The sequence below is a fragment of the Miscanthus floridulus genome, chromosome 18 (genome assembly GCF_019320115.1).
Source record: "Miscanthus floridulus cultivar M001 chromosome 18, ASM1932011v1, whole genome shotgun sequence".
Classification (NCBI taxonomy): Eukaryota; Viridiplantae; Streptophyta; class Magnoliopsida; order Poales; family Poaceae; genus Miscanthus; species Miscanthus floridulus.
In genome coordinates this window covers 127,674,564-127,735,511 of record NC_089597.1, presented here as the reverse complement: position 1 = coordinate 127,735,511, position 60,948 = coordinate 127,674,564, and the positions used below count along the sequence as shown (strand labels likewise).

The 60,948-nt window shown below is 45.5% G+C and overlaps 5 protein-coding genes, 1 long non-coding RNA gene and 2 pseudogenes across 10 annotated transcripts; 5 read left to right on the top strand and 3 right to left on the bottom strand.

Moving 5' to 3' along the window:
- The first annotated feature begins 2,810 nt into the window (after positions 1–2,810).
- Positions 2,811–3,378, top strand: LOC136520023 (uncharacterized). Its single transcript, XM_066513427.1, has one exon. It carries the CDS (start codon positions 2,827–2,829, stop codon positions 3,169–3,171), a length of 345 nt encoding a protein of 114 aa, XP_066369524.1. The 5' UTR covers positions 2,811–2,826; the 3' UTR covers positions 3,172–3,378.
- Positions 3,379–8,636: 5,258 nt separating this feature from the next.
- On the top strand, positions 8,637–9,502 carry LOC136523012 (uncharacterized). Its single transcript, XR_010776056.1, has 2 exons — positions 8,637–8,878; positions 9,170–9,502. It is a non-coding gene; the product is annotated as an uncharacterized lncRNA (long non-coding RNA).
- A 6,863-nt stretch (positions 9,503–16,365) lies between these two features.
- On the bottom strand, positions 16,366–19,464 carry LOC136520710 (F-box protein SKIP31-like). Of its 4 annotated transcripts, none has more exons than XM_066514350.1 (8): positions 19,185–19,464; positions 18,772–19,088; positions 18,596–18,668; positions 18,168–18,278; positions 17,869–18,043; positions 17,674–17,798; positions 17,329–17,395; positions 16,366–16,722 (listed from the first exon to the last, which is right to left on the bottom strand). In XM_066514350.1, the coding sequence occupies exons 1-8, from the start codon at positions 19,383–19,385 to the stop codon at positions 16,652–16,654; spliced, it is 1,140 nt and encodes a 379-aa protein (XP_066370447.1). In that variant the 5' UTR covers positions 19,386–19,464; the 3' UTR covers positions 16,366–16,651. The 4 variants fall into 4 exon arrangements, with proteins under 4 accessions (XP_066370447.1, XP_066370450.1, XP_066370446.1 ...); XM_066514353.1 differs by having other exon boundaries at positions 17,329–17,389; XM_066514349.1 differs by having other exon boundaries at positions 18,772–19,091; positions 19,185–19,461.
- Positions 19,465–26,429: 6,965 nt separating this feature from the next.
- On the top strand, positions 26,430–27,359 carry LOC136524640 (uncharacterized; annotated as a pseudogene).
- Positions 27,360–29,052: 1,693 nt separating this feature from the next.
- LOC136521481 (arogenate dehydrogenase 2, chloroplastic-like) lies at positions 29,053–30,504 on the bottom strand. The gene has a single exon (XM_066515228.1). It carries the CDS (start codon positions 30,355–30,357, stop codon positions 29,245–29,247), a length of 1,113 nt encoding a protein of 370 aa, XP_066371325.1. The 5' UTR covers positions 30,358–30,504; the 3' UTR covers positions 29,053–29,244.
- A 22-nt stretch (positions 30,505–30,526) lies between these two features.
- Positions 30,527–32,395, bottom strand: LOC136521480 (pentatricopeptide repeat-containing protein At2g36730-like; annotated as a pseudogene).
- Positions 32,396–32,487: 92 nt separating this feature from the next.
- Positions 32,488–36,927, top strand: LOC136521479 (uncharacterized zinc finger CCHC domain-containing protein At4g19190-like). Of its 2 annotated transcripts, none has more exons than XM_066515226.1 (6): positions 32,488–32,917; positions 34,157–34,308; positions 34,589–34,708; positions 34,967–35,168; positions 35,574–35,688; positions 35,769–36,927. In XM_066515226.1, the coding sequence occupies exons 1-6, from the start codon at positions 32,639–32,641 to the stop codon at positions 36,626–36,628; spliced, it is 1,728 nt and encodes a 575-aa protein (XP_066371323.1). In that variant the 5' UTR covers positions 32,488–32,638; the 3' UTR covers positions 36,629–36,927. The 2 variants fall into 2 exon arrangements, with proteins under 2 accessions (XP_066371323.1, XP_066371324.1); XM_066515227.1 differs by having other exon boundaries at positions 32,786–32,917; positions 34,088–34,308.
- A 7,823-nt stretch (positions 36,928–44,750) lies between these two features.
- On the top strand, positions 44,751–46,074 carry LOC136521114 (arogenate dehydrogenase 2, chloroplastic-like). The gene has a single exon (XM_066514825.1). It carries the CDS (start codon positions 44,849–44,851, stop codon positions 45,935–45,937), a length of 1,089 nt encoding a protein of 362 aa, XP_066370922.1. The 5' UTR covers positions 44,751–44,848; the 3' UTR covers positions 45,938–46,074.
- The last annotated feature ends 14,874 nt before the right edge of the window (positions 46,075–60,948 follow it).

Below are 60,948 nucleotides of genomic sequence, written 5' to 3'. Positions count from 1 at the left end.
CATTGGAGAAGAAGTTCTTGTCCTCAAGTTTCAATATGAATGATCTTGGTGAAGCGTCATTGGTTCTAGAAATTGAAATTCACCGAGATAGATGAAAAGAAGTATTAGGACTATCACAAAGGCATACTTAGAAAAGATTCTAAAAAAATAAAGTATGCATGCAAGTAAACCTACGCCTGGGGTAATAGATATGGAAACTTTCAGTGTTCCAGAAACCTATATGAGATCGATCAAATGAACATGGTTCCATATGCTTCAGCTGTTAGAAGCTTAATGAATGTACAAGTAAGAACTTACCCTGACATAGCTTACGTATCCGGGATATTTTTGCAGAAGTCCAGTCCAGATATAGATCACTAGAATAGAGTTAAGAATGTCTTGCAATTTTTGCAAAGTATCATAGGCCTCATGCTGAGTAAGAAAGAACAAGTACTCTCAAATAGTTGTGGGTACAAATGTGAAGTTTTGGCGAGATGTGTAGTGAAATCCATAGTAGTTGCTAACACTCACAGTTAGAGTATTATTGTGGAAAAGCTTCAATGAAACAGTTGTGGTGTCATCAATGATGCATACCACAGTATAGCTTGTCATGAGGCCTCAGGAACAGGCAAAAGTGGTTAAGAGAATATGTACCCGGATTTAACAATGGTAGTCAACAGCAATAATTATTTAAAGTAGTTAACTCCTAAGACAACAGGTCAAGTGTGCTGCCAAACACATTGACATTAAGTTATATGTTGTAAAGGTGAAAATCCAGAATCATTTTGAAAGCATTGAGCATATAAGTGCCAAGCAAGTACTTGCGGATCCGCTTACCAAAGGCTAACCACCCAGTGCGTTAAGAGAACACACGGTCGACATGGATTTATGGGAAAGCCTATGATTTCTGGATACTAAGGGCCTAGTTGAGAATATGTTTTCAAACAGAGAGGTGTATTGTAGTTGTTTAATCTAATGACAACTGACCGTGACGATGAGGCACGCTCTATGCACTGATCTGTGATGGAATGAGAAAAAGATAAAGTAAGTTAAGTTTAAGTCATAAGGTGAGATCAAGGGGGGGAATGTTAGGTTGATCTCCACCAAGTTGGCCCAATGACTAATTGGGCCCTTGATCCACGCCCTAATCGGGGGCGCCCAGCCGTTCTCCTGGCTGATGGGCCCCCGTCGCGCAGCACTATAAAGAGGAAGGTGGGGGCCGGGGCACAAGGTACGAGGTTCACTGCTGCCGCCAGCTCCCCACCGAGTCTAACCCTAGTCCGATCAAGAGGGGAGTGATGTGAGCGATGGGAAGCTCCATCGGTGTCGCTATTGGACCGCGCCCCACTACGATGCTACTTCTACTTCGACATCAGTGGCCACGTCGTGGCGGCGCCATGGCTACCACTGCATGCGGCGAGGTACATCACCAAATCATTATCTAAGTTATGTTTTATCCACTAGATCTATGCCTAGATGGCACTAGAAATCTATCACAAGGAAACCAAGCCTTAGGAAAATTGTTGTAACTGACAAAATGAGTTTGCTGCAATTGAATTGAATGCACTGGTTCAACAACCATCCTTGAGTCATGAATGATGCAATGCACTATGATGACCAGCTTATGCTACTCTTACCATTCTAAATTATAAGACATTTTGACTTTTATAGATATATACCATACCTTTTGCTATGTACTTAGATATATTATGTTTAGATACATAGTATAAGCGACATATGTAAAAAAATCAAAGCATCTTATAATTTGGAATACAGAGAACTCCTTAACATACAACATCATTGACTTTTCTCATATTTTGACCATTCATCTTTTTCTAATAACTATTTGTGTAAATAGACAAACATAAGCATGCCTACTAAATAAGTATATTTTTATGACAGATGTACTACATTCTAAGGAGTTGAATATATATTTTGTCCGTCAAAGTCTGACCAAAAGAGCAACAGTAACATATGTATTTATCTAAAATAGGGGACCACATTACGAGCTATAGATTGTAGGGGAGAAACTCAAGTTTAGTACTTGTTTAGTTTAGATTACCTCTTTCTTCTGCTGAGGTCAAAGTTAGTTTTTTCAAAGCTACACCATGTCAAATGTTTTCAAAGCTACGCAGGTCAAAGTTTCCTTTGCAGTATATTTTGAAAAGATGCTGAGGAAAAATATGCAGTAGCTGCCAAGCAACAAGTTTGTTGCAATTGAATGCTATATATCGCCAACAATTAATCTCTACTGGTTCAACAGCCATCCTCGCTCGATCCTCCATGAATTAATGATGAACGATGAATGATCAAACTCAAGTCAATTTTGATGATGGTACGCTATGCTTATGCAAGTAGCCAAACATCACATGATCATCGTCGTCAACTACATCTCTTGTTGCATATCTAACATCTTCCCCAGCTGTCAGTCACTACTGCAATCAATGTAAAGATGATCATCTCCAGTGCTCAACTGCTGACCTTGATCGAGAGTTGAGAGTGCTTAAATTTGATGGCGGCCTTGCATGGCGTCACTCAACGGCTGCCAGCCGTACGTTTCGTCCTGTCCTGAAACCTATTTGACCATGCAGCTGTGCTCGATCTGGTGGCGATAGATGATGGACGGAGCTGAGCCTTCGATCTCAGATCGTCTCTCCCCGGAGAAAGAATCCAAGATCGGAGAATGCTATGGCTGCCGCGCCCTCCTTATAAGGGGTTCGCTGCTGGAAGCCTAGCCGCGTCGTCAGTCAGTTCATCACTGCCTTCTCTAGCTGGGTGCGTCGTCGTCGTCGTCGTCTCCTGCACGCGGCTAGCTGCAGCTCGATCGCGTGCTCACTGCTAGCTCTCATGGCCTCGCTTGGCCAGCTCGTCCTCGTCGCCGGCCTGGCCTTCCTGGTGCTGGCTGCCCAGGATCACGGCCATGGAGGGCCAGCCGGCGGCGGGGGCCCGGCCATTGGAGCAGCAGCTGCTGCTGCTCCTCCAGCGCGGGAGGTTGTAGTCATCAGCCAGCTTCCGCAACCGTTGTCCGCGGCGGTGGCTGTGAGCAAGCGGGTCCTCATCCCTATCCCTCCGTCCGGGCCGTCCAACAAGTGGAACTCCGAGGTGAACCACGAGAAGCCGTCGGCGGCGGAGTCGGGCTCGGGCCGCCACCGCACCCGCGCCATCGTCGGCCGCCGCCTCGGGTCCCCGTGACGCGGCTGGTGGGTTCTTGGAGATCGTGCATGCCTTGCTGAGGGCAGCAGAGATCTCAAGGCTCACGTAGTGTGTGTGTCTGCTTCGTTCACTAGAAAGAAATTTGCGCAGATTTCATGGAGTACCTGTATTATTCTGATGATTAGTTTCTCGTCGATTTCTAGTGTGCATGAGTTGGCTGTAAGATCTGCCAATGTTTCTTTCCGGTGTAGAATGGAAGCGTTTCCCCTAATAATACATTCTGAAGCTAAGATTGGTGCTCTACCTCTACCTGATGAATGACAGCAACGACTAGCGCTATATATCATCTTGTTGTCTTATGATACGATCTGCTGCAGCAGAAGAAACCTAAGAACCATTGCTGTTTGAAGTAGTGTTTAAAACAAGGTTCTAAATCTCCGGCTAAGCTGCCGGCACTACTGGAAAACCGAGATTTGCCTAGTGTTTAATGGTTTGCCTAGTGCCAATCGTCGGACACTAGGCAAAGAGCTTGTTTGCCAAGTGTTAGACCCCGGAGCACTCGGCAAAACAAAGGCACTAGGCAAAATAACGATTTGCCGAGTGTCGACACTAGGCAAAGAAATCCACTCGGTAAATGACCATTTTGCCTAGTGTCAATACTAGGCATACCATCACACTCGGCAAAGGCTGCCGGAGGGCAACCGCCGTTACCATTTTGCCGAGTGTCTTCCGTTAACACTCGACAAAATTATAACTTTGCCTAGTGTCTCCGGACGACACTAGGCAAACCGGCCAGTTTGCCTAGTGTCTTACAGAGACACTAGGCAAAATATTTTTTTCTTTTTTTGATTTTAGCTTCCAATTTTTTTCTGTAGCTTTCCTACTATACCTTGACCAACATGTTGAAAGTTGGCACAATTTTATGAAATTTTGCTATATTTCTTTAGTTTATTTAATTTCTTTGAATTTTTTCGACAAATGCAAATTTGAACTGCAAGTGTGACGAATAATGGCAATTCATGAATGCAAAAATGATATTCATGTTAGTAAGTGTTAGTTGAGGCCGTATCCAGAAACAGACCAAAAATTTCACACATCTTCACGTCGAGACATGACCACGAACTTGTGAGCAACTAGTTTTTAAATTCTATTAAATGAAAACGGAGTCTGAAATTCATGAAACTTGTCGACAAGTCAAGATATCGCATGTGGGTGCCATGATAAAAATTTAAAAAGATTTCGAGCACATCGTCACGTATGATGCTTAGAAACCCTAACATCTCCACATGTGATCATGTGGAGATGTTAGGGTTTCTAAGCATCATACATGACGATGTGCTCAAAATCTTTTTTAATTTTTATCATGGCACCCGCATGCGATATCTTGACTTGTCGACAAGTTTCATGAATTTGAGACTCCGTTTTCATTTAATAGAATTTAAAAACTATTTGCTCGCAAGTTCGTGGTCATGTCTCGACGTGAAGATGTGTGAAATTTTTTATCTGTTTCTGGATACGGCCTCAACTAACACTTACTAACATGAATATCATTTTTGCATTCATGAATTGCCATTATTCGTCACACTTGCAGTTCAAATTTGCATTTGTCGAAAAAATTCAAAGAAATTAAATAAACTAAAGAAATATAGCAAAATTTCATAAAATTGTGCCAACTTTCAACATGTAGTCTCATTTTATGTAGGGAGGCTCGATAAAAAGTTTGAAGACCAAAATTGAAAAAAAATAAATAAGTTTGCCTAGTGTGCCAGCTAGACACTAGGCAAACTGGCCTCTTTGCCTAGTGTCTCATGGAAGACACTAGGCAAACTTATTTTTTATAGTGTTTGCCTAGTGTTGGGTTATCGACACTCGGCAAAGTTAATTTTCAGTTTATATTGTTTGAGTGTTTTTTTATTTTAAAAAAAATCATAGTTCAAAAACATTCATATTTGTCCAGTGTCAGATCTAGGACATTATGCAAATCAGTAGAAGACCGGTACTACCGGTAGGTTAGTTTTGAGCAAAAACACTGGGTACGAACTATCGGATGTCAGCCGGTACTATCGGTCATACCGGTACTACCGGTCAAACAGCGGTAGTACCGCTAGGTCATTTTTCCACTGTTTTGTGAAGACCGGAAGTACCGGTACTTACAACTGGTACTACCGGAGACACTTCGAAGAAACCCAGCAGTGAGGTGTGCCAGGTATTTACTCTATTTTTACAAATAAATTTTGCAGTTGAATTTTTTTTTGCCTAGTGTTAGATCCTGGACACTAGGCAAAGCAGGATATTCAACACATAACTTATCCTTTCACCCGAACCCGAACCCCAGGCCCAGAGCGCGCGAGCTCTTTCAGCGAAAAAACTTTTGTTTTGGTTTTGGAAGCTAACGCAAACATGAAACCGTACGCCTGGATAGCTGCTGCTATTCACACCAGGTGACTCAGTCACATGACCCGTTGGCCCAATCCATCCAACACAGGCGCGTAGCCCCACCAGGCATCACATGTCTTCCACCCGCAACCCCATCCCACGATCCCATTGCCAAATCCCGCACCAAGCACTGCAAGCGGCGAGCGCTAACCCTAGCGTTGCGAGGAGAAATCCGTCTATGGCGGCGTCGCCGAGAGCGGACGTCGCGGCGGCTGCGGCACGAGGGCTTCGCGACAGCGGCGTCGCCGAGAGCGGACGTCGCGGCGCTGCGGCACGAGGGCTTCGCGACGGCGGCAGCGGCTTCGCAATTGCCTCGCGCGGAGGCAGTGCAGGTAGGGGCGCGGGCCTTCCGCAGCGATGGTGCGAAGCACGGGGCCACCCCCTCACTCTCGCGCCCCAGCACCCTGGTGTCCGGATCTGCAACGGTGAGCACTCAAGCCCACGGCGGCATCTCAGGTCTGCCATTCACGTACACCCAGCGCCAGGTACTAGTCCCAATCCGAGTACCCCGTCCCATCTCCATCCCTAGATGGATTTGATTTGTCTCTTGTCACCCTAGATAGCTGCATTGTAGTTCACAAACACTAGTATTACTATGAGTTACAGGTGTTGTATCTGAATGTTAACTTCAATTCGTAGTAAGCAAATTCAATTGGTAGAGCAAACTTGAAGAAGCCACAAATATGCTTAACTCCAGTATGCGATGCTGGATTTTCGGATTTTTCTTTCCTTATTTGTTTAGCATTTCAGGACGTATATTATATGCTTAACTCCTGCAAATTTAGCTATTCTCATTCTATGCCATTGCCTGTCCAAAGCTCCATGGCATCTTGTTAATAAAAAAAGGAACCTGGAATTTGCATGTGTAGCACCTGATCAATTCTTTGGTCATTGTAGCTCTGGTTCAGCAGTAATACTTGTCTTTGTCAAGTCATTCCAGGTAGTGGATGCAGTATGCTTGATACAAACTACTTATGTTTCTTGACGCAAAAAGCAATAGGTTGATTTTATTTGGGGCTGCTCATAGTTAGTCTGACATTATTTTTGCCTCTACATCAGGTGAACCTGGTAGTAGTTGCGATGGTTCAGATTATACATAATTACACCTATATTATTTACAGGCTGCAGGTATTATTTACAGCCTACAAATTATTGGTCTACAACACAGAAATTTAAGATAGGAACTGTAATCTGGAGACTACAACAGAGAAAAATTAAGAATACACATTCCATGCAAACTTCTGTACAAAAGAAGGAACTCTGTGTTACTTGCTTGCTGCCAGTAGTTTGGATACGTGTATATACTAATTCGATAATGGTAACTGAAGATGTGTTGCTCTTCTGCAGGATTGGTAGCAAGATATCGTGATTCAGTCCGAGCAATTACTGTGTTATGATCTGGACCATAAGGAGGACCTCGTCGCCTACCTCGTTCCCGATGCAAGCCCAAGGAAAACTGGAGGTCAGAAGATTCCATATGCTCCTTTTTAAAAAAAAAATTGGTTCCTCTCCTATTAGTACCCGTAGTGGAATGTTTGATGTGGAAGCGTAATTCTTTTGGTTGTTTGATACATGTGATTCGTTTTTATAGCCAACAACGCCTATCTAGTTCTAAAATTGAAGTTACTTTCAAGTGCTCGTGTGAGTGGCTAACATTTGAGATGGATTAGCGCTTTGTAATGATGAGCTGTGAGCAGGCTCAGTGTGTATGTACTAGATGATTTCATTAGTATGTTCACTTGGTCACCATTTTATCTTCTTAGAGTGTTCAAGTTATTTGAGCATCGATATTATTTCTTTAACCTTGTAAACTTAATAACTTATAATGGTTGAACTTGTATTTTTTCTGGACTAGTTAATTTGAGCTAAGATAAAGCTTTTGCCATTATTTCTTATGTTACCAATCGTTTTTTGGTTAAAGTTGTAGGTGCTGATATATTTTCTACAATTTCAGTTAAAGTTAGTGAAGTTTTCCTTAGAGATGGAGCCAGAGTATTATCTTTTGGGTGGACCTGCTAGTTATTTAAAAGATGGACTTGTTTCAGCTTGTGGTCTACTGTTCTGTAGTCCAGGAACATACTCTATGATTTTCCATTGTCAACTGAACTGACTTGGTTGCTCATTCAGAACAAACACTTATTCTTAATGGTTGTATGTTGCTCATTTGACTGCAATTAATATTGTACTTATGAAAGGATTAATGCACTGTCTTGATTCACAGCTAGACACAAGGCTAACCCATTTGTCTAGTAATGTCACTAGGAAGTAGGAACCTGTGATCTGTACATAAAACTTTGCTTCATGTACTAGACAGGCATGATCACAATTTGCCAGTGCCGGTTGGTTGTTCTATACTGCAACATCATTGATCTATTAATTGATGATAGTTTATCGAACTAGAAGAACTATAATTGGCTTCTCTGTTTTTTACTTATGATATCTGACCAATTAGCATATTGGCTTCTCTTTTTTTCATGTAAGCACATATTGGCTTCTCTTTTTTTTTAATATAATGTGCCATTATATTAAAGTAAGATACCAATTTGCCTGTGCTTTCTGTTCACCGAGCAGTTAGTTTGGGTGGTTAGACCAAGGCTCTTTGTAAGCTTATTATGTCTTGTGCATATCTCCTATCTACGGCCATGGAAGAACAAGGCATCAGAGTTTTAGCTAGAATGGACATGCCTTGTGCAAATTAGCTAGAATGGACATGCCTGGTGTGTTAGCTGTTACTCTGCATTGTTTGAACGAGTTGTTTCGGACTCCTAAAACTAGTGCCCGGTGTGTTAGCTAGAATGGACTTGCATTCGTGGACATATCCATATAGCTGTTTTCAGTATATGCTTATTATGAAGACTAATTTGGCCATATATCTTCTAGTTTCTTTCTTGCTTTTTTCTCATATAGCTGTTTTCTCTGCATTTATGCAGGTCACAGCTCTGTATAGAACGAACTGATTTCTCAGTAAGACGGGAGCTATCAGCGAGGCAGATTTCTCTGTATAGATCTTGCCTGTTCCTATTCGCATTTGTTAATGTCAACGAACTCCAGGTAATTTCTGTTTTATTCGTTGCTTATTGATTTTTACATACCTTTGCCTTACTTTAACATTGGGGGTCAAATGTTGTAGGCCCAACTGCTAGAAGAAAGGAGGCTTCGCGAGGAGATGGAAGCGAGGGCGGTGGAAGAGCGGGAGGCCCAACGACAGAGGATAGAGGAGCTGGTGGGGTTCGTGTCCACTCTTGGCGCCGCTATGGGGCGGACCATGCCAGCTAGCCTAGTCTTGCCACTTCCTCAAGCAGCTACTCCTGTGAGTACCAATATATTACTTATTATGTTCCAACCTGACATAGGGCACACTAGAAAAAATATGCAATCTCAAACATACAATATGGTGTTGGTGGTGACGGCGGTTGTTGTTGTGGTGTGGTGGTGGCAGTTGTGGTGTTCGGGTGGTGGTGGTGTTGGTGGCGGTGTATTGATATGTATGTTCTTGACGGTCATCGTGCCGTTTGTTTTCTTGCAGGGTTTGGAAACCTCTCCGTGCAGGGGAGGTTCTGCCGAAATTTTTTATTGACGGTATCCTTTTCATTTTTTTCAGCATCAATCGGGCGTGGCATCGAATCAAATTGGAGGGTCGCCGACTTCACAGATTGGAGCGTCGCCGGCACCACAGCTTGAGCCGAATCAAGTGGAAGGGTCGCCGGCTTCACAGATTGGAGCGTCGCCGGCACCACAGCTTGAGCCGAATCAAGTGGAAGGGTCGCCTGGAGCATCAAACCACGGGCCTCTTCACCCTTGACAATCGTCGTGATCAGCTTGTTGTGAACTTTGTTAAGAAATTTGGTTGTGCACTTATGAACTTGTGAACTTGTGGCACATTTGGACTTTTGGTATGAACATGTGATATATGTGAACATGTGGTTCTTATTTATGATTCATGTGATATATTTGTGGTGTTTGAATATGATTTATATTTGTGTCGCAAATGGAATAATCAAAAAAAAAAATTCAGCTTCTGGTTACTTTGCCTAGTGTCAGGGGTCTGACACTAGGCAAAGGGGCCACACGTGGCACACCTGGGAACAGACTTTGCCTAGTGTCAGGAAACTGATACTAGGCAAAGTAGGTAGTTTGTCTAGTGTCGGAGGCCTGACACTAGGCAAAGCTTGGCATATTTGCCTAGTATAGGCGGTCTGACACTAGGCAAAGCTTGACATATTTGTTTAGTGTCGGACGCCTGGCACTAGGCAAACCTTGCATACTTTGCCGAGTGTCAGACCTCCGACACTAGGCAAAACGTCCGTTACGATTTCCACCGTCAGTGGAATACTTTTGCCGAGTGGTGTCCTTGACACTAGGCAAACACTTTGCCGAGTGTCCGAGGTTTGACACTCGGCAAAGTGCTCTTTGCCTAGTCCGCCTCTGCCGACCCTTGTTTGCCTAGTGTGACACTAGGCAAACTGTTTGCCTAGTGTTTCTGGGCCTTTGCCTAGTGCCTGTGGCACTAGGCAAATCGCGCGATTCCAGTAGTGCGGCCGCTATATCTGTTTGAAGTACGTCAAACTATTTGTGTCTATATATAATTTAGTGGCTATAGCCCACTATTAGCTGTTTTCGAGGCCATCTGCTAAGTGTCATAGCCCGAGAATGATAAAACGATATTGGTTTAAAACCAGAAACTGAGACAGGTGTTTCGTCCGTGCTCAGGCCATGCAATTTCCTGCTGGTGTTGAAGATGTACGGTACACTGCACGACTTTAGTTTTTCAGGCACAGTGACCGTCCTGGCTGTTCTGATTTTCAGGGAATCAGGATACAGAGTTCAGAACCAATCACAGTGCCACAACCCACAAACACCTGAGAACGTCAGGTAGCAATAGCATATATCGGACTCGGAGTAGGTACTACTAGTGCTAGCGTGACACCATGAGACTCTATTGGGACCAAATTAAATGAGATTTAGGAACTAGGAGTACAACCACTATTGCCCACTGACATGCACACCCACGCTACACATAACAGAAGAAACTAGAGCAAACATACAGAACTTCTGAAACGGACTGGGCTAGCTTCAGCCCTTAAACCTGATAGCCATGAATTAAGAATACCACATAAGCCATGGAACAATGAGATCGGTTGCAACATCTAGAAAGGAATGGCTTAGGTCTATACTTCAATAGAAATAGTGAGTCAATGCAATGGCTTGCATATACCAACTAAGAAGAATATATGGAGACTCACGCATAGCCCTAATAAAAGAAACATACAGTAAATTGCATATGCTAAACTTAGGGGACAAGGGAAGGTATAGGAAACATTTTTCACTTTTACTTAGGTTTTATTTATGATAGTATTATCATTCTCAAATAAAAGTGACAGGGGACAAGGGAAGATATAGGAAACATTTTTCACTTTTACTTAGGTTTTATTTATGATAGTATTATCATTCTCAAATAAAAGTGACATGTTATTTGTAACGTAACATCTTGTGCACACTACATAACGACCTAACTTTTATAGGATCTGACCATGGCGTCATCATTCCTAAACAAGTCGTCGGGTTATTTGTAACGGAACATCTTGTGCGCACAACATAACCTAACTTTTAGGATCTTAAGATAACGTCACTACTATTAAATAAGTTGCCGGGTTGTTTGCAACGTAATATTCCGCATGCATTATATAACCTAACCTATAGGATCTTGTGATAGCGTCATCTCTGGGTGTCGTGACTTGCAAGATAACGCTAAAACTATAAATATGTCAATCCCGGCAAAAACAGACAATTTCGCTTCTAGAGTTTTACAACAGAGTGCGTCATTCTCCATAAATGATCAAGCCCCGACAAAACAGACAATTTCTCTTCTAGGGTTTTACGACAGAGTACGTCATTCTCCATCGTTTATAAATGATGTGAAGCCACGATCAAAATAGACAATTTCACATCTAGGTTTTACGGCAAAGTACATCATTCTCTATAAATGATCAAGCCCCGACAAGAAACGGACAATTTTGCTTCTAGGGTTTTATGACAGTCATTCTATATAAGTGATCGAGCCCCGACAAAAGTAAACTCCATCAATAATATCGTGCGGCGTTACATATTTAAGTCACTTGAATGAGTACCACAAAGGCAATACATATAAAATCTTAAACCTAAAGTAGCAGTACACATAGGCATGAAAGGGCTAGGGCTCCTAGTCTCTCAACGCAGACTTCCAAATTCCACTCCACCTCCAATGGTACTCTACAAACTTGCTCTGCACACTATCTTCCTAACCCACAATGCGCTCTCCAATTGTTGCCTACCACTTTTGTCAGATGAAGTTGTTGCTTCTTCTACTAGAGACTCTGACACATACGAGGCTATAGTTTATCGTGACATGGAGGGATGCTACGGATGAAGATTTTGGGGCAACATTCTATGATCGTGCGTTGGGAAAACCCTTAGCATGGAAAGCTTTCTTTGATGGACGATGGTCTAGAGTAAGTGATATGCTAGATAGATAGAGGAGGCAAGGTCTACATAATTCTTGATGCAAGTTACATTTGGAATGACCAGAATCATTGTGTCTTTGATGGGGCATCACATAATATTTCAACACAACTTGTTTGTTATTGATGAGATGGGCCTTTGGGGGCTGACTGGGGCCAAAGGAATTTCCTTCCTAGTTGCTCTGCCACAGGAAGTTGTTTAGTTGGGTTAATTCCCTGGTCCAGGTCAGGTTTCTCTATACAAAAGTTGAGCTATGTTTTTAAGGGAGTGGTGGTGTAAGTGCGCAAGTTGTACGGGTCTATCATTTTTCTTAATATAATGATATGTATCTCTCTAACGAATTTGGAAGTTTACTGTTATGAAACGTGGGCTTTGCTACAACTATTGTCTCCCGAAATAGAATTATGAAACATAGTAGAGACTCTGGAATGAATTTCCTAAATTTATAAAACATTTAATCATTTTCACAAACATAGAGCAGTCACCTGTCTACCCTGGTAGCCTCTCATTCTTTCGCTCGTCTCTCTTCGTTGCCGTCTCCACATAGAGCACATGTCACCATGCCGTGGGGGCACTTGCCCTAGCCGAATCCATTGGAACAACAAGCCCAAAACCCACCCTTCATCAGCACCCATCCCTTACATCACTGGTGGATCCAACCATTGGCAGGGGCCTATACGGCCTCTACGGCCGACTCTCCTTAAACTTGAGCTCACTCTCCTTGGTGAGTGTAATGATGGTCTTCACCAGATCCTATATTGATGTGCTCCCACATTTTGTTGGCACGTTCAGCTTCAACATCTCCTCATCGAATCCTGCTCGCCACCACAAGCAGGCCTACGTACCCTTCCTCCTTGTTGTTCTTTGGTACCATGTTTGTGTAGGTGAAACTGAGAAGGGCCATGAACCTTAGCACTTAGCAGCCAGTTTTCTAAAATGTTGGGTTCAAGGAATGGGGTTGTGGAAAGTGAACGTGGTACATCACTTTTAAAACCATGGTTCAAATGGGTATACCTATTTGCCTTGTTCTTCAGGAGATGGAACATGTACCTAGTATAATCGAAACGATGAACATGTTCTATTTTGATAATGCATTTTGAGGCAACCGGTATATGAACTTGTTCCATTTTGTATCATTATGTTTTCATCTACTGTCTATAAACTATTTACACAAACAAGCATGACATAGAATCTAAATGCATAATGAGAAAGAGGAACATGATGAGAAAGAGGAATATGCACTACTATGAGCATCTTGGACTCCCGATTTGATTCCTCCACTTTGTACCTTTGATCTAGGGTGCGTTCTCACTACATTTGGAACGATGATCCACGATATTCCCATTCCTCTCCTAGAAACAAAATTTCTAGAACATCGAATGAGGCCATGTTCCATGTTTCAGGGTAATAAGCCCTAAACACTCATGCCTCTCCACACTCCATGTGCACCACACCACAGATAATGATGTTACCGCCCTTCTTTGTCCCTCACCAAAGAGCTCCCCGCTGATTACTGGCTACCGCACTACCAAGACACACTCATACGTTGGGATCTGCTCGTCGCCAAGGCTGAAGAAAGTGACAAGCGAGAGGTTTGAGAGCAACTCTAATAGGAGCCCTCAAATCAGGGTCCTCTCAAATTCATTCTAATATACATTGGCATATGGGACCCACTCGTTATTTGTTGTTTCCTCTTTCCTCTCTATCTCTATTCTACCTAACAACCATGCTTATGTCTCCGTCTGCCGCCTCCACTCCCTGGTTCCTAACACTCAGACATCCCCTCACTGCCTACTGGGAGGGATGAGGCGTCGCACCACGTCTAGGATGGTCGCCCATGCCGAGAGAGAGAGAGAGAGTCGTCACGAATGCGGCCGGGATTTGAGTGCCTTCCTACTTTGGGGGTTGAGTAGGGGCCATGTTGGACCTGTGTTTAACCTCTATTGCTTTCGCGTAAAGCCTTTTTTTACGCGACAGGAAAAAGTGACTACGAATTCCCGTTTTTGTTTGTGAATCCATGTTCGCACGCCCATAAGTAGCGATCAAGGAAATCGATCAAACGATCCCAATACCGTGAAAGAGAAACTTCCCAGATCCAGGGAAGCTTATCATAAAGGGCTTCAACAAGGGGTTTTATTCGTTCTTTGAGCAAAAAGATAAAGATCGGATAGATTTGAACCGCAATTGCAAAGGTAATAACTACTATGCCAGCCCAAATCATGATCTTCATCAACTTGGATTTGGTTCTCTCACGAAAATCACGAGTTAAGCTCTCAAATTTTAGTTTAGGAGCCTGTTTGAGGGCCTGCCCAAGTTGCTCTAAAGGGGGGATCGATTACAGTAGAGACATGTGACATTTTGGTCCCATCACATATCAAAAAAGTGGATAAATTAGTTAATGAACTAGAAACTGAGAAAATGATATTATATTATAGCATACAACCACCGTTTGATAATGGCATATTGGCGGTGCAAAAATATAGAATAATATTTTGACGAAGCTTAGCTGTGATAATGGCAAAGTTCTAAATTTCTTATGGTTGTTTTGTGTGTTCGAGAAAATGTTGCTTCTTCAGGGAAAAAAACTGGCAATGTCCGGAAGGACTCATGTTACATTAACAATGCAAATGAGCTTAAACACACCGCTGCCAAGTGCCGGCCACAGGGCGAGGAGGAAAGATATTTTGGTGGTGCAATACTAAGATATTGTGCATAAATTCATTTTATCTCTAGAGTTTTGGTTTTTCTTAAAAAATAATAGTATTTAAAAAATAATTGCAGAACTTAGAGCTGGAAGGAAAAAAATACAGATATAGGATCTAATAAGTAGTTGTATGGCTGACACGACCCTACTCGACAACCCAATAGCTGATATGTATCTGTCACATCCATGTAGACTAATTTGTATGTAGACGTAATTTGTGCTGACATACTTGTTGACGCTTAGAAAGCCGATAGCCAGGCCTTTCGGCTGTCCACTCGCCAATAAGCCCGTTCCACGCCAAACAACATATAGATGTCTAGCCACAACAAGCAAGTAACAAGGCACGCTTCCACCGTTTTGATTTTCTAGATTTTTTTTCTTGGCGATTCCAAACAAAATATCTAGGGGTCTTTAAGATTGTTGCTAAAAATCAAGCGCAACCCATTTGCTTGGATCTAACGTCATTGATTTTGTAGTTTTTAAATTAAAATTCTTCCCATATTATTATATTTGAATTTTCGCTTAAACAGTTTAGCTGCTAAACAGTCTCTAAAACTCCAAATAACAATCATCTAAATTCATGGTTCAAGAAGTAGTATTTTTTTTTTATATATGTGCTTAGGTGAAATCTAAAGTTTTTTTACAAAGAACATGCTCAAAATTGATTTTTCATTTGAATTTAAATTTAAAATCATACAAAACAAGCTCAATGATTTTAAATTTAATTCCAAATTGAAACTTAATTTTGATTGTCTTTTTGTCAATAAACTGTCTCTAAAAAAACATCTACATTCATAGTTCAAAAAAAAAGTAGTATTTTGTCATGCAATTTCTAAAAAAATCATCTAATTAATTTCGGGGTTAGTCTGGTTGCTTGGTACAAAGATCTTTATCAGAGCGGTTTGACATACGGATTGAGAGCGGGTGTGTTCCCAGACGTTTACAAGGCTGCTAAGGTTTGCACTTGAGAAGGCTTTTGCAGAAGTCGTGGCTGAAAAAAAAACGTTCAGAGCACCAGGTGCTATGCTTCAGCTCAGAATGCCTCTGCCCATGCTTTAGGCGAAGAAGGCTGAAGGCACTCAAATGGCCTCGTTCGGCTTGCTGAATCTTGGCTGAAAAACATTGTTCTGACTGAAATGTCGTGAGAGAAAAACATTATTTCGGTTGGAAAAAAAAAACCGAACAAACCGGATATAGAGTAAGCCGAACGGAGCCATTGATAGGCCGTCTGATATTGTAAACAACCATATAGAACTATAGTCGTTTTGCGGATATTGAAAATTGTCGTTTTGCGGATATTGAAAATTGAGCCTCAGAAATTACTTTTGTGAGCTCTTCTTTTTGCTGTGACAGTTGCAATTTCTTCAGCTTTTCCGGTTTGCAGTTCTTGCTACCCTACTACGTTCAAATCGACTTGGGCAAAAAAGGTGTGAACTTTGAAGAGCTCATAGCCGACGACCATCATCAGTGCATAGACCCGAAAAATGAAACCTTTGGTGCTTGGTTGCTACATCTTAGCAATTTTTTTTTAAAAAAAAAGAACATATATAACTCGGAGTCAAGACGCATCAGTATCTCACATGCATCTACCGATATACCAACATCACATCATACAAACAAAAAGCTCATTATGTAAAATATTTTTATTACAGGCATACATCTCGATAATTTAGGAAACCATACGACAACATAACAGCTCCCTCAGCTGATCAAAACATATCAGCGATCTACCTCAAAAGTAAGTTCTATTCTTAGGTACATCCTGGAGGGTGAAACATGGTAAAACACAGAGCTATACATCCCACATTCCCGCTTGTTTCATCTTCCACAGGGAAGCTTTGATCATGTAGCAAGAGTGAAGGACATATCGACAGAAATACATCAACAGAGACCCAAGGCATCCTCAAGTTCCTTCTCATCAGTGCAGTTGTAACCCAACATAATAGCTCGTGCTGTTCATTGTATCAAAAGCATGATCACAGTCAGTAACCCAGTGTAATGAAACATTGCAAACAAAATTACTAATACAGACTTCTATTACATTGTATTACTAGAAGAAATTCAAAGAAAAACGCAATGAACAGTATGCAGAAGGTTACAAAGTGCAAGGCAGTTACTTGCATAAGAACGTTCTAAAAGAAGACAGGACCAAGACGCAGTGACCCACCTCACTTGCACTATGAGAAATTCAGAACTAAGGAATTTAAAATTCTAACTTATTGGCATCTTGATATTAATATAACTATACTAGTACTTTGGGGGTGTTCGTTTGATGGATGAACTCATCCTACAAGGACATGATTTTTGGTGGGACTATTCCATCCTTATATTAATCATGTGCATATGAGGAACGGGGTTGATGATGATCAGCCCATTCCATTCCTCAAAACAAACAAGAATGTGAGTCATGAGATTGGAGATGGGTCACCTCATTCCTCAAGCCAAACACCCCCCTTTATTCGTAATTTTTAATTACTCCTATGAGGTTAGGATTGAAAACAAAACAAATGAAGAAGAAATATGTCTTTCTCAATTTCAAAAAAGAGAGCTCGACTCACCGTAACGTCCAGATCCCATGAATGGCTCTGCTTCATCCACTACACCAGCCTGTTGCAGATCCTGAAACTTCCAAATAAGCAAATGTTAGTAACAAGGGCAAACCGGACACAGAAACCCGGTAGCATTTGCTAATAGACTAGTGAAATGACAATGGAGTGCCTAGTGCAGGTTATGGATGATACTTCCCCAGCAGAGACTCAACTTGAAACCATGTACATGCATGACAATGGAGTGCCTAGTGCAGGTTATGGATGATTTTTCCCCAGCAGAGACTCAACTTGAAACCATGTACATGCACATCAACAGGAAAAAGAAAAAAATAAGGAACTTTGTGGAGGACTCACAGTATCATCGGCATCCCATTCATCATCAGGACACAGCCACCTCTCAAAGCAGTGGCCAGATATCGTACAAAGAAGCAGCCCACTAGATTGGTCCAAGACAAATTCACGACAAGCGTCATCACAAACTGAAAGCAAAAGAAAACATTTCAGGCATGATCTAATTACACGTCAACAGATAGAGGAAATATGTATTACCGTGGACACGACCAGTCTTCTCACAAATGTAAGCATCGCCAATCTGGGTGTACGAGCATGTATTTCCAGAACAAGAGTGCCCCTTGACAGCTTCATCGGTAAGCCCCCGGCTGTTTTTCCAACTAGATACCTGATCAGCTACCGTCTTATCTAGCATAACCTTGTCGTCATTGACCTTCAAAATCCAGATGAAGAACAATTGAAGTTTCGTCAACACAAGACAATTTTGTTGGATTGAAGGGAAACTACAAGATGGATATGTGACAGAGATTAAACAAGAGTCTGAATTTAGTAATTACTTCTGACGGATGGGGAATTTGACTCCTTTTTGCAGCCTGCATCTGAATATAGTACTCCTTGAACTCTGTAGGGGTATTCCTCACAAATTCAACCATATCCTCTCTATCTCTCTGGGGATTAAACACAACAGAAAAATGACATTCGCAAGAGTTCATCAATACAACAGTAACATCAAACAAATATATTGTGCAGCAATACTGACGGGAATATTATTTTGTTCAGCTGAGTATGGTGTAAAAAAGAAAGCTTTGCACTTCAACATGCACCTAGCGCCCAAATCATTGGTTCATATTTACAGCATGTAACTAGACCTAATATCCAAATCGCCTGTGAGCACTAAAACTAAATAAAAATGTCTAAAAAAGTCATTTTTAATGTCCCTGGCTACCTCGAATTAGAAGCAGTGATGATGAACAGATGAATTTACCTGTATGTAGAGGTTCTTCCAAGCACACTCCCTGAATTTGGCATTGGAGGCCAGTCCCCACCTCATACAGTACCTGAAAAAAAAAACAATCAGAAAGGCATGGAACATGTAAATCTCAGTCGAATTGCACCGAATTTGGCATAGAATCAACAGCGCGGCCTCCTCAGCCAACTTACAGGCGGCGCCAGAGGGTCTCATCGGACGCGGCAGCATTCATGAAGCGGCAGACTAGAGCGCAGGAGATGAGGTCCTCGGAAGAGAGGAACTTGAAGATCTGCAGGAACAGCTCAGGGGGGATGTTGCTGAACATGCCCGTGTCGATCTGAGGCGCCACGGCCTTACCTTTCGCCTGCCTCCTCATCTCCTCCCTCCTCGCCCTCTTGGTCTTCTCCCCCTCACTGCCACTGCCGCTGTAGCCATCCCCGTCCGGTCCCGAGCCCTGCTTCCGCTTATTCTTCGCGGCATCACCGTCCTCCTCCTGCTGCCGCGGCTCCTGCTGCGGCAACCAATTCAATTGCTGTCAGAAACCCGATTCCCAGCCATTTAAAAGATTCGATACGAAGGGAGAGAAGAGACAGAGAGCGCTCACGTCAATAGGATCCTCGTCGCTGGATCCGAGGATCTCCGATTCGAGGAAGCTGGCGAGGCCGTCGACGTCGTCCTCCTCTTCCTCGTCTCCACCGCTGCTGGGTTCTCCTCCTTCACCTGGCTCCTCCGGATCCAAAGGCCCGTCGTCGGGGAAATCGTCGTCCTCCAGGCCTGCCTCCTTGTCTCCATGCACGTCGGCCATCCTCCTCCACCGCCCCCGACGCCGCCGACGGATCGCCTCACCGCCTTTGCCCTAAGGGAGAGGAAGATATTGGTGCGGTTGGAGGAGAAGACGCGTGATCCACCAGAACACGTGGGTGGGCCGAATCTCGAGTCCGGCCCGTGGCGCAGGGATCTGTGGTCGTAATCATCTTACTGGGCCTAGACGTCATTAATGTGATAGGAGGCCTGTCTTACTTTTTAAGTTGGGCCACGATCGTTGCTTGCTACGGAGTATTTCTTCTTCCACAAGCCTCCTTTCATGTTTCTCAAAGAAAAAGAGCCTCCTTTCATTTGGGAGGAATTGAATTCTCAAAAAAAAAAATAGAGGAATTGAAATCTACTCCCTCGGTTCCAAATTATAAAACGTTTTGGCATTTCTAGATTCACTAGCAAATATGTTCATGCGTTGCAACGAGATCCAATACGTAGTGAGTTGTAGCATGAGTCATGAGTTCGAGTCAAAAATAAAATGAACTTAGTGGTAAAAATCTTTGTTTCTTAAGTAATCAAAGATTAAAATGGCTGTGATCTCTTATTTATTGTTCGTATTATATTTAATAGAACACGAAAAAACCATGTGGAGAAAACAATGAAAATAAAATCAGAAAAGTCAAGCTAGTGTCAAAAACATCCACGATAAAAAAAATCTAAGCATACTCGAAGCCAAATAGAAAACAGTCATGACAAAAATTAGAATATACTCCAAAAAATTGCCACGGAAAAAAATCAAAATATATTCGGAGCCAAGTGAAAAGCGTCCAAATGAACGTAAAGGAACACATACTCGGAGCAAGTAAAAACGGACAAACCCGAAAAGATTAAAAAAAGAACATAAGAGAAACGAAACAAAAGAAATTGTACCATTCTTTCCTCTTTATTAAATTTCTATTCTTATATATTTTGCATTTGGTTTAAGATTCCTATTCCGATTACTCGGAGTTGGAGAGATCTAACTAGATTAAGATTCCTTTGTCCATATTATTATATTTTTCCTATTTGATTAAGATTTCTATTCATTGAAAATCGGAGAGATCTAATTGGATTAGGATTCCTAGTTATATATAAAGAGAAGGACTATAGACAGTTTTCCATATTCACAAAGTTAGTTAAGGGATGGCCGGGCAAAAAAATAGGTGGAGAGAAATTTTGCCTCTTTATTATTAGGTATAGATTTCTTTTGCTATGTATCTAAATATATGTTATGTCTAGGTACACAACAAAAGCTATGAATCTTGAAATGCCAAAACGTCTTATAATTTGACCGGAGGAAGTACTTTTAAAAGTTTAGATATAAGCTTGTCTTAAATTTATAAGATGAGAAATAGAAATTGATTCCATAAATCCTCATGCTACGTTTTTCTCTGTAACTTGTAGCATACTTTCGGCTTTCTCCTCTGCAACAGAACTGCAACAAATAATTATCTCCTCCATGTGGCTAACAATATTATACAAGTATATTCTGTATATGGCCATATAATCGATTTGTGTCTAAACTGTGATTATTAGTATGGATTCCAATTCATTGAGGATCCAAATGGGTCGAATAGAAAATGAAGGAAAAGAAAGTCTATTTGACCTCCCAAGTCCCAACTATTGGAAAGGTTTTCTGATTTTCTGTAGCTTGCAAAACTGCCCGAATTTGCTTCCTAGGTAATTTGAGAAGCGGTAATGATGGCATCTTGCGTTATCTATTCCAATATATTTGAGAATCGGATTCTATAGTGTGGTTGGACGTATGCTATTCTAACTTGTATATAAGCATGCTCGCAAAAAAAAACTTGTATATAAGCATGTGTCGTGAGTTTGAGTCACTGAAGGGACAATCAATCATCTAGGACACTTATCTCTAATTCATCTTGGACTACTATTCTTAGTAAAACCATCCAGAACTCCTATGCTACTACTCTCAATAAAACTGACCATGACTTATATGCTCGAGAGAGTGGAGGAACAAACATGAGCATTCTTCTCCTGGTCAGACTCTGTTTTTCTTATTATTTCGTGACGACTCCCAATCAGACTCCAATCTTCAAATGTTTACAAGGCGTTCTACTCTTTTTTCGGCAACTCCATGTGTATCAGAGTCGTTTTAATTTCTTTCTGGATATAAATATACGTGATATGAGAAGCTTGTGTTAGAAAACTTAGTTTAGAAAGTGATCAATGGAGAGAGGTAGGAGTGATGGAGGATGAAAAATTCGGGGACAGAACTTTTTTTTTGATAAACCAGTTTTTTCTTTGGAAGAGACAAATCAGTTTGGTGGAGAGCGAGGTAGGTCAAATAGATTTTTTTTTGTTATATTATAAATAAAAGGCTCAGATTGCTATCTGGCTAAGCAAGGTTCTCTCGGCAAGCTACCAAAGAGGCCGTTCACACCCAATTTTTTTCCGTTCACTGCGTGGTTGCCTGGAACCCAAGCACTGACAAAGTACAGCGCATGATAAAACAGCACGCATGGACATCGATCATGGATGTGCTAAAAAGAAAAAGAAAACGAGTTTACGCCGGTGCAGCGTTGCCGAGATTTGTGACGCTGTCAGGTTGGGCACTTGGGCCAACCACCGCAGGCACGTGGCTTTCCTTGGAACACGTCTTCCCAGTCGCGCACTTGCGCTCTTGCTTCGTTTGGGAACGGGACCTCGACGAACAACTTAGGGCATATTTGGTTTCTTGTATATGCCCCGGTCTGGCTTCTAGAATGTAGTTTTGCATCGTTTGGATGCCTATATGGAGTTCTGGGCCTGGCTCTGGGAGTGCAATGTGCTCCCCCAAGCCTAGCTGTCGGGAAACGAAAATAGATTCCGTTTCTTGGCGGCCTCGCTCTCGCGGGACGAGAACGAGCGTTCAGCGGCCAGAAAAATTGGCTCTCCGGATGCAGGCGGGAGATGGGGGCGCGCGCGGGAAGCTAGGGTTACCGTCGCCCCTTTCGCGCCATCTTTCTGCGTTATAATTCTCACTGCCTCCTCCCCTCTCCCCATTCTCTCCCTCGCACTCGCCCTCTGCCTCTCCGCTCTGAGCTCTCTCGCTTCCTCGTCTTCCTCTTCCTGCTCGTCTAGATCCTACTGGTGCTAGCAGGTGATGCATCCTTCCTTCCTCTTGCTCCAGATCCACGGTGTTTGAGGCTCAATTCAATGTGTGCTGACCTTTCTCTTCTCCCCCTCTTCATTTTTCGTAGGTTTGAGGTTTGATTCGTCGGGGTTTCATGGCAAAGAGAGCAGGTAACCTGTAATCTCTCGCAGATCTGGTGTTGCTCCCTTTCCCCATCGGTTTTGCTGGGTTACTAATGTATTTGAGCATTTGTGGGGTTCGATTTATGCCGGTGACTTCGTTGGAGGTAAAAAGGCAAGTCCCCCCCCCCTAAGGTTTCGATCTGTTCTTGTTTCCCTAGATTGGATCTGTCTACTTGTCGTACTAATTTCTTTCAGGCATGTGCAAATCTATCTTTACCTTTCCTTGCCTGTTGAACTTCTGAAAGCCTTGTGACTTTTTTGCAAGGAGCCCACGGTAATGATTTTTCCATTGAGCCCATGTCACTAGCCAATGATGATTGCTTACTTACTATGAAAACTGAGCACATATTCTTAGCCGATGATGAATGCTTATTTATTTTGAAAAGTGAGCACATGTTCTTGGCCGATGATATTACTTTATAAATATGAAAATTGAGCACATGTCCTTAGTCCAATGATGTATGCTTGTAACGTTGAACTAGCTATATCTAAGCTCTTGTGCATTAGGCGATGATGATATTATTTTTTGCTGACCGACTTGTTGAATGCTGAAAATGATCTTTTCTTTTTACTGAGACATGCTTTGCATTTTTTTAACTGCAATAGATGAACCCTACCGAGCAGAGACGCATGTTTGTGATAAATGCTGCTGCCTTTGTGTCTGTCATTTATGCCTATTTCATGAGTAGGCTGAGAGTGGCACGTAATTCACAGGTCTCGGATCACATATGCGCCAATGAGTGCCATGGATGAGGAACGCCAAGCCAATCTGAATAAAATTTTTAATTATAATGACATAGAATGTGTTGACATGCTGCATATGCGTAGAGCTCCCTTTTTCAACCTATGTAACCTACTTAGGAACAGAAACTTGCTAAGAGACACCATAACAGTATTGTGGAGGAACAAGTAGCAATGTTTCTCCATGTTGTGGGACACAACCAGAGATTTAGAGTTATTCACCAAACATTCAGAGATTTAGAGTTATTCACCAAACATTTAGGAGGTCCATGGAAACAGTCAGTAGGTATTTTAGGGAGGTCTCGTATGCTATTGGTGAGCTTAGGGGAGAAATGATAAGGCCACCATCAACTGAGACAGCACTTAAAATCATAATAAGCCCAATGTGGTATCATTATTTTAAGGTAATTAAATGAAGGGAAAATTGTCTGGTGGACATCCAAAGTGATGGTCATTTGCTGGTAGACACCCCATTTTGAGCAGTTTGCCATAAGACACCTTGGTTCGTTGAAATTAGACCATAGGACACCGTGGCCCGGTTTTCAGTCGGTTGAGGAGAGAGAAAATTTCATTTTGGACATCCGGTGCCCCTGAGCCACAGTTGGGTCCGCGCGCCCAACCTGGTCTGGTTGGACCAAGTAAGAACCGGCCGTTTTTCTCAGGCCAGGCCCGAGCTAGCCTCACGTTGGTTCATGTCACCGCCCCCGCCGGTACTCTACTGCTCCTCCACGCCGGTGGTGTTCCCCTGCTCGTCCTCCCCGTCGGTGGTGGTCCCTAGCTTCGACGAGCTCCTCGGCCCATGCACGCGAGCTCCGTGGACTGCGCCCAGAGTGAAGGGGTATGCTAGAGGGAGAGAAGAGCGTGGCGGCGCCATGGTCGCCGGTGGCGAACCCTCGCTAGCGCAACCCGATCTTGGGCTACGGAGCATGAGAGACGATGATATCAAGTACGTTGGACTCAGGAGCTCACTGCAAAGCCGATGGAGGATATCTCGTCGACGGGAGTGGCACCGAGAGGGGAGGCGTCGTGGAGAGGTGGATGGATGGCGGTGATGTGCTTCGGCGAGCTCGTAGCACCCCACAAAGGCCACAGATTGGTGTCGAAGAGGGTCGCAGCGGGTACGGTGTTCTTCTACGAGGCTGAGAGCAGCAACTTTGAGGCGAGCGTGGGCCTACAGTGGGAGAGCGAGAGCTCGGATGTGCGCTCGCCAATGGCGGCAGTGGCGGGAGGCACTGTGGGACGGGAGAAGGAGCGGGAAGTAGTGGGGCGGTGGCGGTGTGCTTGCACGAGGCCAGGGCTTCCCTTGAATAGGTTAGAGAGGGGGAGGAATGAGTGGTGGGGGATCTCGGTCATATGCCGCCCATGACGGCTGCAATATAGAACCACGCGGAGAGCGTGTCGCGGTGGAATGGGGAGGAACGGACGAGGTGGAGCAGGGAAGGGGAGGGCGTGGTCCTCGCGGTAGGATTGGTAGCATGGAGCAGCCTGGTCGTGCGGGAGCTGGTGATGGCGGAGCTTAGGGACGACCGGAGGTGGGATATGGTCCTGATGGGTGGGGACCACACGTCAGATAGAGGGAGGTGCAGCGCAGTCCGACTGTAGCTGGGTCTAGATCGCCGGATAAGCGCGGGAGAGGAGTGGGCCACCCGGTTCGGCCCAGGGAGCGAGAGAGGTTTTCTTTTCTTATGGGGTCCAACCAGACTAGGTTGGGGGCAGACCCAAGTGTGGCTCAAGGGCACCGGATGTCCAAAACTAAATTTTCTCTCTCCTCAACCGGCTAAAACCAGGCCACGGTGTACTGTGGCCTAATTTCAATGAACTAGAGTGTCTTCTAGCAAACTGCTCAAAACGAGGTGTCCGCCAGCAAACGACCATCACTTTGGATGTCCGCCAGACAATTTTCCCTTAAATGAATCTAAGGTTCAACTCTACCTAATTGTAGTCCTAACCAAACTTTAATCACTAGTCTTGCTATAATGTAGGACTATATTGGTGCAATAGATGGTACTCATGTTCATGCTAGAGTACCAGCAAAGATATCTGCAGCATTCAGGGGTAGAAAGCACTATCCTACTCAAAATGTGGTTGCTGCAGTGGACTTTGATCTGAGGTTCACCTATGTGCTAGCTGGATGGGAGGGATCTGCACATGATGCCTTCATTTTAGCCGATGCTCTAGAGAGGGATGGTGGGTTAAGGGTTCCTCCAGGTACTTGTAACACAAATTTTTAGGCAAACAACAAATGGGATTTCAAATAAACACTATAACTAATTCTTGGCTATCTAATTAATTGTTTAGGTAAATTCTACCTAGTGGACGCTAGCTATGCATGTCACCCTAGATTTCTGCCCCTTACCGAGCCACTAGATACCACTTGAAAGAATATGGTGGATGCAATTATCCTACCAATAAGAAAGAGTTGTTCAACTTGAGGCATTCAAGCCTAAGGGTCACAGTTGAGAGCGACATTTGGGGCTTTGAAGAATCGATTCTGTATTCTAGACAACAAGCCCTACCACCCATTCAAGGACACAAGTCAAATTAGTTCTTGCATGTTGCATTCTTCATAATTGGATAATTGACCATGGTCAAGATGAGGTTTTTCCTGATGAAGCAACATGGGAACCTAATTCTAGTAGTACTGGACCTGGTCATGGTAATGAGACTGACAATGTAGCTTGGGTTAATAGGAAGGATGAAATTGCAAATCAAATATGGAACAATAGGGGCACCTCTCATGTTTAGAGCTTGCTGTTTTTTGTGTGCAATGATGAACTAGTTGTTCTATTAACTGAGCCTATGCACTTGTGCAATGATGATGTAATAATTTGTTGTATGAACAACTTGACTGAGGCTATGGACATGTGCAATGATGATGTAATAATTTGTTGTATGAACAACTTGACTGAGGCTATGGACATGTGCAATGATGATTTCTGTAACCTAACTTGATCATACACTGAGGCAATATATGACTAACATAATTAGGGGATGGCTGAGGAGGTTGCTAGGATTAATCTGGAGGGTGATGAGGTTGTCTAGGTCGGTGGAGATGGTCCAGCAGGTGCAGGCTAGTGCTGAGCAGCGCCCTAGGGGTGCTATGCGCTAGACTAGTGCAATGTCTTCCTTTGTCCTACATCGTATGTGCTAGCTGATTGAAAGCGGTGTTAGAACAGACAAGGGCTTCAAGGAGGTGCATTGGAACCAAGTTGCCAAGTATCTGTAGGAGTTTACTGGCAATGAGGTGACTGATACTCAAGTGTATAACCACTTGAGGAAGTGGAGGCAGAGATAGATGAGGGTGTCCAAGCTGAGGGAACTCAGTGGTGCCCTCTGGGTTGAGGAGATGTCATGATCAGCCTTGATGAAGAGCATTACAAGGGACACATCAAGGTGTACGGATGCCTCAATCTTTCTTACCTTCTTATTATGTTAAATAGCTCTTTCTTTCTTCTTATCCTTTAGTTATATTGCTAACTGATCATACACATTAAAATTAGGCACACCCTAAGGATGCTGAGTTTTTGAACAACCACATAGATAACTACAAGGAGATGATGACCATTTTTGGGAATGATTTGGCCACCGGCAAGTATGCTATGGGTTCCAATGAGGCTCTAGGTAGCCCATCAGACTTTGCAGATAGCTCAGTGAAGATTGAACCACATGATGATGAGAAGGCAGCCAAGTCTTTGGTGAAGCATACATGGATGCAAAGGACGTCACTAGTGATTCTGGTCCTTCCAACAAGAGGAAGAGGTTTGTCCTCACTGAGGAGGACCATGTGGTTATGGACGGCATGACTGAGGCGGTGAGGGATGTTGCTTCTGCTATCCGTGAGACTAAGGTTGAGGTGCTGAACCCTGATCTGTATGGTGCAGTGATGTACATGCTGGGGTTCACTGAGGAGGCTCTGATCTGTGCTTTCTCCCATCTGGTTGACAACAAGGCTCACGGTGATGCTCAGGACATGGCTTGCTAAGCATTACTACATGTAGATGTATCTAAATGCTTGTTGACTGATCTGTCTTTTGTGGAGTGAAGCTACCAACCTGCTGCTTCCTTCACCTTTTGTGCAGTGACCTCTTTTGTGCAGGACAGAGTTGACTGGAGCTTGCAACACTATGCTCCATTTCTTTTGGTTTGAGACAGCATGCTGGTCTCTTTAGCTAGTTACCTCATGGTTGGGTGGTATGTTTAGGTTGTAGGTCTGAGAGTGGCAAGTACCGTGGTTGTGGGTTAGGTGCCAGTAGCACATGCATTAGCTCTGTGATGATGTATTTGATCAGTCAGTTACATTGCCTATGATGTCATGAACACTTGATCATGGTTGCAGTTATGGCCATGGATTTATTTCATGAGAATTCATCCATTGCCTTCTGTTGATTTCTATCTTCACTTGGCTGTGACATCCTGTTATTCATACTTGCTATATCTGAGCACAACTCTTTTGCCTATTATGAAGTTCTTTTGCATTCATGCATGATCTGAGCACAACTCCATTGCCTTTATGATGACCTGATTCATTTGTGCATGATCTGAGCACTACTACATTACCTATTATGAGGTCCTCTTTGATTCTTGCATGATCTGAGCACAACTCTATTTATTTCTTCTTTCCTTGCTAATTGTTTCTATTTCAATATACTCACATTGTATTGCTGAATTTTACATCACCTAGGATTGACATTATGACTTGGTATGTTGTGTACTGTGGGTACCAAACTGGAGTGTTCTCCTCTGAAAAGAATGCCATGCAAGTGTCAATGGCTTCGAGGGAGCCTGTTACAAAGGATACAAGATTAAAGAAGAAGCTTTGGCTGCCTATCACAACCAAAAGGGTGCTCAAGGCCTTGTTGATCAAGTCCCTGTTGACTGCAAGGACATAAAAAAAACTAGACAAAACAATCTTCTCGACCAAGGATATCATTATCATTGTCCAGTTCATTATTATCTTAGTTTTATTGTACAAGTTAATCCAATCATTAGTTGTAATATTGAGCCCGTAAGGCTGTTGTATGAAGAGATGTGGTATGAATGGCTAAGTTGGATTGTGGCTGTGGTAACCTCACCGAATTCAATCTTGAGGTATTCAAACTCTAGTAGATGCAGCCAACCAAACAACCGCATGTTCTTCTCTGTTTGTCAGTTCCTAGCTCATACATGCAACTAGCTCATACATACAACCAAACATGTGCTCTAGTCATCCTATCTGTATTCATCCGAGTACCCAAACAATGACCACCTGCATACATTGGGCCTGTCCCAGCCATACTAGATGCGAGCCAGGCTACCCAGAAAGGGAACTAAATGCGCCCTTATAAACCAGCAGGTGCCACCACATACTGGGGAAGGAAACAAAACAAACAGAATTCATCTGACGTGTGGGCCCCGTTTAGTTCCGAAAATTTTTAGCTTTTGGCTACTGTAGCACTTTCATTTTTATTTGGTAAAAATTGTCCAATTATGGACTATTTAGGCTTAAAAGATTCGTCTCACGATTTCTCGGCTAACTGTGTAATTAGTTTTTTTTCGTCTACATTTAATACTCCATGCATGTGCCGCAAGATTTGATGTGACAGGAAATCTTGAATTTTTTTTTGTTTTTGGCTTACATCTAAACGGGGGCCTGAATGACGCGGTGCCGTGCAACCCAGAATTCATCTGTACTGGCACTCATATAGTTGTCATGTCACAGTTTATTATTATTATCCCACTGAAATGAAAACGGAGTAAAGCGAAAGATCGACACTCCACATCAACGATTAACAAGGAAGACAGCAAGATCCAACCAACATGGGCAGGCCGCGCGCTGCGACAGATCGACTTCGTGCCTTTATGCCACACCGCTGTGTCGTGCCGTGACATCAATTATTCTCCTCTCCCGACTTGATCGTCGCCGTCGCGCGCCCGTCATCGTTGTCCGGACCACCATCCGTGCGCTCCGCTCCGCCCTCCCCCTCCCCGACGTGGAACAGCTGCCTCCGGAGCACGTCGTGGAGGCCGTCGAAGAGCTTCTTCTTGACGGCGTCCATGGCCCAGTCGAGGCGGTTGAGCAGCTCGGTGGAGTTGTTGTTGTACATGAAGAGGCCGTTGTAGAGGTCGAAGCTGTCGCTGCACGTGTTCTCCACCAGCCGGAGCAGCGTCTCGTACCCTCTGGTGTCGATTGGCGTCGCCCGGAGCTCCAGCGCCGCCAGCATCCTCCCGACGGTGTGCGTCAGGAACTGCGTCTCGGCGGCGTGCGCGTCGTGCTCGGCGCACGACATCTCCACCATCCGGCACCCTTCCTGTGAGAACACGCCGAGGAACGCCTCGGCAAGGGCGCGGCGCGCCGAGCAGGTGTCCCGAACGCGCACCCTGTCGAACATGAAGGGGAGGCCGGCCCAGCCATCGCGCGCCGACTCCGGCCCGAACATCGGGTGCGTGCAGATGATGTCCATCTCCTCCGGGAGCGCGCCCAGGAGGAGCCGCTTGGGGAACTCCTTCACGGAGAGGACGTCGGCGAAGAGGGTGTCGCGACGGAGGCGGTGCAGCGGGAGCGACCGGACCACGGACTCGGCGGACAGGATGGAGGTGGCCAGGAGCACCACGTCCGGGTGGCACTCGCAGAGATCGTGGGGGTCCGGGAAGAAGCGCGCGCCCATGGACGCCGCCGCGGCGGAGTGGTCGGACCGGGAGTGCGCTAGCACCGTGTGCCCCTGCGCCACCAGCGTGCGTGCCAGGAACTGCCCGAAGTTTCCGAACCCGACCACGGCGATCTTGAGCCGGGGCGCAGGCTTCGGCTGCTCCTCCACCTTCTCGACCTCCTCGGTTCCGCGGGATAACGGGGCGCGGAGGCGGAGCGAAGGAGGTGCCCCGCCGGGAACGGGAAGCCGCCGCCACTGGCAGCTCGTCGCACAGAACTGGAGGTTGGTTGGAGTAGGCGACAGGCGAGAGGTGAACGGCAGGTGATGAAGGCGGACGGAGGAAGATGACGCCATGATCTTGGGTGAGCGGTAGAATATACTGACACTTTTTCTTCGCCCTGGGTGAAGCGGCGAGATGACAGCGGCGACCTTATTATTTTTCTCGATCGTGGGGAAAGAAGGAGACGGCGAGACAACGGGGCTACGAAGGTGACCTCTCCTTAGGTTTTGGAGAAACTATCCTTAATGGGCCGGGCCGGCCGAATTGTTAACTCGGGCCACTATATGAAAGCCACCATTGTCCTGGCTCGATGACATTTGCACGGACGTGCCATTTGCACACATTGCTTCCCCTGATCATATATTTTAGTAAACTCTATAAATAAACCAGCAAATAAACGAGTAATGGATGGTTGTTAAAACAACAAGAAATTTGAACTCATAATCTCTTAACTCTTAGTATAGAAAATGGTCGATGATCAAATGTGCTATCATGTCTGCAAGAGTAAAATTTCGAAGCTTTTGCCTGCTAAATATGGAGAAAAACAGGACTGACATGAAGAGCATAAACAGTTTTGGTCAGCGTACATGGTACTCACAGGTCAGAATCAGCAAGCAAGATTTTGTCCACAGGTTCCCATTTTCTCATGTTGATGTTCATCAACTCATGAAGGATCCTGTAAACCCCACCCAATCCAGGACAGGATTCATCCCCGGAGACAAACCGCTGAATCCGTCCTCCTACCTCGACACAGCTCTCACCTGCCATCTTCTTCATCCCCCCTTCCCTCATCACCCTCCTCGTCATGGCCGCCTTGTCCCACAACCCAATGTCCGAGTAGATGTTCGCGACCATCACGTGGTTACCGCTTCTGCGGGGCTCCAGCTCCAGCAACCTCTTCTGCACCTTATCAACGATGGCAATGCAGTCCTTGGAGCTGTGCAGCTGGCAGGCGCTCAGCAACGTCCTCCACACGACTGTGTCGGCCTCAACCGGCATGTCCACAACAAAGTCAAAAGCTTCCTGGAGGCGGCCGTTGCGTCCCAGGACATCAACCATGGCACTGTAGTGTATCATCATTGGTTTGATGCCATAGACATGCTGCATTTCATGGAAGAATCGGCGGCCCTCGTTGACCAGACCAGCATCGCTGCATCCGCAGAGGAGTCCAAGAAATGTGACATAGTTGGGCACAACAGATGCATCCTTCATCCTGTCGAAAAGCTCCAGTGCCTCGCGTGCCATCCCGTTCTGTGAATACCCCATGATCATCGTGCTCCATGTCCAGACGTTCCGTGCTGCCATCCTCTCAAACAAGTGTGACGCGTAACTCACCTCGCCGCACTTGGCATACATATTCACCACAGCCGTGCCAAGCTGAAGCGTCATCTCAAGCCGCTGGGCAAGGACCTGCCTGTGTGCCCACTTGCCAAGCGCCAAGTTCCCCAGCTCAGCCGCAGCGGTGAGCATGACCACGAACGTCGTCTGATCGGGCACGGACCCAGCCTCTACCATGTCCACGAACATCCTGGCGCACCGGTCGTGGCGGCCGTTGTCCGCGCAGGCTGTGAGCGCGGTGTTCCAAGAAACCACGGTCCGGCGCGCCATTTCGTCGAACACCTGCATGGCCACAGGCAGAGTATGCAGCCATGAGGGCGTTCGGCACGTACACCACGGCGCGCGCAAGGCCGGTCTTGACGGCCTCCGCGTGGGTGCAGGTGACGAGCGGGAGGCAGCCCGGCGCGAGGCGCGCGAGCGCCTTGAGGACGTGCGGGGGCGTGTGGGCATCCGGGCTAAGGCCCCCGCGGCGGAGGTGGACGTAGAGTCCGGCCGCAGCTGCGGGATCGGGCGAGGAGGCGAGTGGCGGCAGGAGGAGGTTGAAGAGGTCGAGTGGCGGGGATGGGATGGAGAGGAGAAGGCGGTGGGCGGCAGCGAGGTGGAGGTGCGGGTGCAGCGAAATGAGGCGGCGCAGGAGGGTGGGGCCGAGGGAAGCGAGGCGGCCGGAGGTGATGAGGTGGGCGTGGACCTGCCGGAGGTGGCGCCCGGTGGAGGCGCCGGCGATGAGGGCATGGACGGCGGCCGGGAGCGTGGCCATGCCATGGAGGTGCTGGACGCTTGTTCGCTTGCTTCTGGAGGGGAGGTTGGTAGGCTGAGATTGCAATCGATCGTTGACTAGGCCGTAAGCTCAGTTTCGAACTGGGCCCGAATGGCGTTGGCTCATATGGAATCCCGGCCCGTATAGTATTCGATCCAATTCACAGCCGCTAGGGGTAGGGGTCTTTCGGTAATTTTGCGAGTCGGGAGGGGAGGGATTCGACCGGCGGCGATCGGGAGAGGCGGAGGCCGGCGAGAGCGATGGAGGAGGAGGTGACGGGGAGCGGCGGGGGGATTGGGCGGAAGATGGCAGCGGGGGAGGTGGAGCTGAAGGAGAAGTCGGGGACGGCATGGAGCCACTCGTACCTCAACCAGAAGCCGTGGCACCCGCTCTCGTACCCGAACCAGCGCCGCAAGTGGATCGCCGAGCAGGTCCACGCCAACCACGCGCGCCGCCAGGAGGAGGTGCAGCGAGAGTTCGCACAGGAGCAGGAGTTCTTCCGGCAGACCGCACTCTTCTCTAAGAAGGACAAGGAGAAGGTATAATACCCTCTGCTGTTCGTCCCTTGCATCAATTGCTCGTTGCCATTAGCTTAAGGAGCTGCTTATCTGAATCCTGTGTTATCGTTGGCTGGTACCGATGCTGTCTATTGCAGTCACATTCAATTTAGCATAAGAGCTATATGCCTATATAAGTGTAATAATGTCATGGGTCCGGTTTCACGTTTTTTGTACTAGTACTAGTATAATTGTGCTGTGATGCTGACAATTTAGTAAACAATTGCCTTAATGAAGCCTTACTGAAGAAATAGTTCCAATCACTGCTCACAATTCTGTGTTCAGGACCTAGCAGAAACACCTTATTGATGTTTTTACTATAGAGAACCATAATGTGGATGACTGGATGAGTGGATGTTGTCTTGTATTTGTTGTACAGTCATAGTGCACTCCACACAATAATGGACACTCATATGCAAACCAACCTTATAGAGACTTTATCTATCTCATGCTGTTAATTTCTCCTCAGATTCAAAGTCCGTCATTTACCCGTTGATAGCAGCAACAAGGGTATGGTATTCTACAATTTGTATCCTGCAGATAAATGGTCCATCTTATTAGGTTTTACAAAAAAAAAAGAAGAAAAAAAAGCCAGCTGCCCAGCTCACTTACTGTCCAACTAACAACAACAACATAGCCTTTCAGTCCCAAGCAAGTTGGGGTAGGCTAAAAATGTTGCCAAAGAATAAATTCAGTTAGTCAAACAATAAAGGGCGTAGGGACTGACGGTTGTCATTTCAAGAATGAAGAAAAAAATTCCCCATTTATTGTTTAACTAACTGAGAAGGGCGGGCCTGGTGCAAGCGGTAGAGTCTTACCGCCTGTGACCGGAAGAGCTCCCGCTCTGTGCGGGGTCTGGGGAAGGGTGTTAGTGGCAAGCCTTACCCTCGCCTGTGCAATGCGAGGAGACCGCGACTCGAACCCGGGACCTTCTGGTCACAGGCGGTAAGACTCTACCGCTTGCACCAGGCCCGCCCTTCTCAGTTAGTTAAACAATAAATGGGGAATTTTTTTCTTCGTTCTTGAAATGACAACCGTCAGTCCCTCAGTCTCACTAATAATGTGGAACGTGCTAGCTATTCTTACGTTTCAAGAAATGTAAACTTCTTTTGCTGTATTTAAGCTGAATAAACAACTATATTTATGTTTCAGTGCTCATCCTACTGTTTCCACTCATGAAGAATTGATGTCATCAGTATCCAATTTGTTTTGTAAGTTCAGATGGAGGTAATGAAAGCTGTGAGTTTTATGTACGTGCGCCCACCTGGCTACAATGCAGAGAGTGCAAAAGCTGCTGAAATTGAAGATGAGAAGAAAAGGTCAGATCCAGGTGACATGGCTCAAGGTACTGCATCTGCAAGTACCTCTTCAATGTAAGTGATATCTATTATTTTGCTTCCACATATTGCTGTGCTTTTGTTTTTCATTTTTGGGGAGTTAGAACTTTCGACTTTTCTTCAACTGTCTGAGTTTTAATAAAGATTTGGAGGCTAATAGCATGCAACCATAATTTCTAGATTTCAAATTTTATTGCAATTCCTTTCCTCAGACCCCAACTTATGTGGAGCTTTCGGCCTGGGTGCGCATTTTCTTTTGTCCTAGTAACTCCAGACTGCTTCTTCTACATTTCATCATGGTTATATTTTTTTCCAGACCTGACAAGGGACCTGAAAAGACTCAATCAGGCGCAGATAAGAAAAATAGGCCAAAAGATGTTTTTGGTCGGCCATTGGCAACAGAACAAGAATTTGAGGTTCTCAAGAATGCTCCAAGGTACATTGAACTCCTTGTTACTGATGATCTGTTAAGCAACCATGCAACATGAAACATGAAATACTCCTTGTCTGTTATTTTGAAATTTGAGTGACTGAACCATTTCTCTATTCCATTTTTTTTTTCTGTTATAGTAACTGTCATTCTTTATATGTTTTTCTTATTTCACTTATCCAAATAGTGCAGCATTATGATGTATCTAGATCACAGTTAAGATTTTTATTTAACATTCACTACACATTTCCCTCTTATTCTCAGGTTAGACACAGGTGCTCCTGCAAGGATCAAACCATTTGGAGTTGAAGTTCGTAATGTTAGATGTCTAAGGTGTGGAAACTATGGTCACCAAAGTGGTGACCGGGAATGTCCCTTGAAGGATGTGATCATGCCTAATGAGGAGAGTCGGTTGAAAAGAGATGATCCACTTACAACTATAATGGCGCAGACTGATTCAAGCGAGGTTAGATTTTTTTCCCCCTCTTTGAAGTATATTTCTGTTGCAACTTCAAGCCATATAAAAAATATGGAAATATATGTGTCCCAGTTTTAGAGCATGCGTATATTTGACATTTACCCTAGCCGGCTGGCCCCCATGACTACATATTACTTCACTTACCAATGATAGCATGACATCCTTGTCAGTATTGTCTGTTTCTTCCATCACTATTCTTGAAACCATGTTGGGCGTTGAAATGTAGCAGAGACCTGAATATTTTGAACAGTCTGTGATATATAGTTATCCATGGTCTTGGTAGCAATATTTGATCCATACATGATACATGTCCAACCAATATAGACAATAGGAACATAAATTTGCTCATTATTACTTGTTTAAACGTCAATTTTAATGTGAGGAATTTGACAGCCTTTGAAGTGGGAACTTAAGCAAAAGCCAGGCATGAGCCCTCCTCGTGGCGGATTTGACCCAGATGATCCTAATCAGCAGATTGTGGCAGAAGACATCTTTGATGAATATGGAGGTATATTAGTAGTCTGAAACATGAACAAACATCCATGTATAACTTCTGCGATTTAATATTTTTGCTGCCATGTATTTCAGGTTTTCTGAACTGTGACATTCCAGCTCTCATTTCCAATTTTTCTGCTAGCAAATCCAAGAAACGTTCTAAGAAGAAAAGCAAGCATAAGCAGGCTAAGTCTGCTATTCATGAGGATTCTGGTAGACATGAAAGCAGTTACCATCTATCGTCAGACTCTGAAAATGAGAAGAGAAACAAAACATCAAGAAGCAAGAGAAAGAAAACAAACTGTTCTGATTCATCATATTCTGATTCTGAGATAGATGCTAGAAAAGGCAAGAGTAAGTCAAAGCATAGGCATAAGAAGAAATACCAGTTAGAGTCTTCTTCTGACTCAGAATTTGAGGTCCGTGAAGATACAAGGCGGCATCTGAAGAGAGAACATGTGAAGGAGAAAAGAGATGAGTCACCATTTTCCTTCTCTAAGGATCAAGGAGACACAGAAAGCAAGAGGCATTCAAGGCGTTCAAGGGAGAAGCGCCACTACAGTTATTCATCAAGTTCTTCTGAGAGAGGCAGGCATTCTCTACGGCACAAGGAGAAACAATATTATAGTGACTCGAGTTCTGATCGGAGCCATCGACACTCAAGGAGATCGAGGGAGAAGAGACATGATAGAGAGTCAAGTTCTCCTGATGCCATCAGGCGCTCAAGGAGATCGATGGAGAAACAGCGCCATTCTGATACAAGCCCACGTCATACTAACAGGCATTCAAAGAGATCAAGCGGTAAGCAAGACTATACTGAACGCAGCCATTTCGAAACCAGTAGACATTCATGGAGATCTCGGGAGAAACGACACTACCCTGATTCTAGTGCCTCTGATTACTCAGACTCTGATCAGCACAATAAACATCGCCATCATCATAGGAGAAAATGAACTGGCAGGGTATAGGTAAACTGCCTATCAGTTGTAATGCAGTATGTATCTGGGGATCGCCCTGGATGTGACGGCATTAAGGGTACTTGGCCCCTTTCTGAAGATCACCAGAATCCACTTGGAGTCTGGTGGCTGGTGGCTGGTCTCAGGGCTTTGTGATGTTATTACAGTAATGTACACGGTACGGTGTAACTGAGTTTCTTCATACTGGGAGATGGTTGTTTGGGTCTTAAAACAGTTGTGTTGTTGTAGAACGTTGTAGTGGCCCCGGAATGTTACGTGCTGTTTAGTTTTTTGCCTGAGCTAGCCTTCTGGTCTACTGTGGACTCACTAATAAGCTTCTTGTGAAATGTGTAACACTTATCTGCAAGAGCGATTGCCAAATGCCAGGACTTAACCCTTTTGAGAACCTGGAATTGTTTACCTACTCCCAGTGGCACTACCAACCACTTTGGCCTCCAAATGCTAGGCAAAATCACCTTTTCTCTCTCTCTGTTGTTATATGTTGAGCTTGCACCTAGTTCTGGTGATGAGGCAAGTATAGCATGGGTACCGCGATTAACGCTTTAACGTCCTCGTCAAAAAAAAAAAAAAAAAAACACGTTTGGTAACGTGGAGACTGGAGAACGTGTAGCATTTAGAGTTAATAAATTGACAAAAATTGATATGGGCAACCCATTGTGGTAGACATGAATGCCAGTTTTCTGTCCATATCAGACTATAAAGCATTAATTGTGATGAATTCATCTCGGTTGATTTACCTCCTAGCCTTGTTTAGATTGCCTCAAAATTCCAAGTTTTTTCACTCTCTCTCCATCACATCAATTTTTGGACGTATACATGGAACATTAAATGTAGGTAAAAAAAATAACTAAGTACACAGTTTGGTTGTAAATCACGAGACGAATCTTTTGAGCCTAGTTAGTCCATGATCGGACAAAGTTTGTCAAATACAAACGAAACGTGCTACAGTGTCCAGATTGTAAAAATTTGCAATCTAAACAAGGCCACTACAAGAATGGTTTGAAAAAAAGCTTTTCTGTCCATATAGGACTATCAATCATTAATTGTGATGAATTCATCTTTTCGGGGATCAATACTAGGGTACCTAAAGAGGAGGAGCTAATGACTATCAACATTGATTCATCTGAGCAGTCAAGAGCGTGACTATAGCTCCAACCGGCTCCGCCTCGCCTGACCTCTGGGGGCGGGCTCCACCTCGCCCGACCCCGAGGCCACGGGCTCCGCCTCGCTCGACCTCCGGGGGCGGGCTCCGCCTCACCCGTCCCCGAGGTCGCGCGTTCCGTGTAACACCTCTAGTGTTACGAGCTCATTTAACACCGAGATCTAGGCTTAAGAAAATTTCTGAAACGATTTTCTCGGATTTTAAAATTCAACTTATATTTAAAAGTGTCGCTTTTGGCGAAGTATAATGAACAACGGGTTAATTAGTTCCTAGATGTTTTATTTCTACGAGTTAGTGTGACGTATGGACTAGTGCGTAAAAATGTCTGATAATAAATAGATGGCGAACGGTTTGTTCTATTAGATTAAGCATGAGAAGCAATTTTTATAAACAAAACTAAAATATAACTTGTAATTGGTATTTAAATAAAAATTGAAGCACAAGTTTAGTAAATAAAACTGCAACTGTGGATTTGGCATATAGATGTTGTTCCATGGCTTGGTATGGAGTATGAGCTAACGCGTGAATTTTTTAGTGATGGGTGTGATAGCACGTAGCAGACGAGCAGTAGCGCAGCAGCTCTGCAGGCTTCATTTACTTTTCCTGGCGCGGTGTACAACGTACTTGTTGCATGGCAATTATTCACCGTCACGTCTCTCGTCGTGGCTCTACGTGTCCGTTTGTCTGCGCCCCTGTCTTCTCTTCCACGCTTGCGTCGTGTCCGCATTTTAATGGGAGCAAATGGTGGCTCTATCGTGCCCACGCCCCGCTGCTCCCTCTTCCCGCGCTGCTTCTTGTGCACACCGTGACCGAGCTGCTATCCTCGTCTCTGCTCTCTCTCTCTCACTCTCTCGGTCGCTGCCTTTGTTGCCTGCTTTGCTTGTCCCTGTCTGTTTCTGCCTCTGATTTGCTCTTTCGAGCCGAGCAACCGGCATGCCTGCGCCAGCACGTGTTCCTCTGTCGCTCAGTCACGTCGCGCCAAGACAAGGCCAGGTCGGGTCACCTCCGTGTCGCTGTGGCTGCTCCCGCTCTGCACCGGTGCCCATCCTTTTTCCTCCCTGCGAGCGCGCCCGAGCCCTGGAGCACCGCCGCTACGACCACGCAGTGCGTCGTTTCCCCTTTTCCTTCGCTTGTGCGCGCGCGGCTCTGCCTCGCCTCCTCTCCTCCGCGCGCAGTGGCGCCCCTCCTTCTTCCTTCCCCACGAGCGCGCCCGCGCCCTTGGTCCCGCGCTGGACCCGCTGCTCCTTGGCGCCCGTGCCGTAGCGCCCGGCCGCACCGCGGTCCGTCGCTGCCCCGCGCCGTCTTCCCCCATCGGCGGGTGCGCTGGTGGCCGGGATTTGGCCGGCCGTGCCCGTTCGGTGCTCCTCTGCTCCTCTGTATGTAGAAGATGAAGAGAAGGGTACGAATCGAAGCATAAATTTTGTTCAGGGTTCTAGGTGTAAGATACATGACTCAAGTGAATAGTGCTTATGTCATGCGGGTTAGTTTTGAGAAAACTCAGGGGTGTCTTCGCAAAGTGGTGCCGCCGTTGCTAGGATCTCCCCACAGTGGGCCAGCCTGCTCGCGCGGGCCTTGGTCCGCTGCCGCCTGGGCCACGCACGCCCGCTGGGCTGGCCTGGTACCGCCGCACCTGGGTCGCTCACGCCAACGCGCGTGCGTCCCGCCCCGCCTAGGCCGCGCGTCCACGTGGGCCGCCGGTCTCCACTGGGCCGATTTGGTGGCTGCTGGTTCTTTCAGTTTTCTAAAACAATTAGCTAATTTAGTTTCGGGAATAAATTTGTAAAATCAATATAAATTTGTGTAGTTTTCCAAAAATTGTTAAACCAATTTTGTTAGTCTCCTAAAATCATGGTCTATCTACTAGTATACTTTGTTCATATAGTTTAATAATATTTTTGGAAGCTATATAATTAATTTGAGATACTTAATATTGTAAAAATATGAACTTATAGGAATTGTTGTAATAAATTGGTAATAGTGTTGGATCTGAAATTTTTACAGTTGGTTCCTAGCAATATTAGGTGCTCACTGTAATTTTTGTAGCTCCAGAATAATTAGTTTGCTAGATAGATAATGATGCCCTATTTCGAATAATGATTAAATCGATAGAATGGAATAAAAAAACACCTTGGAACTTTATAACTAAAATATTTGTTGGAAAATAACGTCTTATCCGACAATATAGATATGTAGCCTAAGTACGGTCGTCGTTAGAGCTATCTCGTTAGATTGTGAGGCGTGATCGGATTTCTAAGCATTTTGGTTGTCGTTGATTATTTACATCTATGCATTTACATCAATGCATATCATATAGGTACGATGATGTGTCAACGGATCAATTGAAGGATGATTGGAAATCCGAAGATGGTGTAATCGTATTCTCTCCAGGAGATGATGCAATGGGTTTTCTATTCAGTTGATGGTGCATGATCTGAAGATGCAGATACTAACTTTTAGTATATATCTTACCCAAGCAAGCCCCGGTGCATAACCCCTACTTTTCTACAGTTTAAATTATATTTGTGCATTAAGTTTTAAGGAGTTGATTGAAACCCACTTGCATATATATATCTTTATCCTATGAGTCTTACTAGTATGACAGGATCGTGTAGAATGCTATGCTATAGGACTCCGGTAGAAAATATATTACTGTATTATTATCACTTAGAATATATAAATGGTGGAAAGAAAAATGGTGACCGGGCAGGAAAATGGTTTGGGTATTGGTGGGTGTGAGAGGTTGTGTCCTGTGGCCACGGGCCATAGCTTGGTTACACTGTGTTCCCTGTCCGTGTCGGTTAAGGAATCTAGGCAAGTCACAGACTTATTCAGCCTGTTCGCTTGCTCGTAAACGATCGTAAATTTCCAGCCGGGAACAGTGTTTTTCTCTCACGCCAAACCAGCCAGCAGTAAATAATCCACGATACGATACGGTCTCCCGAACAGGCTTATTATCCCGAGCACATACTTAGGTATGGGCGCTTAGAAGACTTGTTACTTTCTTATCATGGGTTCCGGCTCTTTCTGGACCGACTATCATGGTGGTTTTTGGGTTAGAATGTCCTTGCACCGTACTAGTCCGGGACTCAGGGGCGGGGGCTTGGAGTCCCAGTTTGTACGGGGACCTGGACCATGTGATAGGAGGGTAGTGGGTTGGTCCTGCTTGTGCCCAGGGTACAAGCGGGGTATGTGTTTTCGGGGTACCCAGTTGGGGCATTGATTCACGAATCACCGGCGTTCTGGTATGGCTTGTCTACGGCCTAACACTATAGTAAGAACTAAAAGAGGAAAGGTGAAGAAATAGAAATCTGATTGCTTACCACCTGCTTGAAAGTAGCACAGGTGCTTACATAGAATGGTTAGTTAATGAACTAATGCACTGCTAATAAGAATCGAATATAAGGACACACTTTTAGTAATTCTTCCTGCAGATGCAATAAACCCACAAGTCAGATAGCCTTGCATATCCTTAGAGTCTTTTCTTTCTTCCTGTTGGGTAAGTCTTGCTGAGTACAATTGAGTACTCAGGTTTTTATTTCTCACTGTTGCAGGTGACAGGTGGATGCTAGAGCTAACTCTTGTATGTAGATTCCTCCTGGTGGGCTCAGAGAGGATTTCCTTTACGTTGCGATCATAGTTTTTATTTATAACTCTTGCTAAACATTTTTATAAATAGAAGTTTTATAATCTGTGTTATAGTTTATATTCATCAATACTTCACCATATCATAAGTAGATGTTTATTTCCGCTGTAATTCTGATCACATGTTTATATTCCGCTGTTAAATTAAATTATTCATAACTCTGATAATATGATTATATTTTGTTGTTTTAATAATAAATATTATACTCTGATGTTGTATTAAAAGTGATGTAAGAAATGGTTAAAATGATGTAAGCTTTATTTTCTCATTTGTGATCCTGGTGGAAAAATGTGGATTTTTGGGTTCTCCCTTGAGGTGTGCCCGATGAAACCGAGTAATTTAGTGTTCTCCTTTGGGTACTTAGTGTCTAATGAAAGACAAGTACTCCTAGGAGGTATTATATTAGGTGGTTCTGCCACACTTCGCTTTGCCCGACCTTTGGGGGAGGGCTCCGCTTCCCCCGACCCCGAGGCCACTGGCTCTGCCTCGCCCGACGGAGTCCCATACCAGCACCAATCACTCTAGGTCCAGACGTATGGCCCTAGGTCAAAACTTTGACACTAAGGAAGAGACCGGCATGCCCCGATGTAACCCGTGGCCGTGATGGGCCATACCTGAGGGTTCACATCAAAAACAGCGTCGGACGTGCCGGTGTTGTTCTGCCTAACCATCGTACGAACACTGACATGCGCGTTAGTTCATCACGACATCCGTGGGGACGGAATGGAACGCCATGACCGGCAGACGACGCCTGCGCGTGGCGCCAGTGATGGACAGGGCCGCGACGTGGAGCTACCCATGTTGACATCTACAGGGTCGGCGGAACCCGCATAAAGGAGAAGAAGGACCCGGCGATCCTGAAGGACTTCTTCTCCTTCTCATTCTTCTCTTTTCCTCCGCTGTAACCCGTGCTTTCCCTTGGCCTATAAAAGAGAAAGCAGGGCGTCCCCTAGAGGGGATCGACCCATCGAGGACCGATCGAATCACCCTGAACCGATCAGAACACGAGGTAAACACACAAGAACACGACATGAACACACGGCTGAGCAGCGATCGAGCTCTCAGCACCCGTTCACTCTTTCCATCAGAGACTTGGGATCCTTTGCTTCTCTCGCCCGTTTGTACCCCCTACTACAAACTTGCAGTGCTAGTAACATGAGCAACAGCAACGAACTGGACGTAGGGATTTTCTGTCCGAACCAGTATAAACCTCATGTCCTCTAAGCACACCATCCGAGCCAGACGCGCAATATTAGAAATTTACTCGTCTGTGGTAACTTGAAACACCGACACATCTCCACCTGGTTGATTTACCTCTACAACTACTATGAGAATGGTTAGAAAAATGATGATACTGAAATACACCCCTTAAAAGTCTGGCTAAATTTGTAGTAGGACACTTTTCAATATTGATATTGATGGACAATACTCAACGTTGTTTTTGTTAGAAGACATTCTTCAATTATGATAATTTGCTCCTTTGACACTACGATTATTAAAATAACATTTTCAGAGTGCATGGAAGAAAAGTTAAAAAGTGATCATTATGCCTCTGACTATTATACTACAAACTGGCAGCTGAAAATGAACGGAGGGAGTATAGGGATTTTTCTTAAGCATTGCTTACATAATATATGTTGCTTTTACCGTAGTTTATGGCTTTGTTCCAAACTATGAATATTTTACCTAAACAGTTAGCCATTTACTCCATTTATACCAAAAATGCTAGATGTATTGGTAGTTTTGTTCTAGTATACTACCTCTGTCCCAAAAAAGAATATAATTCTAGTTCAGTGTCACATTTTAGAACCTTATAAGTTTGATCAACTCTAAATAAAAAAAGTATCCATGTTTATAATACCAAATAAATATCATTAAATTATTTATGAAATATATTTTTATAATAAATTAATTTAAAGGCATAAATGTGAATATTATTCACTAGAAACTTGGTCAAACGTGACTCACTTTTCGTGGCTCGTAACTCATGGTTACATTCTTTTCAGGACGGAGGTAGTATGAGACAAATTTTTTCTAATTGAACGAGTTTCCATAAAATGCATCGAGTACATCATCAAACTTGTTCCATTAAATTCACACTAAAATACCTCTTACCATTTTATTTATTTGATATCATAGATTTTATTATACTTTTCTCTGAAAATGATAAAAAATTAAAAGATTTGATTTAAAACAAAACTAAGGTGCTTGGTTTGAATACGCCTGGTTGGAATATTGGCTGCTGGCTCGAGCCCTAAGGATTCGTTTGGATGTAAATATTGGAGGGCTTGGAATTGAATTGGTTTGAATACCAAATCAGACTAGTTTTGGAAATGGATAAAATACCAAAGGTATTGTTTGGATGCAGGTGAAATTGCTAGATATAATTCAACTGAGTGGCAAATACTAATTCATGTTTGGATATCCATATCATCAAATTGGAATTGACAGACAACATCTCATTCCCTTTGCCGCCCGTGGAGCACAGCCCGCCAGCGGAGGAAGGCAGGGAGCAGCGGCAAGGCCCACCGACGATGGAGGCAAGGAGGGGCGGGGCGGCCCATCGGCGAGGGAGGCAGGGAGCGACGACGACACCACCGGCGATGGAGGCAGGGAGGGGTGGCGTGGCCCGCCGGCGAGGGAGGCAGGGAGCGACGGCGCGGGCCGCCGGTGAGGGAGGCAGGGAGCGACGGCGCGGGCCGCCAGCGAGGGAGGCAGGGAGCGACGGTGACGCCACCAGCGATGGAGGTAGGGAGGGCGCCGCGGCCCGCCGGCGAGGGAGGCAGGGAGCGACGACGACGCGAGGGAGGCAGGGAGCGGTGGCGCAACTTCTCGTGTCGAAGACGAAGGGGGTGAGAGAGAGAGAGAGACGCGGGGGACAGGGGCAACGCGATTCCAGCGAATACGGAGGGGCTCGGCTCGGTATCAAGGGTGAAGAGGTGAGAGCGGGACCAATACCGATTGGTATTGAGTTTCATTTCCAATTCCAAATTCCATGACATCCAAACAGCGGCATTCGGAATTTGCAATTCCAATTCCGAATTCGGAGTCTCGGTACCTACTTCCAAACGCAGCCTAAAAGCATTTTGTGCTGTACATTTTACAACAGTGGGGAGTGGTCCTTGATTGCCCCCTTTTTCCCCCCAAATTACCATTGTGCAATATTTACCCATTGTTCATTCTCCTATTTTACTGCTATTAAAACTCTATAAATGCAAATAGTACACTGGAATCAACCCCAAATGATCCTGGCGTCTGTCACCTACTACTTGGGTCGTTTGATTCTCCAGCAACCACACCCAAAGGCCGAAGGAAACGCCAGAGGAGGTGAGGAGAGCAGCAGCGGCGGCAGCGGCAGCCGAGAGCCCAACCCCAACTCCCCCAAGCAAAGATGCTGTCGTCTTCCACCTCCACCCTCCGTCTCTACCAACCAACCCGTCCCCACCGCCACCACCCGCCGGCCCCGGCCGCGGGGGGCGCCACCCACCTCGCCTCCCCGCGGCGGTGGCGCGGGCACGCCCCAGGGGCGGCGTCCCCGGCGCCGCTCCGCGCGCGGGCCCAGCGCATCCGCGCGCTGGACGCCGCCCAGCCCTTTGACTTCGAGTCCCGCGCGGCGGGGCTGCTGGAGGAGCATCAGCGCTTGAAGATCGCTATCGTCGGGTTCGGCAACTTCGGGCAGTTCCTGGCGCGCACCTTCGCGCGGCAGGGGCACACGCTGCTGGCGCACTCCCGGACGGACCACTCCGCGCTGGCGTCCACACTGGGGGCCTCCTTCTTCACCGACACGCACGATCTGTGCGAGTGCCACCCGGACGTGGTGCTCCTCGCAACCTCCATCCTCTCCGCCGAGGCCGTGCTCCGCTCGCTGCCCGTCCACCGCCTCCGCCGCAACACGCTCTTCGTCGACGTGCTCTCCGTCAAGGAGTTCCCCAAGAATCTGCTGCTCAGCTCGTTACCCCCCGACTTCGACGTTATCTGCACCCACCCCATGTTCGGCCCGGAGTCGGCGCGCGACGGCTGGGACGGCCTCCCCTTCGTGTTCGACAAGGTCCGGGTCGGGGACTGCCCGGCCCGCCGCGCCCGCGCCGAGGCGTTCCTCAACATCTTCGAGCGGGAAGGGTGCCGGATGGTGGAGATGTCGTGCGCCGAGCACGACGCGCACGCCGCCGAGACCCAGTTCCTGACCCACACCGTCGGTAGGATGCTCGCCATGCTGGAGCTCCGCTCCACGCCCATCGACACCAAGGGGTACGAGACGCTGCTCCGCCTCGTGGACAACACCTGCAGCGACAGCTTCGACCTCTACAACGGGCTCTTCATGTACAACAAGAACTCCACCGAGCTGCTCAACCGCCTCGAGTGGGCCATGGACTCCGTCAAGAAGAAGCTCTTCGACGGCCTCCACGACGTGCTCCGGAAGCAGCTCTTCGAGGGATCCCCGCACGCCCCCAACGTCTCCTCCTCCAACGTCCGCAAGTAGCCACGGCCGCCGGGGGATTCGTCTCGTTCAATCTCATTTGTTATTAGTAATAATCCAATCCTCCTCCTCCGACCACCGTGCTTGCTGCTCATGTCATGATCGACATTGTACCAGTCTGTATCTGTATTCTTCTCCCTCAATTCAGATTTGACTTTTTGAGAGGGGTTCCCGTACTCTTTCTTTCTTGTCAGTTCTGCTGTATTCCATTTCCAAGTGAGGGAGAAAAAGAAAATCTTATCTTTGGAAATGTGGTAGCTTGACATTGGAATTTGTGATATGGTGACGAAGAAAATGAATAAAGAAGCAATCTTTGGCATTGCTGAGTTTCTGTATCTGTATTCTCTCCCAATTCAGATTTCACTCTTTGTGATTCTCTCTCGTCTTTTGGAGGAGGAAGAAGAACCCCCAAACTCTTTCTTCCTTGTCATGCCCGGTTTAGTTTCCAAAAATTTGTGCCTCATATAGTAAAAGAGTATGTTTTGATACATGCATGGAGTCCATTAAGTTTTTTTCGCCCAGATTGACAGTGTGTTAAACTGGGAAGTCGTTTGCGTTGCCTGCGCATGTAATTCTTTTCTCTCCTTATTAATATATGCCGGCCTTGTTCCGGGTCTTTCAAAAAAAAAAACTAAATATAGACGAAAAAAACTAATTGCACAGTTCTTGACAAAATTGCGAGACGAATCTTTTAAGCCTAATTAGTCCATGAAAAGCCTTAAGTGCTACAGTAACCCACATGTGCTAATGGCCGATTAATTCTCGCAGTTTCCTGATGAGTTCTGTAATTTGTTTTTTTATTAGTATCCAAAAACCTCTCCCGACATCCTTCTGACACATCCAATGTAACACCCAAAATTTTTCAACTCCCCATCTAAACACACCCTCATTTCTACTGCATTCCATTTCCAAGTGAGGGAGAGAAAAAAAAATATTATCTTTCTTCCTTGTCAGTTCTACTGCATTCCATTTCCAAGTGAGGGAGAGAAAAAAATATTATCTTTGGAAATGTGGCAGCTTGGCATCGGAATTTGTGATAGTGGTGACGAAGAAAATGAATAAAGAAGCAATCTTTGACATTGCGAGTTTCTAATACCAGGATGAGAGAATCAGAAGCAATCTCAAATACACTAGTTTTGTGTGTGTTTTCACTAAGGATCTTGGATCAGGAGCAATTTCCAGTCAAAAACCAGATGTCGTTCGGACTTCGGACTCTGTGAGCCCCTGTCGTCCCAATTTTCGCAGTGCGTTGGTTGCGACAGCGACCTCCGGAGGGCAAACCCCCTGAATGCTGCTGATTACGGTTGGTAAGCTGCTTTCTTGAGTCTTGACAGCGGTGTCAGCAACAATCGGTCAGGTGCAATACAAAGGAATCTCAAAAGTACAACTACAAAACCGTGTGCTTTGGCTGCACCACCATGGAAAACAGCTTCCGGTATTGGTTTGGGTCAGATCAGTGTCAGTGGAGTGCTCTGCATCTGCATCTGAATGGCGCAGTTGTTTAAAAGTTACCCATAGCAAATGGTTGGTTCAAGGTGCTGTAAAAGGCATTTGTAATGACATTTTGCTTCCTTGTATGGAAAGAGAGCAGAGAGCCAGAGACGAAGCTCCGATGGATTGGAATGGAATCTATGGTTACCCTGGCGGCTGTCTGTTGGCTTTGGATCCGCTGCTGCCGCCAACAAAACATAATCGGAAAAGACGTGCAAGCACGGCTGCAGAGGATTGAACAAGTCTTTGTTTTTCTTTTCTCCTTTTTTTTTTTTGAAAAGTGCGTTGTTTTTCTATTTGAAGGCAGCGTAGCATACCACATTTGTACAGTAGAAATTCCTGTTGTAATCTAATCCCTACCAAACTCCTCGTATGTGATTCCAGCAAGATTCATGTGATCAAAAATTCAAAATGGCCCAGGAATGACAGGACATCCGACTTTCTACCACAATCAACAAAATGGCGACGGAAGAACGAATAGTGCATCAGGTATTCAGTGAACCTCGTCTCCATTCCAAATTACAGGTCCTTTTGGCTTTTCCAAATTGAAGTCAATCAAACAAACACTTTACACGTTTCCTAAAAAAAACACTTTACTCGGCCTAGATCCTCAAACAGTTGCATACGTTGAGCCTACCCCTAGCCAGGCCGTTATGGCCCCGTTCGCTTGTCTTAAAAATGGCTTGTTCGGTTTTTTTTTCCAGCCGGAACAGTATTTTTCTCTCACAACAATTCAGCCGGAACAATGTTTTTCAGCCAAGTTTCAGAGCAACGAACGGGGCCATATGCGAGCCAAGCTCCGTTGAGAGGAGACCAAACACGCCATAGTGTATTGACCAAGCTCTTTCTTTTAAGGGCTTCAACAACGCGGGCATGCATGAGCGTTAGCCCTGGCAAAAAATCAAACTCCACGTAGATCTTCACTAGTTGAAACCACAGCTCACCTAAAAAATCAAATTCCACATAGGTCTTGACAAGTTGAAACCACAGCTTACCCATCGCGGGCTATACATGTATCGTCATGGTCCCATAGCTTGTACGTTGCTTGGGAAAAAGTTGGGGCCAACAAGAGCATGCCCAATGCAGGCTATCAAAGATGGTCTTAGATAAAAGTTGCTGCCATGTTAGATGTTGAAGATGCGAGGCTATCAATGTCCCTAACGCAGGCTAATGCTTCCACTCTTTTATGATCCCACGAGTCATTTGCTTTAGGGACTGTTTGGTTCGCCTAGTAGCTACTAAATTTAGTAGCTTTTAGTCACTTTAGTAACTTTTTAACCAAACGCTATGACTAAAAGCTAGTAAAAGGACTTTAGTCCTCTCTAGTAACTCTGGAGTTACTAAAAGTGACTAAACCGTTTAGTAGCTACTAAAGTTTAGTAGCTCGAACCAAACACCCCCTTAGCCTTGGTGGCCAAAGTAGACTCGCCTTGACAAGTTTCTATTCCACAACACAAGCCACAGCTAGAGCTTCTGCATTTCATCAGACCAAGCTATAGTTGCTCCTATAGGCAGCTCTGCCACTCTGCAGAACCACCACTAATGGCAATCTAGACCTTGAGTGCTTACGTGGTACGGCGTGTCTTATTGGGGGTGACCTAAATAGAATATTTCACGTTTGGAGAGAGAGGACGCTGCAATCAAATGTGGTCCCCAGCAGCAAACGTCAGTCTGAGGCTGCCCATCACCACAACGAGTTTTTTCAGTTGTTGCTCCGTTCTTTTGTCAGAGAAAGCCATCAGTTCTTCTACAAGGTGTTCTAAACAGCCTGCGAGGCCACAGTTCTGTTCTCTGTGCGCCACCGTGGTGCGATGGAAAGCCCTAATCCAGCGTAAGGCTCACAAGAAGTGGAGCACGACAGATGCCTAGCGTATCTACGAGCACATTTTGCAGCACGGTTAGACACGTGCTGAGACAGTTTTACTCTATAACACCCCTACCAGGAGGCTACCACACAGAAGCGCCAGCCAGCAGATCGGATCAGGCAGGGGTCCCGCTCCCGGCCGGCCGGCCGGGAGCTTTGGTCCGCCCGTCCAAAACTACTAGTACTAGTACCATTTATCTACGCTACGCGCGGTGGCCGGTGGCGACAGGAATGCACGCATCGGCATCGGATTCTCATGCTTCGCTCGTCAGTGGAATGCTCTCATCTGCGTCTGAATGGCGCGGTCGTTAATTAAAAGTTGCCCCGCAGATAGGACTAGCTAGCATACGATAATAAGGCCGTGTTTAGATCCCATTAAAATTCTAAGTTTTTTCACTCTCTCTTCATCGCATTAATTTTTGAACGCATGCATAGAGCATTAAATGTAGGTAAAAAAAATAACTAATTGCACAGTTTAGTTGTAAATCACGAGACGAATCTTTTGAGCCTAGTTAGTCCATGATCGGACAAAGTTTGTCAAATACAAACGAAATATGCTACAGTGTCCAGATTACAAAAAATTTGCAATCTAAACAAGGCCTAAGAAAATGGTTGAAGCTGCTGTAAAAGGCATTTCGGGTTACATCTTCAGATCTTCTTCCCTTCCCTGAATGGAAACTGGAAAGAGACCAGAGACGAAGCCGCTGTTCGATGGATTGCAGTGGAGTCTTTGGTTACCCCGGCGGCTGTTGGCATTGGATCTGCTGCCAACAAAAAACATACAGTATCGGCGACGGCGAAGACGTGCAAGCACGGCTGCAGCAGAGGACTGACTGAACAAGCCTTTGGGTGTGTTTAGTTGGGAGAAAAGTTGGAATTTGACTACTGTAGTACTTTCGTTTTTATTTGACAATTAGTGTTCAATCATGGACTAATTAGACTCAAAACGTTCGTCTCGCGATTTCCAACCAAACCGTGCAATTAGTTTTTTTTTATCTATATTTAATGCTCCATGTACGTATCGCGAGATTCGATGTGACGGCTACTGTAATATTTTTGGAAAGTTTTTTTTGAACTAAACACGGGCTTTGTTTTTTCCCCGGTTGGAGTAGCAGCAGACCACGTTTTTACATCAGAAACCCCCCTGGGCCCTGGGCCCTGGCCCCTGCAGAGCTGCTCTAATCCCCTACCAAACTCGTATGAGGTTCCCCTACGAGATTCATGTGCTCAAATATGGCCCAGAAATTAAATGGCGGAACATGCGACGTCGTAGCACAATCAAATTGGTGAGGGAAGAACAGACAGTGCACCACACGAACCACGTTTTCCTGCCACTCTAGCTGAAGCAGATCCATGTAGGGGCGTGTTTGGTTTGGTTCCGGGAGCAAACAATATTTTTTTGAAGAATGGGAGCAAAAAGTAAAGGCCTGCGAAAAATCTACGCCCTGTTCATTTAGGCTGGTTTGGCTTATAAGCTATGATTGAAAAGTACCGTTGGTCAGTTTAGTATGAGAGAAAAATACTATTTATTAACTGATAAACCATAACTTATAACTCAAATACGACCAAACGAACATGGTTCATGCTCAGGCGGTCCCGGTCCTGGCCGGCGCCGGTGCCGGTCCCTTTCGTGCGTCCGTCCAAAACTACTCCGCGCGGCATTGGCTCCGGATCGGATCCTCATGCATGCTTCGTTCACGGTACCGGTACCGGTACCGCACTGCAGCAGGGGCACGTTGTGCAGGATGGGCACAACAGGAGTAGTACAGGACTGACCACTACTCTGCATACTCACCACCAACTTCGTCGTCCTCTCGTCCCTCCCTCCTCACTCCCTCACTGAAAGGCGTCGTGATATATTTCTTTTTACTGCTAGTAGTGGTATATCATGATGTGCGCCGTGCACGTTTCAACTTTGAACAATGCGGGGGTAGTAGTAGTAAGCAGTAGTAGGTAACGGGCAATGGTGGTGTTTCAGTTTTCTCAAGGGCCAGGTTGGGTTTGGAGGCGGTTTGCGGTTTCAACTCGGCACGAGTTTATTTGTCATTCTCTGACGTGACGTGAAGGGGGAGCCTGATTCATGACTTGTTTAGTTTCTCGTCCTAAAGTTTAGTCCATATCATATGGAATGTTTGGACATATATTTGAAGTATTAAATATAGATTAATAAATAAATAATTACACATATTGCGACTAATTTACGAGACGAATTTTTGAAGCCTAATTAGTCCTTAATTTGACAATGTGGTGCTACAGTAAACATGTGCTAATGACGGATTCATTAGGCTTAATAAATCTGTCTCCTGGATTACTGAGGATTTGCGTAATTTATTTTATTATTACTATCCAAACACTCACATGTGACATTCCGATGTGACACTCCTAAATTTTAGCCTCTGGATTTCCAACCGGTAGACGAGTAGGTGCACCTAAATTATTTTGGGTATTTATTACAATGGAATATCTATTTATTTGTCAACAGATTTTGAAGGGTAGAATATATCGAATTTTATGATGTTGCACGTGTTATCCTCCTATGTTGCATATGACTGAAGCAATGAAGTACTATGCAAGATGCATGAACAATGCTTGAAACATGATAAAATATCATCTGCTATATCTTATGCAACTTGTCATATTTCCTCCTCTAACTTTGAACACAATGAGAGCCAAGACAGCAGGACATCAAAGAACAACATTCGCAACGTCTAAAAATTCGACAGATTTTTTCTTCAAAAATCTGTCAGCAGATAAATAACAACATTCTTATTACAAACACATGAATCATATATGAATTTTACAGAGATTAGTTTATTTTTTATGTAAAAAACCGTAGCAAACAAGAAAAAGAATCTCACGTTCGGGGAGAAGAAAAAAAATGTATTGCAGCATGTGCTAGCTATCTCCACCGTTGAGACGCCGTGACACGCCTTCATCCAATTTCTACGTAGCCAAAGCCAAACAATTTGGGTCTTCAACATTATGTCGTTCATAGGAATCAACACTGAATGTACTTACTACAAAATATGCAATCCCAACTCTTACCCAAACCGATTGCCATGTGGAGCAAAATCACTGCACCTAGAGCTAAATCTGGAGTTTTTGTTGCCATGTGGAGCACATCTTTTATATTGGAAAGGAAGATACCGCAGAGCGTCAGGCACCGATCGGAGCCATGTGGAGCACATCTTCCTGTTCTGTTGTCTCTCTCTTTTCCATTCAACTATCATTATGTTCGCTTCGCTGATAAGCCATGACTAAAAGTACTGTTAGCTGATTTGTTGCGAGAGAAAAATACTGTTTGATGGCTGAAAAAGTACGGCTTATAAGCTAAGGAAACATGGCATAATCTTGATTCATGTTTTGTCAACCAAAACACATATACTATCATTATTAGAAAATATATATAGGCAACTAGTGTGCGTTTGTTTGCCTGTACTAAGGTCATGTTTGGTTTCAAATAAGTCACCTACTTATAAGTTAAAAAGTGAAAAAGTGACTTATTTTGCCAAACACCATCAACTTATAAGTCACCCCTGCTTATAAGTTTTAAGTTGGTTCACCCCTGCTTAAAACTTATAAGTCACCCTTTTTCGCGTGGGGCCCACACCTTTAATAAACTTATAAGTCATCTACAACCAAACAAGCATGACTTATAAGTCACTGGTTTTCAATCACCTGACTTAATAAGTCACCTGACTTATGGAAACAGGGCCTAAATGGGCCACCGTGCCCTGGTGGTGCAACGTAAGCTGTTTGATTGGCTGGACAGGGTTGGGACTTGGGAGCCGGCCCCGCACGCTTTGCAAAGCAGCCCTTGGCCTGGCTTCGGGGGAAAGAAAAATTTCCCGGGCTCGGCTCGAGCGGGCGCGAGGGAGCCAGAGATAAGAGATTCCATCACCTCCGTGCCTCTCACCTCCTCGCATGGTCGTCTTCTCCAGGCCGCCGCGAGGAAGCCACCAGCGCGGGCGCCGCCGCTACATAGGCCACCGCTGGCGAGCGAGCCACGGGCGCGAGCGCCACCGCCACACAGGCCGCTGCTGGCGAGCGAGCCACGGGCGCGGGTGCGGACGCCGCCGCCACGCAGGCCGCTGCTGGCGAGCAGGCCGCGGGCCACACGCTGCCCTACAGGCCGGACGCCGCTGCCGTAGGCAAACAAACAACCCTAGTTGCACCACCTGAGACTGTCCAGTGCTGCCCAGGCCCGGCTGGGACGCGCCGGCCACCCTAGTCCGGGCAAACAAACATGCCCCTAATAACTGTAACAGTGTGGTCGTATGGATCCGAGTTAAAAAAATCACTCTATGTGCAGTGCAGATTCTTAGAGTGAGCACATCAAACTGCAGGCAAAAGATACTGCAATTTGTACCGTAACTTCCTGTTAAGCGACTTTTTTTAACCATACATATAAGTCTTCGGATTAGTAACTCCATCAAAAGGCAACCAACAGGACATTGATGCATGCAAGTGCTAATTGACATGAGTTCGTTCATTACAAGTGCTAATTGACATTGATGCAAGCGCAACAACTGAATTTCAGTCTGCTGGTCTTTTTATTTTTTTCCGACTAGTCTGCTGGTTCTCGTGTCAGCCTGCAAAACGAAAGCAGGATCCTTATGCTCTTTCTTTGGGCTTGACATCTCTCTTTTTTTTCCGAAGGATCCATTACCGGCTTCCATCGATAAGAAGAGAGCAATTTTATGTACATGCAAGAACAGACAAACGTGGGGTCAAACACCACGAAAAGCTATCCCACCCACGCAAACGTGACAGAATAGACACTACGATGAGTCATTGTTGCTGAGCATAGTTGCAAAGCGGTCAGTAGCTTCTACTCCCCCCCCCCCCCCCCCATGAAGGGGTCGATCGCGCGTGGAGAAGCGGATGGCATCTGCCATAGGAGACATCACGACCGAGTCGAATTCCAGCGCGATGCCTTCAGGAAGAGTACCGCCATCGCTCGTCAGGAATGGACCGGGTTTTCGTTGGGGACACGACGCCCTCAACAGGCAAGCGGCACCCACAGGCGTCGCCGTCGTCAGGTTTTCGCCCGAGGTACCCGCAGCACAGACGTCGCCTAAGATGTCGGGGCCTAGCCTGTCACCACCGTCGTCACTGCTGGCCCTCCCGCAGAAGCCTCGCCGGAGGGGCATCGACTCGCCGGCTGCTTGAGCAGCCGCACAGCTGCGTCGGCAACCCCCGCCAACTAGACAACATATCCAAGACCGGCCTCACCCTGCCGCACGCCGAAGCCGTCGCCGGCTGCCGCTACCAGCTGAACCACCCGCCGTCGGCGCTGCCGACCTCCGCCAGCCACCGTTAGTCGCACCGTCCACCACGGACGCCGCCCCCTGCCCTGGAGACGTCGAATCTGGCCTACAGGGCATCGGACCCGGATTCCCCGCCGTCGCCGAAGGAGGATGCGAGGGAGGAAAAAGAAGCCCCCCGCCGCCGCCCGGCGCCCCTTTTGGACATCTCTGTAGTTTCAAGAGATCGAGCTAGTGGCTGGTTCTTTGAGCTGCTCAAGCTGTCTCCGGTTTTCTTTTTCTTTTTCAGTGCTGCTCAAGCTGATTCTCTGAGCTTATCAAACTCAAACTCTCTTGCCCTTTTTCGAGGGGAAAAAAATGGGCGTGTCCAAAGGCCAGAAGCAGTTGCCAGATCTGCACCTTCTGCACGAAGAAAAGAAGCTGCGTCTTACTGTCTGAGATAATTTTAAGCTTTACAAACATGGTAATTGGTAGTAAGTCTCTGGGAGTGAGAAACAACTATGGGCCTAAGGCTCAGCGCAATCATCTGACCTTATTTTGTAAGTCACTGAAGATGTTCTGCAATTTTTCCTTTTCAGATACTACTGGTACCCACCTGATTATCCATACCGATATGCAAGCAATCCAGTTACCATTTCATCTCCTCCATTCCAATGTCTTTTCTTTTCTTTGCAAATTGTGTTTCTGGTTCAGTCATCGAATAATTTCAGTACTTGACTATAATTGGAATTAGTTAATTCCGGCCTTGTTGTATGAGTTTCAGTCCTGATTTGTACATGGATACAATGCTCTGTTCGTTTGGGCTGGTTTGGCTTATAAGCCATGGCTGAAAGTACCGTTGGCTGGTTTGGTGTGAGAGAAAAATATTGTTCGTTAGCTGATAAGTCTTGGCTTATAAGCTAGATATGAGCAATCAATGGAGGTATGTAACCACTACTGATGCTCATATGTAGGAAATGGTGTCTGTGTTTGAATTTGAAAGTAAATTCTTACTGTCATGATTTTCTACTTAACTAATCACTAATCAAAGAGCAATTCAGATGACCCCCAAGTCAAACTGCACCTTGTTAAATGAGGGGTTACAGAACACAAAACCCAGTGACTGGCCCGAACAGTGTTCTATCTCAGGTCAATCTCATGCATTCTGACAAAAATGCGCATGCAGCTATACGAAGAGATCAGTTTCATGCATTTTTTTCATTATTCAATAAATCCCATTTGGACAAGCCACGATGGATTTGATGTGTTGAACTTGCAGCTATTCCTCAATGCATTGAAGATAAAAAAGGGTGGGTTTGTTAATTAAAAGATAGGAGAAATTAGCTAGCTCAAGCAATGCAAATATGCGATGATGGCGTATGAACAGTGTCCTTTAAAAATCTAGCTACATGCAAAACGTCAAAACTGAACTTTATTATATACTCTAAAAGTACTTTCAAACCTATTTCTGTATGTATAGAAATGAATTATTGACCATAAATTTTGGAGATGTTAGTCTCTGGAACTTGAAGAAACAAGCTCTACATAATTAAATTTGGGATAATCCTGCTATATATATTATATGTTGAACTGGCAAACATGCTAAAATGACAGGTTTGCACCCACGACCCAGGCATATATATCTTGGTCAGACCCTCTAGTACCATAATCAGCAGCACTCAGAAGAAAAACTCAATGAAAAAGAAGAACAAAAGTCTTCAATATTTGCTAATGCGTTGACCATGCTATCATAAACACGTTTGTGTCAGCCTTGTTAGGCCCGTTCGCTTCCCGGGGAATGAACCCCGGGAATAATTCCTAGTCGGAATCGTTACTTTAATTTATATAAGTTTTTTATGGCTGGAATGGTTCGTGGCGTCGTATAGCTAGCCCTAACTGAACAGAGCCTAAGTGTATGTTGGGTAGCAAGAACGGCAGAACGCCCTAAATTCCAATTCATCAACCCCTCCTCCTGCCACAACGTTTTTGTGGCAGAAAAAATAAATTACATATGTATGCAACAACACAAGAACATGAATTTTAATAGCATGATTTATATGTATTGCCAGATCCCTTGTGATTGTCCTAGATAAATACCTTGGGTCCAGCAGCCAAATTTTAAGAAATAATTTCCACATGGTTGGTTATATTTTTATAAGAATATAAAATGGGACTTGTCTAAAAAAATGGTAAAGCATAGCTCATAGTGTAGTGAAGTTGATAATCTTTTGTATGAATGGTTGAACATTTTCTATGAAAATTAATTAAACACAAGACAAGATCAACAATTGCACTGAAGAGACTACTTTGATCCTTGACTCATATCAAAATCATGGCCCAAAATGAAATTGGGCCTAGAAAAAGCCCCACCATCGCCATTCTCAACGATGGCCCAAAATGAAATAGGCTTTAAGACTTTTCTAAGAAGTGTCCTGTCTAAAATGAAAAAAGGGTCCTTTTAGCCCCTTAACTTTCGCGGCCGTCCGATTCCCCTCCTTATGTATAAATCCAGTTTTTTATCCTTAACTTTTAAAAACTGTTTTTTTTGTTGTATCGTAGGTGATTTTGATAGTGGTGTTTGCTAACGTGACGCTACATCCATACTATTGGAGTTCGAATAATTATGAGGCTTGAAAACGGAACGCAATTAACAAATTATGCACGAATAATTAAGGCTTAATTAGGCTCCGTTCGTTTGGCTGAAATTGGCTGAAAAAACAAGCCAAAGCTAAATTGTTGTGAAAGAAAAACACCGTTCCAGCTGAAAAAAGAAGCCGAATGCTTTTAAGGTAAGCCGAACGGTATATCGTCTTTGTGCATGGTCGTTTTCCTGACTCCAATTGACGGCGTGCAGATTAACGGATACGAGAACATCTTCTCTCCTCCCACCCCTCCCATGCTCCAAGCCTCCCACCTCGAACAAATCTGTTAAAATATGTACTAAAAATTCAACCGAAAATATAGAAATGTAGACGATGTAAAAATGCACATTAATTACAGAATTTGAGGATGAACAAAATTTTGTGCAAGGAGAGACCCAAAGAAAAGACAAATCAGCGTGCCAATAGATGGGGGTCATGGATCCAAGTAAACAGTGCACCGGACCGAGCAAATAAGCTGATTTTCTCCTTTTGGTCTGTCCCTCTACCTCAAAATTTGCATGGGCACATGTCTTTACATCGTCTATCCATTAATAATTTTTATTCATTTTTCATGCAAATTTTTATGTTTTTTTTGAAGGGGGCATGGGAGCAAGAGACGTTCATAGATACATGGTGCTGGCGATGCTCGGCAACTCGGCGACGAGGCCGGATGAGGACGAATGCCTCATCCCAACCTCCTATGCCACGGAGGCGTGCCCAAGGGAGTGGGAGGAGACGGCAGCAGTCTCCTGGGCCATGAGCGGGCCGCCCAACATGGGGCCAAAGAGGTGGAGGCGACCATCCGTGCTGAGTTCCACCTCAGGCTCGGCGATGTCGTCGCCACCAGTCACCATCCGCAAGCGTTCCTCATAAGTTCCAGCATCGTCACCACTGCACGCATGCCCTCAAGCAGGGTTATGCTAAGCGGCACAGCATCGACATCCACTTCGTCAAGTGGCACAGCGTCGGATATCAGTATTAGGGATATCCGAAGAAGGAATTTAAGGACTACGGACGACAAACTTGCCTAGATAATCAAGAACGTATTTTAGTCTCGACTAACCCCTAAGTGACGGTTTCCGCCTCGCCAGACCCCTCGGGCACGGGCTCCGTGTCATCCGACCCGTCGGGGGCACGGGAGCCGTCTCGCCTGTAACACCTCCAGTGTTACATGACTCTTTTAGCGTTAAACATGTAATTATTAACTTATTAATAATAAATTAGAGCGCGATTAGAGTAGACGAGAACTCAAAAATAGAATGACATAAAATACATTATTAAATAGGACGATATATATATTTATAGCTTTTGGATCTAATTTAAATCCGAGCTTTGTCGAAATTTTCTTGTTGCTAATTGTCTAAAGTAGTATACCGTAAGATATATATATATATATATATATATATATATATATATATATATATATATATATATATATATACACACACACACACATGCTCACGAATTTCATTTTGATAAGCATGTTGCTACATTAATTAAAGTAGTGTACAAACTTATTTCTTTCCGAGTGTATCTCTATAGATAAGTATATGTTTAAATATACAATAGATATATGTATGTGTGTATGGATGTTAGTGATAAAGAAATATTGACATATTTGTAATTACATAATAATTTATATATTTGGTAAAAGAAAAAGGAAGAAAATGGCGAAACACACGCACGCCACGCTTCGTACTGCGCTGGCCACGTTTTGCATTGCTCCGTCCGTCGTCTTGCTGCTGCTGCTGCTATCATGTACTGCTTTCTCTCCTTTTCTTTTTCCTGTTGGCCCGCCGTTTCTCTGCTTACCTGTCTCTGCGTGTCTCTTCTCTGCTTGGTACGTCTGGACCTATCTCATTTCCTCTCCTCCCGGCGTGCGTTAACCATCAACGTCTCTGTCTGTCTACCTCTGTTGTCTGCCCTTGCTTGTCCTTGCCTCTGTCTCTGCTCCTCTTTTTCACTCTACCAGACAAGCAGGTCAGGGCCATTATCGCCTGAGCAAAGCACGCACGCAAGCACCTTGTCGCGTACGCCGTGGCCTGCTGTCACCGTGGCCCTCCAAGCCGGCCGAGCCTCGCGTTGTTTCCCTTCCCTCTCTTTTTCTGCTGCCGAGGAAGTGGCGTCCCAGTTCCAGTCCGCCCTAGCCGCCTTTCCCACCGTGCGCGAGCACACGCGCCCCTCGGCCCCGCGCTAGGCCTGCTGCTCTGCAGCGCCGCTCCTCCCATTCCCCTATGTGCCGGCGCCCCATCCTTTTCCTCCTTCGCTGTGGCCGCGTGTGGCCGCTGTGCCCCGCCCCGGTTCGCGCTGGACTGGCGGCTCCGCAGTGCTCCTCCTCCTCGCCTCCGTGGTTTTTGCCCGCAGCGCCGCCCCTCATTTCCCTCCCCGTGTCGCGCGCCCGTGCCGCAACACTGCCCTCCTAGGCGCCATCGCCGCCCGCACACGTCTCCACCTCGCTCCCCGTGCTGCTCCACCCCGCCAAGGCCGCGCCCGCCGGAGTCGCCCTGCCGAGCAACCCGTGCGCCCGTGCCCGCAGTCGTCGACGCCCCCTCCTCTTCCTCCCCTACGCTCGGTGCCCTGGCGTCCACGCCCTTGCCCAGCACGCCCGCATCCTGCTGAGCCGCAGCGCCTCACTGGTCCGTCCGCGCCGGGCCGCCTGCTACTGACGTCGCCATAGGGCTCCGTCTCCACGCTGCCCCACGCCACGTCCCTGACCGCGTCGAGCTCGACCACCGCCTCTGCCGCTGCACCAGGTCACCCCGCTGTCGTCCGCGCGCGGCTCCGCATCACCTCACCGTGCTGTCCAGCCATCCCCACATGGCCGGCGTCATCGCAGCCGGCGTGCCACGCCGGCGTGCTCGCCAAATCGGCTCGCGCGGGCTTGCTGCCTGAAGCCGATTTGGGTCTTGTTGTGGCAAGCCCGAGGCCGCGCGGGTCCCCGTGTAGCTCACCGGCGGGTTGTCCGTCGCCGCCGTACCTTCCTATCGATGTTTCACCACCGATAGCCTGCCACGGGGGTACCCGGGGCAGTATGTTCGGGCTTCGGCGTATGCTGAACTCGATGGTTAACGCAAGAGACAGTCGATTTATCCTGGTTCAGGCCCTCGATCGTAGATCGAGTAATAACCTTACGTCCAGTCGGCCTTAGCCTTTGCGTTGGATTGATTGTGATATGCTGTGTTGTACAATTGTCGTCCTCTTCTCTCAGGAGCCCTGCCCTCCTTTATATAGTCAGGAGGCCAGAGTCCTGGTCGGTTTACAATGAGATTTCCTAGTAGGATTACTTAATAGTTCTACTACTAAGATTACATGGAAAGAATCCTAGTCGGACTAGACCTTCTCTCTCCCTTGCGGGGTATCCTGTGGGTCCCGTGTCGACAAGCCCCTGAGCACTTCATGGTTGAGCTCTGAAAGTCTTGCCTTGCTCCTTCAAGTCTTGTCGAGTAGGAACAAAATGTCATCCGAGTGCTTTCTGGAGTGAAACCTTGTAGCGCTTCTTGGGATCTTCGGGTGGTGAGTGCTTTTTGAAGAAAAAGTGCATCCATCTGGTTGTAGCCCCCGAGCCTCCTGCTATTTGGAATAAGGAGCTGGAGGATCTTGTCTTGAAGTTGCTCTGATTGTTCATTGAAGTTTTATCAAAAAGAACTTGAACATGGCTCGTTCCGGGTTCTTTTTGTCGTAATGTCTTGAAGTGGTCTGTGTTGAGGAAGTCTTTTGGTGACGTGCGCTTTTTCGAAGAAAAAGGGCACTCACTGAGTGTAGCCCCTGAGC

What these genes read in the sequence shown, in the direction of transcription:
- LOC136520023 (XM_066513427.1), top strand. Translation starts at nt 2,827, where the DNA reads ATGGCCTCGCTTGGCCAGCTCGTCCTCGTCGCCGGCCTGGCCTTCCTG.
- LOC136520710 (XM_066514349.1), bottom strand. Translation starts at nt 19,385, where the DNA reads ATGGCCGACGTGCATGGAGACAAGGAGGCAGGCCTGGAGGACGACGAT. An exon ending in GGAAGAACCTCTACATACAG is followed by an intron (nt 18,279 to 18,595) that starts GTAAATTCATCT and finishes TTTAATCCCCAG; the next exon opens with AGAGATAGAGAGGATATGGT. An exon ending in CATGGGATCTGGACGTTACG is followed by an intron (nt 16,723 to 17,328) that starts GTGAGTCGAGCT and finishes TACAATGAACAG; the next exon opens with CACGAGCTATTATGTTGGGT.
- LOC136521481 (XM_066515228.1), bottom strand. Translation starts at nt 30,357, where the DNA reads ATGGCGTCATCTTCCTCCGTCCGCCTTCATCACCTGCCGTTCACCTCT.
- LOC136521479 (XM_066515226.1), top strand. Translation starts at nt 32,639, where the DNA reads ATGGAGGAGGAGGTGACGGGGAGCGGCGGGGGGATTGGGCGGAAGATG. An exon ending in TCTGCAAGTACCTCTTCAAT is followed by an intron (nt 34,309 to 34,588) that starts GTAAGTGATATC and finishes ATTTTTTTCCAG; the next exon opens with ACCTGACAAGGGACCTGAAA. An exon ending in CATCTTTGATGAATATGGAG is followed by an intron (nt 35,689 to 35,768) that starts GTATATTAGTAG and finishes CATGTATTTCAG; the next exon opens with GTTTTCTGAACTGTGACATT.
- LOC136521114 (XM_066514825.1), top strand. Translation starts at nt 44,849, where the DNA reads ATGCTGTCGTCTTCCACCTCCACCCTCCGTCTCTACCAACCAACCCGT.